General features: G+C 45.2%; 10 protein-coding genes across 15 annotated transcripts; 8 read left to right on the top strand and 2 right to left on the bottom strand.

The window, feature by feature from the left end:
- The first annotated feature begins 255 nt into the window (after positions 1-255).
- On the top strand, positions 256-5,433 carry ip6k2b (inositol hexakisphosphate kinase 2b). The gene is made up of 5 exons (XM_029151162.3): positions 256-855; positions 2,887-3,118; positions 3,213-3,379; positions 3,487-3,662; positions 3,752-5,433. The coding sequence occupies exons 1-5, from the start codon at positions 642-644 to the stop codon at positions 4,352-4,354; spliced, it is 1,392 nt and encodes a 463-aa protein (XP_029006995.1). The 5' UTR covers positions 256-641; the 3' UTR covers positions 4,355-5,433.
- Positions 5,434-11,223: 5,790 nt separating this feature from the next.
- sec61a1 (SEC61 translocon subunit alpha 1) lies at positions 11,224-16,177 on the top strand. The gene is made up of 12 exons (XM_029151934.3): positions 11,224-11,369; positions 11,964-12,031; positions 12,134-12,199; positions 12,780-12,858; positions 12,947-13,078; positions 13,153-13,262; positions 13,643-13,796; positions 13,939-14,099; positions 14,223-14,420; positions 14,526-14,717; positions 14,807-14,883; positions 15,097-16,177. Exons 1-12 carry the CDS (start codon positions 11,363-11,365, stop codon positions 15,281-15,283), a joined length of 1,431 nt encoding a protein of 476 aa, XP_029007767.1. The 5' UTR covers positions 11,224-11,362; the 3' UTR covers positions 15,284-16,177.
- Positions 16,178-16,430: 253 nt separating this feature from the next.
- On the top strand, positions 16,431-18,114 carry chchd4b (coiled-coil-helix-coiled-coil-helix domain containing 4b). The gene is made up of 3 exons (XM_029150124.2): positions 16,431-16,609; positions 17,061-17,159; positions 17,249-18,114. The coding sequence occupies exons 1-3, from the start codon at positions 16,588-16,590 to the stop codon at positions 17,602-17,604; spliced, it is 477 nt and encodes a 158-aa protein (XP_029005957.1). The 5' UTR covers positions 16,431-16,587; the 3' UTR covers positions 17,605-18,114.
- Positions 18,115-18,551: 437 nt separating this feature from the next.
- Positions 18,552-22,347, top strand: uroc1 (urocanate hydratase 1). The gene is made up of 18 exons (XM_029150115.3): positions 18,552-18,768; positions 19,051-19,181; positions 19,260-19,353; positions 19,434-19,493; positions 19,586-19,714; positions 19,794-19,922; positions 20,001-20,144; positions 20,213-20,301; positions 20,438-20,500; positions 20,567-20,746; positions 20,824-20,921; positions 20,998-21,070; positions 21,162-21,351; positions 21,425-21,523; positions 21,617-21,716; positions 21,804-21,885; positions 21,951-22,050; positions 22,133-22,347. Exons 1-18 carry the CDS (start codon positions 18,643-18,645, stop codon positions 22,271-22,273), a joined length of 2,028 nt encoding a protein of 675 aa, XP_029005948.1. The 5' UTR covers positions 18,552-18,642; the 3' UTR covers positions 22,274-22,347.
- Positions 22,348-22,482: 135 nt separating this feature from the next.
- On the top strand, positions 22,483-26,746 carry LOC114855186 (MAP kinase-activated protein kinase 2-like). Its single transcript, XM_029150121.3, has 10 exons — positions 22,483-23,038; positions 23,860-23,999; positions 24,609-24,673; positions 24,750-24,829; positions 24,912-25,038; positions 25,176-25,251; positions 25,344-25,468; positions 25,780-25,865; positions 25,944-26,024; positions 26,130-26,746. The coding sequence occupies exons 1-10, from the start codon at positions 22,811-22,813 to the stop codon at positions 26,352-26,354; spliced, it is 1,233 nt and encodes a 410-aa protein (XP_029005954.1). The 5' UTR covers positions 22,483-22,810; the 3' UTR covers positions 26,355-26,746.
- Positions 26,747-27,064: 318 nt separating this feature from the next.
- On the top strand, positions 27,065-28,704 carry si:dkey-197j19.6 (actin nucleation-promoting factor WAS). Its single transcript, XM_055509345.1, has 4 exons — positions 27,065-27,239; positions 27,526-27,672; positions 27,915-28,186; positions 28,656-28,704. The coding sequence occupies exons 1-3, from the start codon at positions 27,141-27,143 to the stop codon at positions 28,053-28,055; spliced, it is 387 nt and encodes a 128-aa protein (XP_055365320.1). The 5' UTR covers positions 27,065-27,140; the 3' UTR covers positions 28,056-28,186; positions 28,656-28,704.
- A 1,120-nt stretch (positions 28,705-29,824) lies between these two features.
- Positions 29,825-38,975, top strand: pfkfb4b (6-phosphofructo-2-kinase/fructose-2,6-biphosphatase 4b). 5 transcript variants are annotated; one of them, XM_029150116.3, is made up of 16 exons: positions 29,849-29,983; positions 31,580-31,692; positions 31,809-34,502; positions 35,123-35,239; positions 35,340-35,436; positions 36,001-36,067; positions 36,171-36,245; positions 36,329-36,385; positions 36,534-36,655; positions 36,733-36,940; positions 37,042-37,188; positions 37,283-37,387; positions 37,471-37,600; positions 37,686-37,748; positions 37,839-37,903; positions 38,182-38,975. In XM_029150116.3, the coding sequence occupies exons 3-16, from the start codon at positions 34,289-34,291 to the stop codon at positions 38,239-38,241; spliced, it is 1,527 nt and encodes a 508-aa protein (XP_029005949.1). In that variant the 5' UTR covers positions 29,849-29,983; positions 31,580-31,692; positions 31,809-34,288; the 3' UTR covers positions 38,242-38,975. The 5 variants fall into 5 exon arrangements, with proteins under 5 accessions (XP_029005951.1, XP_029005949.1, XP_029005952.1 ...); XM_029150119.3 differs by lacking the exon at positions 31,809-34,502; XM_029150118.3 differs by lacking the exons at positions 31,580-31,692; positions 31,809-34,502 and having other exon boundaries at positions 29,825-29,983.
- A 46-nt stretch (positions 38,976-39,021) lies between these two features.
- Positions 39,022-41,582, bottom strand: arpc4 (actin related protein 2/3 complex, subunit 4). Its single transcript, XM_029150123.3, has 6 exons — positions 41,447-41,582; positions 40,558-40,676; positions 40,363-40,474; positions 40,180-40,275; positions 39,666-39,836; positions 39,022-39,527 (listed from the first exon to the last, which is right to left on the bottom strand). The coding sequence occupies exons 1-6, from the start codon at positions 41,447-41,449 to the stop codon at positions 39,522-39,524; spliced, it is 507 nt and encodes a 168-aa protein (XP_029005956.1). The 5' UTR covers positions 41,450-41,582; the 3' UTR covers positions 39,022-39,521.
- Positions 41,583-41,932: 350 nt separating this feature from the next.
- LOC114855901 (ras-related protein rab7-like) lies at positions 41,933-47,945 on the bottom strand. 2 transcript variants are annotated; one of them, XM_055509139.1, is made up of 7 exons: positions 47,590-47,945; positions 47,408-47,481; positions 44,690-44,750; positions 44,014-44,140; positions 43,642-43,860; positions 43,353-43,481; positions 41,933-43,243 (listed from the first exon to the last, which is right to left on the bottom strand). In XM_055509139.1, the coding sequence occupies exons 3-7, from the start codon at positions 44,740-44,742 to the stop codon at positions 43,148-43,150; spliced, it is 624 nt and encodes a 207-aa protein (XP_055365114.1). In that variant the 5' UTR covers positions 44,743-44,750; positions 47,408-47,481; positions 47,590-47,945; the 3' UTR covers positions 41,933-43,147. The 2 variants fall into 2 exon arrangements, with proteins under 2 accessions (XP_055365114.1, XP_029007261.1); XM_029151428.3 differs by lacking the exon at positions 47,408-47,481 and having other exon boundaries at positions 47,590-47,944.
- Positions 47,946-48,937: 992 nt separating this feature from the next.
- si:ch211-157b11.8 (fibroleukin) lies at positions 48,938-52,019 on the top strand. Its single transcript, XM_029151427.3, has 6 exons — positions 48,938-49,590; positions 50,036-50,222; positions 50,560-50,631; positions 50,710-50,822; positions 50,948-51,210; positions 51,292-52,019. Exons 1-6 carry the CDS (start codon positions 49,339-49,341, stop codon positions 51,632-51,634), a joined length of 1,230 nt encoding a protein of 409 aa, XP_029007260.1. The 5' UTR covers positions 48,938-49,338; the 3' UTR covers positions 51,635-52,019.
- Positions 52,020-60,948: the final 8,929 nt, after the last annotated feature.

The following is a 60,948-nucleotide window of genomic DNA, read 5'->3' as shown; positions in this document are numbered from 1 at the left end:
TGTGTACAAGAGCAAACCGGAAGCTGCAAACTGAGAATAATGAAGCTTGCAAGTACATAAAAAAGCCCTCAGTCTTGTGTTTTTGTGTCTAGTATTTTTCCTGTTATCCCCTCCCCCCTAATTTCTCTCCTTCCTCTTTGTTTGCTTGATCCTCTCCTAGGTGCCTTGTCTCCTCCCAGCGACAGCCGCGGCCCTGTGATTGGCTGCTCGTCTGGAGGGGGAGGGGCCTAGGCTGCTTTTCTGCTCTGGGGCTCAGTTCAGTTGTCACTTTCGCAAACAGCCCCACAACGGAGGGCTACGGACCCGCACGGCCCTTTAAAAAGGCTAAAGCTAGCCTCTAAACCCGTCGAAGTAGCCTTTTTCCCACACGTCCAAACACGGCGGTAGCTCGTCCCACTGGAATAGATTCATAATTTGTCCTCCGGCGAGGGATAGCGAGAGAACAGGGCATTTTGACTGTGTCCTTCCTGTTCGGCTCAGCTCTTTGTTTTTCAGCGCTTCGCTCGAGCAGGCGACCAGTAGCGCCCCCGCGCGAGCCAACCGGAAAGAGCCCAAGGATAGGGAGCCCGGCGAGCGGCCGAGCCTCTTGCCTCCCGTGCGACGTGGGTCCGACTTGCTCAGCAGTCCGATGCGGAGTGAGGATGAGCCCCGCTCTGGAAGCCCTCATGCAGGCGGACGGGACTCCTTTTCCCGGGAAAGGGGTGATGCTTGAGCCCTTCGTGCACCAGGTGGGGGGCCACTCCTGCGTGCTGCGGTTCGGGGAGCAAACTATCTGTAAGCCCCTCATCCCGCGGGAGCACCAGTTCTACAAGAACCTGCCCCCGGACATGAGGAAGTTCACCCCTCAGTATAAAGGTAAGGATCCACCAAAGGCCTGCAGGAAGAGTCGATCGTGAGTCATGTTTATGCAACTGTCCTTAAACTCAGCATCTGCTAACAGCTAACGGGTCATCTTCGGTGCATTTCACGATACAAAGGGCAGCGATCTGTTTATTCAGAACAGAGTCCAGCGGCTGGAAATAGCTGCAAAGGGAAGCTACAATAGCCGCATATTACGACTGGTGTCATCCGGGGTTGGAGCAGTTGGCAGGATGGACAGCGTTCTGAATCCCAGCCTAGTTCCACGGATGGGTTTCAGGTAGCATCCCAGTTAATGGCCTGCTGCTGCCAGGATGATGAGTAGCCAGTCTTCTAGGTGCCGAGCTGGGCTTTAAAGATGGCTATGGTTTCAGAATGAGAGGGGATCAAAAATAAATGAGGCAGATCACCGGGGGCGTAATTCACTAGCTGGTTAGCGATAGTTCCAGCTCAGGTTCCAGGTTGTTAAAGAAACACGGACACATACACATTTTCACACACGCATGGTCTTAAATGGGATATTGTGTTTCCTTAATGCGTCCAGGCCTTCAGTTTCACGCACAGACAATTGCATGCAGTACATTCTGATACATATGTCTTAATGTGGCCTTGTGACGAAAATAAGGCACATGCCTGGTACCTGACTCCTCAGCAATGCAGCATGGGACTATAAAAAGACCTGGGATGGAGAGCAGTCAATGTAAGAGCGCTGATAGTGGACAGATTCAGTGCAAGTCATCAGGCAGAAACGTCCGACTGATGTATGAGACACTAGTGACAGGAAGTTTGTTAAACATTTTGATAAAGCATAATTGTCACATTTTTATTTCTGCTTTGAGTCAGATAATTTCTACAATAATAATAATAATAATTTGTTTCTCTTATTAAAAGATAGTACACGTAAAAAAATCCAAGGAACCCTAAAGGTTCGTGAGTGGACTACTAAGCTTTTAGCATATTCTAAGTCGATTTGTGCCATGAGCCTCCACTCATTACTATAGAATCGCGTCAGAGTGACTCACAAGTCCCGAGGCTGTGGTGGTAGTGACGGCGCAGCGTGGACAGCGCAGCCAGTCGGGCCCGGGTCTCGGGGCGTGGCTTACTGCAAGGCGGTGACGTCAGCGCAGGCTGCAGTAGAAACACGGAAGCGGCGTTTGCAGAACAGATTTTTAACACGGGCCCCGCAGGGTTGTGGTTTTCATTTAACACCACTTTCGTCGACAGGGCGTGTCTGTTTCGATGTGGCTGCTCTGTAATACGAATGCTACTATGTATCACGTGATGTGTCCGGGTACGTGCTACCGTCTGTCTTGATCTGTTTCGAACACTTTCCGCCTTCCTGTCTATGGTTTATCTGTATCAGATGCTGCCGCTGTGGTGTTTATTCTCAGTCCAACAGCTCCCCCACCCTGAAATACACAGGCCCTTGTAGGGACTTTTACTATGGGCTGGGGGGGTGTGGGGGTGGCTGTTTGTGGATCATGTCATAAATTAGCATTGGCGTTAAGGTACAGTATGTTACCTTAACCATTAAGATGATTCCAGAAACATCTGTTAGACTCATCTACCCTTGTTTGAGTAAATAAATGTGTTTATGCCGTGTGTATCCTGTTGATTATCTCTGCTCATGCTCTGTAAAATGAATGAATACGTTTGATGTAAATTGTTGCTGTTGTTGTGCATGTGTGGAAACGGAACTGGACATTATTCTACCGTCTTGGCTGACAGATCGAAAGTTTGTATGATGAGTTATTGTGTGGTTTATGAGGATGCTTTGACCTGGTTAATAAATGTCCTGCTGAAGTCGACTCTTTTCAGTCTTGTGTGGTTTTTCTTTGTCTTCCTTACTGACTGATATCATCACTTTGTTTCTTTGATATGAGTTGTTAATCTCAAATACTGAAATTTCTCGCTTTCTTCTCCCCTCTCTGTCGTTTTGTATGTTCTGTGAGTGTGTTTTTGTCTATGTCATTGTTTGAAATTTAGCAAGAAAAGTAGTAAAGATCACCTTCTTCTCACCCTTTTTAGGTGTGGTGTCGGTCAGTTTCGAGGAGGATGAAGAAGGGAACCTGTGCCTCATTGCCTACCCCCTCCACAGCGAATCTGGAGACCTAGAAAACAAGGATCCCTCAATAGACTGCGAGCCCAAGAGCAAGATGCTGAAGTGGAGCAAGAAGAAGCAGCCTGCGCTGCTTCTGGAGAACGACAACTACAGCAAAGAACGAGCCCGACACAGTCGCAAAGAAGACAAGATCATGAGGTGAGGACACAGCTGAACGCTCCAGCAGAGTACGTGTGTTGTCATGAGCGCCTTCTGTAGCGCTGCTGACATTCTGTCAACTTTTTTTTTGCAGTTACAACCGCGACGAGGTGCAACAGCAGCCGCAGGCGGAGGTTTTGTACTTCAGCCTGGAGAAAGGCAACGTGGTTCCTCAGATCAAACACAACCCCTGGAGTCTTAAATGTCACCAGCAGCAATTACAAAGGATGAAGGAGAACGCAAAGCACCGTAACCAATATAGTATCCTTCACTGTGGTTAAATGAAGTGGGCTTAGTTATTAATAAAAACACAAGAGTCTTGCATTTGTTCTTTTTGTTATTGTACAATCCTTAATGATCTTTCACAGAATTTATCCTCTTGGAGAACCTGACATGGCGCTATGCAGTACCATGTGTCTTAGACTTGAAGATGGGAACTCGCCAACACGGGGACGATGCAACAGAGGAGAAAAAAGCCAATCAAATCCGCAAATGTCAACAGAGCACATCTGCTTCCATTGGAGTGCGACTGTGTGGCATGCAGGTAGAAAAGCAGCTCAGCCGCTCTGCCCTGAAGTTTGTTTCGTATAATAAGCAGCATCGCGAGTTCTCATGTTTCCGTGTCCTCTGCAGGTTTACCAGTCCGACTCAGGCCAGCTGATGTTCATGAATAAGTACCACGGGCGTAAGCTGACCCTCGCGGGCTTTAAGGAGGCGCTCTACCAGTTCTTCCACAATGGCCGTCGCCTGCGTCGGGAGCTGCTCTCCCCCGTCCTCCGCAGGCTGCGGGAGATGCAAGCTGCTCTGGAGGCTTGCGAGTCCTACCGCTTCTACTCCAGCTCCCTCCTGATTATCTATGACGGAGACCCTCCCAGGGCTCCCACTAGACCCAGACACCGGGGTGGAGAGGAGGGTGACGAGGATGAGCCCTCAGATGAAGAGGAGGACGATGACGAAGCGGGAGGAGCCTTCAGTTTCCCTCGTTCCTCCTCTGGCGGCGGCGGTGCAGGCGTGGCCGGAGGGAGCAGCAACAGTGGCGGCGGGCGCTCGTCCCACAGCGCAGGAGACATCAGCAGCCCCATGGTGGACGTGCGCATGATCGACTTTGCCCACACCACCTGTCGGCACTATGGGGAAGACAGCGTGGTGCACGAAGGCCAGGACAGCGGTTTCATCTTTGGCCTCCAGAATCTCATCACGATAATCTCCCAGCTCGAGGATCACAGCACTGACTGAAGCTGCACAGGAGCCAAGATGGTCTGAATTTCAAAGCTGGCAAGGGCTCGCTGAGCTGGAAGCCTGCCAGCCCACGGTGCAAAGTCCTTACGCCAACACGCAGGTCTGAGCCTCCTCTGCTTGGATGGATCCTCAGACCCCGCAGCGTCAGGGGGGAGTCAGAGTGGGCGTCGTGCTCGCTCCCTTCTTGCTAGAGGACAGGGCCGCCTGTGCCCTTACTTGCACTTTTCTCCCTCTGAGACTGCTTCGGTTCTTGTCGTACATGGTAGAAAAATGGTTGCATGAGACGGAGGTCTGTCAGCGCAGGGACTCCTGTAGCATCGCAGCACGCACACCCTCCGCTCCTCTTCTGGTACCGCGAGACTCTTCATTAAGTTCTCTCCGAGAGAGAAAGATAAACGCAGAAGTAATTGAAGTGTAGTGGTAGGAGCCTGACATGGTGCTTTACCTGTGATAGTTTGTTTTTTTGTGGATGGAGTTGAGCTGCCCCAACAGAACAGCACATTATTAGTAGACTGTACATGCTGACCATGGCTGGCTAGGTCAGCTGCCTTGTAGAAATCCACACCTTACGCTTCTGATAAGGAAACTGTGTTTATTTGTATCTTTTAAGGCGCTTGGAACAGTGTTTGTGTCCGCTGGGCACTCGGATTTACACTTATAGGTGGAAGAACAAATTTCTTTAGGTCTAGAAGAAGGGACAGTTGTTCTCCCCTGTGCTTTTTTTCCTATAAACAAAATATTTTCTTGACAAGGGGATTGCAAAGGGGATAAGGTCCTTGTTTTGTCACTGTCTTTGTTCTTGTTGTTTTTATTTCTCCTTTTCATTCCTGAAGCTATGACTAAACAAAGAATATATTGATTTAAAACACTAGCTAAAAAGACTATATAGAAACTATTTATTTGAAAATATTGTTTAAAGGTTTTTATAATGGAAACTAGTACATTCCATATTGCCACTCTAAATGTTCTAATATCGACTTTGATTTGTTTTGTTACTACAAGAGTCAGTACTGCTCTTGTATACCTGTGTGTTAAGTGTCTTGGGAAATAAATGCATTCATTTGTGTTAAAAACTATTTTCTATATTGTGTCTGTTTACTGTGTGAAACCCTAAGAGTTCTGGTGAGGGTCAGACCGTGTGACTCAGAGTTCTTAGTTACTGTTACATTTGGCCTAATCAGAATGTGTTAACCAAGATAGACAATGTGTGTGTGTGTGGTGAACTTTTGGCATTTACTGGAAAAGGACTACAGACATGAGGAAAGGGAAACGTGAGCCGTGTCCTGCCACCAGATTTGCCAACAGGTGTCGGAAGAATGACGCAGCTTGGTTCCTTTTCTTTATATTTACTCTGCGTTTCTACTGCTGGGGAAAATGTCGACATGAGTTAAATTTTTTCATAGAAGTAAATGTGTGCTAGCTCTTATGTAATAACCAGAGGGTGTGACATTGTTTATGAGTAATCAGGAGGAAAATGTGGATGAGGTTGATTTTGGCTTGGTCCTGACACCATTGAAGGGTTCAAAGAGGTTCATTTGTTGCATCAGCCTTTAACAGTTTTCCCAAGGAGTTTAAGTGTAGTGAAGCCTAATTTTAATGGCAGAGACCCAGTGCTGTTAACTTCTGTGAATTTCCATAACTCAAACAAGAGAACAAGCTTTAGGCTTTTTTTTCTATTGTTTTTCCCAAATTTGCTCAAGACTGTAAATACTAAAACCACAAACCTCACCATCGCAGTTGCGCAGCTCGTCATTAAGCTGTTTAGTTGAGGGGTTTGGCTCTGTGTCCATCCGGTGGCGACACCAGCGGCGATGTGTGCTGGGCTCAGATTATACACTTCAAACATTACAAACCTCCATTAGAGCGCTTAGACTAAGCAGGAAGCATTAGCAGGTGTTAGCTGCCAGCTACAGGCACCAACAGCTCCACATCAGCAGCCTCACTATGAAACCTGGGAACCTAAAAGCGAAACCAGCAGCTTTGTATCCACGTAATCAGATGGAGGAAACTATGACTAGAATGTAGCATCACACACCTGTTTCAGATGCAGGTTGAGCTGCCTGAAAGCTACATGATAGCAGACACATGTACTGAAGTGGGTAAATAAACCCACGGGTTGAATTGGTGTTTGTTTATATGTGAAATTTAAAAAAAACGTTCTTGGAGCGACGACTGCGCGAGGCACGAGATGAGAGAGATTATCTTTTTCTCTTTTCAGATCTAAAAATATCTGAACATTCTCTCCTCATCTGCTGCTGAAATCTGCAAAACAGATTTAGCTCAATATGCTTTGCTCCATCGTGGCATTAGCTCAGATGTCCCCTTGGTTTTTATGATGAAGCTTAAAAACATATTTAATTTCAGAACAATATTAATAATCAGTCCCAGAAATTGGATATTTTTCCTTTTTTCTGATGTGCGTGACCGCCATCGGATGATTTGATGATTAGGCTTGTTTTTCTGTGTTGTGTCTGTGTTGTGGGAGTGCTGGTTTGGGACGTTGACGGGTGCCTTTGTCCATGGAGTGATTCATAACTAAGACAAGAGGAGCAGTATGTCCGAATGCTCTCACCAGAGTCAGTGTTAATAACCAGAATGAATGACACCTGTTCCACAGCTAAATTAAAGTTAATTTAATATAATTATTATTAAATGTTAATTGGATTCTTATTTTAAATGTTTCTGGATCGAAGCCGAGTTTTTGTAATGTCCTAAGGGATCAAATGCAACCTAGTTGACCTCATTAGCACAGGGAGCATGATCTGTGATGTAAGAGATAGATCTATTTTTTTCACATACAGTGAAGTAAACTTTCAGGAGTTTGTGTGAATTTGCAAACACTATTTGCTCCATTTGTAATAGCTCCTTCAATTTTTTATGTGATTATGTGATTGTACGTCAGCCTCTCTGTCTGATGGCTTTAATTAAAAGACTTTCTTACACGGACTTTGTGTCGTGCTGCAAAACCTGAAGAGCCTGGATGTGAAAAACACATATTTCACTCTGCATTTAGAGCTGAAACACAAAAGCAGTGTGCGATGACCAGAAGGCACCGAAAACATTAGAATAATCAAAAAAGCACACGGCTTTGTGGTTTGTGTTAATCCGCTTTACGGAGCCAAGGGGAGTCCACGGAAAGACTGGCTGTGTGGAAACTATGCCTGGAATACTACGTCACTATTGAGCAATCTGGCACACCTGTCTGCGGGGGAGGGAGGGGAGGGAGGGGGAGGCAGCGCCGGAGCTCTGCTTTCAGTGCTTAGGTACTTCACAAAGGGTTAAACGTGCAGGTGGGTGGATAAACATTTAGAACGGCCTGATGAGGAGGAAGCGGTGCTTGATGAATGCTCACACCCACTCTCCTTGCAGAAACAACAGTCTATAGGCTTAAAATAACTCCCAGGAAAAGTGGGGGAGGCCATGTTTGAAATACAGCGACACCTCAAATCTCACTTAATGCTGCCTAATGAGGATCGTTGAACTCTGCCCGACAGGTTGAGCACAAACCGAACCCGCGCATACGCAGCTGCCAACAATAAGAATGAATGGCATCGAACAGAGAATTTCTGATTCATGTCTTTACAGCTTGTCCTTTTTTATCTTTGCTGTCGTAATATTCAAACGTGTGACTATCAGCTGTCTACACAGGCCGACGCCACGCTCTCCGGTGATGGGTTCGGCGGTCGTGGGATTTATTAGTACACGGATCCGCTCTAGGTCAGAACAACACAATGTGATGTTTCACTCATTTTTTATTACACCTCACACAGAGATTAGAGAGATGTTGAGGCTGCATGAACAGGATGCACACGGGCACGGGGCAGAGGACGCGCTGATGCCTTCGCACAGGACCTGAAGAAGACCAGGATTATATAACTCCAGTGGCGTGGCGGGGCCTTTAGGTTATTTCCTGCACCAGCTGCTATCAGTTTATTTTGATCGTCAGATTTGCAAGGGTCCCCGGTCTGCTGAGCGTCACACGGACTGTTCACATGTTTGAACAGCTGGGGAGATTAATCCTAGAAAAATAAACGTGAAGCCCTTTGATACGCGGTCAGCACGCACGCAGCAAGGCTCCACAAAAACACGTTACGTACTGGAAATGGTCTCATTTCGCTGGTGAAGAAAAGAAACTAAACATGCAGATTTTCTTTCGTCTGTTTAATTTTATTATGTCTAATCAGAAATGTTTCATCATAGGATAAAGGTGATAGTGAACGTTTCACACTGATTGCTGAAACTAATAACTAATTATATTATATTAATTATATTATATAGCTTCATCTATGAAATGATCTGCGTGGGTTATTTTTCTGTTTGCTAAATGAATGAGCTTCTGAAGAAAGGGAAGGGCACTGTGTGCAGTGTCCACAGCTCAGATGTAATTCGAGGGCAGATGTCCAGTGCAGGATATTTCCAGGGACTTTCTGTGGGAGCAGCCGTGGACCGGTCTCTGCGTTGCAGCAGAGGCACACTGGTTCCCCCCACAGCGGCCGGAGTGAAGCGTATGATCGTGTGTGCTCAATATAGCTCAGACAGGACGGGACCGGTCCAGACAGCTATGACTTTACAGGTCTTAGTCTGGAATAATCCGAATTAAACCTCATGACTGCGGTCCCGGTGGGTATGATTAACTCCTGGAGGGTTGTTATGTGATTTGTCAGTCGCACCACATTATCCTCCCACTGGGATTGTTTTGGTTCTCTACTAGTTAGAACCTGACTGCGCGCGTCTCCCATGAATTCATTTTCCATTTGATATCAGACTTCCTGGAACTAATTGCAGTGCCCATAGATGGTTTACACTGAGTGAGCGTGTGTGGGTGGAAGGTGATAAAGGTACGATGGCTCAATGATGACGTTCATGCTGTCAGTCATTTACACCACAATGGCGTCTGACGGAACCTTTAAATGAGGGTAATGAGGATCATAGGAGGAAAGTCTCAGTAGATGTGCTGTTCTATAGGGCCGGTTCTTTAAGCTGGAGGGTTGGGCTGTTCATTAACCGTCTAATGCTGCGTGAGAAAATGCCTGCACGGAGGGGCTGGGGGTCTGTGAGCTGTAGACGTTTATGTAACCTGGGGTTAAGAGCATAATGTTCATCTGTCTGATGGGGATGATTATATCGACCGGCTAAAACCCTCCAACTTTGACCCCTGACCTCTAGTAGACACAAACACTATATGACTGTATTTCCTCATCGTATCCCAGTTTTGTCCAGCCGCCTTTAGCAATCACAGCTAAAGGTGGTGGAACGCGTCAGAGAACACATCGTGCTGTAAACACGGGGCGTTTACAAAGCCCCCGACATCTGCTCAAAGCATCCTACCGCAGGTTCCTCCTCGGTGCCAGCTGGTACTGATAATCTGGCAGACACACACACACACACACACACACACACACACACACACACACACACACACAGGGTTAAGGTTATTTTGATAGATGTAAATAGCGAGATGTTAAAATGCTGCTCAGTTGCTTCAGCGGATGGTGAAACTAAATGAGAAATGTGAGAAATTGCATTAAAACACAGGGAGAACTGCACAGATGTTTGTTGGATTTTCCATGCTGTTGTCCTAAACCTTAGTTCTTAACGTGCCTTAAAATGAATGTTTTCCCACGTGACATGCAATCTCCAAAACGCATGTGGCATCAAAATAATACATTCACCTTAAGGCTTATTTTTGTTTACTTCACTCTCTTTACTCTACTATCGTCTTCAGACTGAAGGCTTTCAGTGATGGCCAGAGACTCCTGCATGGCTGCTTATTTACAGGCCGCGTAGCCCTGCAGCTGTTGAGCTTTAAAGTGCTGCATGTGCTTTCAGAGTTGATGTCTTTAAAATAGGAAGAAGTGGCTTCAGGGCAGGAGGCATCAGAGAGGAAGCAGAGACTTGTACGCTGTATTTACCACACACGTGTTCAGCTATGAACCACGCAGAGGAAGGATCTCCCTGACAGACAGGGGCACAGATAAGGCTGTATTCTGTTGAAGCAGCTCTTTTATCTTCCCTTTGTGATTCACAGGCATCATGTTATCAAGGAGTGCTTTCAAAGACCAGGCCCTTTCTCTTTCTATGCTCCCACATGGGCTCTCCTGCAGTCGGCCGTGACATTTGAAACACTGACATTTGTGGCAGAATGTCATCAGCCGTTTACAATGATCAGCTTTTCTTAGAGCTTAATCAAACACCATCATTTCTTGTGCAGTCAGTAGAGAAGTTCTGTTAACACACAAGAGAAGAAGAGTTGATATTGTTAAGAGTTGAAAGACAGAAGTTTTTTAATGTATGTGTTAATGGGTGAGTGTGTGCTTATATGACTTTGATAATTTACACAGAACTATGATTGAATTATTATTTATAATGAAACGAATTAGATTCTGTCTATCAAAACAAATGTGGGCTTCAGTGGATCTAGCCTTTTTCTAATGCCCTTGATGTGTGTGGTTCTGCCTCTGTTTACAGTCACACCACATGAGGATCAGCTCTGTTTCTAATCTGGCTTTCTCTTCCTGAACCAGATGTTTTTCAGGCCACTGCTGCTCTCTGGTGGAGACGTACGGTCGTCCTGAACTGTACAGCAAGACCGGAGTTGAGGACGATATTAGATACTTGACTTGTAGTATTTCTATCTTTTCTAATAAGGATTGCATGTTTTCTATGCATTCACCTACACCGTCAGTGCTGTGTTTGTTCTAAAGCAATTGCAATATTATTCTTTATTAACTAATAAATTACTACTATTTAATAATGTCTCTTCTTACTATTTAATAATGTAATGCCCTTAAATTTGTGTTAGTTAAAACATAACAAGGCCCGAAAAGTTTCCACAGAAGCTGTAGCAGCGGGGTTTCCGCTCTACGTGTGTCTGACGTGTGTGTCTCTTTAAATCCCTGACGTGACGTGTCTCTAAGTTGTGAGTCTGCTGCCTGTGGCTCAGTAGTGACACTGGGTCTGCTCCGCGTTACCGTAGAGGAGTGACTAACTGGACCGCTGGACATCATGGGCAGTGAGTATCACTTCACACTTATCGTATGTTACACTGTCCTTTGGATGAACTGTATTTGGGGCCAATCTGCTGTTTAGAACAGTCTGAATGAACTTCGTTGCCTAACGCTGAACTCTGGCAGGCGGCTAGCTTGCCTTGCTAGCTAGGCTAAGTAGCCGGTTGGCAGTGTTTTTATGTGTTGCCGCGAGACTTTCCTGGACTTTCTGTGGACCCAGTGAATTATTTGGCGATTTATTTCAGCAATTATTTCCGTCTAATTTTAGATCTTGTCAGTACCACACTGTTTTTCATTGGTTGGAAATAGTAAGCTAACCTGTTAGCCACTCATTCAAAGACACTTCCGTTCTAGTGATGACGACGCATAACTCAACCGGTGCTGTCCTGGACCTGTAGGTCGTAAAACGTGTATGAAGCGAGGGAGAAATGTGTATTATTGATATTTGAACGGTACAGACAGAACAGCTGGAAACGCCGTCTTACGAAGGCGTTATTTGAATGTGTTGTTTGGTTTTAGTCAGCCCTTCCACTGCCACGTCCCACTGATGAGCCGCTGGCAGTTTTCACTACTTAACATTCGTGTCTGCTTGTTTCCAGTCAAGTTCTTGGAGGTGATAAAGCCATTCTGTGCAGTGCTGCCAGAGATCCAGAAACCTGAAAGAAAGGTGTGTATTTTTGATTTTATTCTCATATTTGAAGGAAGGGCTCAGTGTTGTCTTCGCTTTAGCTACTAGGTAGTAAATATACCTGATCTGCTTGACCAACAGATCCAGTTCAGGGAAAAAGTGCTGTGGACGGCCATCACGCTCTTCATCTTTCTGGTTTGTTGCCAGGTAAGTGTCTCGAGTAATTGTGTCCGTATTTTATTCCAGTCTTTTTCTCCAGTCAGCCTATACGTCGAATAGTTTTGTGTGTATGTGTATAATGGGTTAATTTAATCAACCACTCTAATGATCTAACTACTTTGAATAAAATAAAAATTTTGTTTAAAATGGAAGGTAAAGTGTTTCACATGGCAAAAATAAATGTGTTATCAAGGAATATCGCTAGTGTTATTATTTGGCTATAGTTATATGAATTATTGCTGGCAGCCACTACAGAATTATCGCTGCCTTTGCCCTGATTAAATCAATCGGAGTATTTGATTCTCGGCTGATCTATTGTTTAATCAAATAAAGCACCACTAGTGAAATCAGCATTTTACACATTGAGAAGCCATATGAGAGTCAGTGCATTTGTCAAACTATGTAATCAAAATACTTTGTTTAAAGTCTTGCTGTTAAAAGTTGTTTGTATTGTTTAGGAAGTTTTGTGAATAAAAGACTTGCAGTTCCCTTGAAGCATTTTTTTATACTCGTCTTTTCAAAGAAGCCAACCTATTAATAACTTTAAAAAAAATTGTCTAATTTTCAGATCCCCCTCTTTGGCATCATGTCTTCCGACTCAGCAGATCCATTTTACTGGATGAGAGTAATTATGGCTTCAAACAGAGGTTTTTATCTAGCTAATATTAATATTTGAACAAAACATCAAACACGTGTCTCCTTCACTACTTTGTTAACATGGATATCTTTTTCCAGGTACACTGATGGAGCTGGGTATCTCGCCTATTATCACCTCAGGCCTGATAATGCAGCTGCTGGCTGGAGCTAAGATCATCGAAGTTGGCGACACACCAAAGGACAGAGCCCTCTTTAATGGAGCTCAGAAATGTTAGTAAACTCTTATTAGCAGGTATATACACCGATGTCCTTTGCTTCTCTAATACTGTTTATGGTTTTTCCAGTGTTTGGAATGATCATCACCATTGGTCAGGCCATCGTATATGTGATGACTGGCATGTATGGGGATCCGTCAGAGATGGGTGCTGGAATCTGTCTGCTCATCATCATTCAGGTTTGTGAAGACATCATCACCAAAAAATGTAATCTCTTAAGTAATTACAGGAGGACTATTATGATGTAAACTGCATTATACTTAAAAACAAACTGACTCTGACTCACTAAATCATCATCAGGATTATGTAACCAACAGGTTTGTGTAGATTACCTGACTTCACTCCTTCAATGACAGTGGAGGTGCTGTCTGTTAACAAGTGTAAACATTTAGTATTAGATCGTGCTATAAGAATGAGTTGAATCAACAGCTAAAACTGCCGCTCATGTGGCAGCTAACTGTTCTCCCAAGGGGGGTGGGTCAAAATGCAGAGAATAAATTTCCCCACTGAGGGACTAATAAGGGACTTTTCTTTCCTTATTTAATTTGTTTGTCCACAGCTCTTTGTGGCTGGGCTAATTGTGTTGCTGTTGGACGAGTTGCTGCAGAAGGGCTATGGTCTCGGTTCAGGGATTTCGCTTTTTATTGCTACCAACATCTGTGAGACGATCGTCTGGAAAGCCTTTAGCCCCACAACTGTGAACACCGGAAGAGGTACAAAAACACTGATCAGACCTGAAATGTGTTGTTTTAACACGCTCATTTTCTTTCTAATTAGTAGTTTTAATCATATGGTTTTAAAAACTTTGCTTTGCTACACTTTGTTGAAATGTATTTATGATTTTGTTTTTTTCAGGCACAGAGTTTGAGGGAGCAATCATTGCTCTTTTTCACCTGTTGGCCACACGCACAGACAAAATCCGTGCTCTGAGAGAAGCCTTCTACAGGCAGAACCTACCCAACCTCATGAATCTCATTGCCACAGTATTCGTCTTTGCTGTAGTGATATACTTTCAGGTCAGTTGTTGTCACTTCCTTTGCGTGGTTTCTTTCTGTACTGTGTAATGTGTAACAGGCAGGTTGGTCAATTAAATCCAAGCATTTCTTACAGTTGTCTTATCCATTCACTTCTCCTCACAGGGGTTCAGAGTGGATCTGCCCATCAAGTCAGCTCGTTATCGGGGCCAGTACAACACCTACCCAATAAAGCTGTTCTACACCTCTAACATTCCCATCATCCTTCAGTCTGCGTTGGTCTCCAACTTGTATGTTATCTCCCAGATGCTTTCTACACGCTTCAGTGGCAATTTCCTCGTTAATCTGCTTGGAACTTGGTCTGTAAGTAGACATTTAAATATGGTTTGCCGATACTGTCACAACTTTTAGGAAATTGAATGCGTCCCCATAAATGCTTAATAATGCAAATGCTTAATTTTTTCATAGGACACATCATCTGGCGGTCCAGCCCGTGCCTACCCAGTCGGTGGACTCTGTTACTACTTCTCCCCACCAGAGTCATTTGGTTCCATTCTAGATGACCCAGTCCACGCAGTCATCTACATCATCTTCATGCTTGGATCATGTGCCTTTTTCTCTAAAACCTGGATCGAAGTCTCCGGCTCCTCTGCTAAAGATGTAAGTTGTAGCAGCTTTCAAGCAGATAGTGTGTTCAGTTTATTTCAAACAGACTGTGTTTTAGAATTCTGGTCTTTACAATCATCCAGGTGGCGAAACAGCTGAAAGAGCAGCAGATGGTAATGAGGGGACACAGAGAAACCTCAATGGTCCATGAGCTGAACAGGTAAAATCAAAAACCTTTGTGTACATTTTATTTTTTACCTTTTTTACATTTTGAAAGGTTTAAAGCTGTCATGTGTGGCTACATATTGCTACATATTACATATTTTTGCTCTGCAGAAACCAGGATGTAACATTTGAACAAATGGTGCAATCCATCTCCTGTTTCTGCCTACTTTGCTGTATGACTCATGGTTCCTCCCAATCTGTTTTCTAGGTACATCCCTACAGCTGCTGCCTTTGGTGGACTCTGTATCGGTGGTTTGTCAGTAATGGCTGACTTCCTTGGAGCAATCGGCTCTGGCACTGGTATCTTGCTCGCCGTCACTATCATCTATCAGTACTTTGAGATATTTGTGAAGGAACAGAGCGAAGTAGGCAGCATGGGAGCCCTCCTCTTTTAGAGACATCAGTGTTTCCCACCTACAAGATTTTATTAGGACCACCAATGTCTTGTGTATTTTACATTCAAGTGAAGCCATGGCATCATCACCTCTGCAGATCCAGAATGTTTGAGGAATCTTCTCAAGACTCAAATGGGACATTGGAAGATTTGTGGAGGGAGCAACAAGCTGTGTAGCCCTGCCACCTCACAAAAAAACACAGTCAGACATTTCAGTTGTTTTTTCTTACTGGACCCAAGATCAGATCAAAGAATCCTTTAAACGCCTCATTTTTGTAGTGAATGAAATCACGCAGGAACTTTGTCGTTTTTTACAAACTGAAGAGATCGCCTCAGTGCGCACGCATACTCCACTTGGAAATGATGGTCTGCTGCCTCTTATGTGTAAACAAGCACTCGATTGTCTGCTTGGTGTTATTTAGTTTATAATCTTGCTTTAACTTTATTTTTCTGTCAGTCTGCCTATCAGGAGAAGCTGTGGACCACAAAATGAATGCTCAGACTCTGAGTCAAGTACTGTATATTGTTTTTCCTTTTTTGACCCTGAGTTCTAGCGTTTTTATTAACAGGGTTTTGTAAGAAGAGGATGTGGAGCTCACATTGGGTTCTGCCTGTCAAGCTACAGTCACCTGATGTCTGCTTCAAAAATGGGTCTCACTGTTTTAATGTATGGCATCCCAGGAAGCTGCAGTATTACTTGTGTGTCGCATTCATTTTTGTTACCCACTTGCTACGTTTTATTTTAAGTGTCTACTCTAAATGCCTTCAGACTCTTCATATTGTTTTCTGTACATAGACTACAAATGAAATATCCGTGTAACATAAAATATTTTGAATTTGTAAAAATAAATACATTTCATATCAAGCTTATTAAAAAAACACATTTTCAATCAAATGTTTATGGAGAAATGTCTAAACCATTGTACTTAAGTACAATCATCTACTAATTTACCAACCAGTATCAATAAGAGGTATCTACTACAACATTTTTGTAATAATTAAATATCATGCATTGCCTTGTGCATGTGTGAATTTCAACGAATACAGATGGCTAAAAACTAAACCGTAAACACCATTTCATTGCGTGACCGACTGTAAACTGTAGGGGGCAGCAAATCCCGTCGGAGTGTCTGCGCTACCGGAAGGAGATTTGATGAATAAAGGAAGAGTCCACGCTTTTTGCACCGGGTAGTCATGAAAGAAGCTCTCTGATGTGAACGGCGGTCACAAAAGCACGTGTCGGCTTTTGTGTTGGTCATAACCGTGCGCATCAAAGAGCAGTCAGATCGTTTCCAGCGTGAAGAAATGAGCTCTGTCAGAGAAGAAGGTAATGTTATGTTGCTAATTTATCAGGAAAGCTAAAGCTGAAGTTTGGCTAAGAAGTGGGAAACTGTCGTTACAGTTGCTGTAATGCCTCTCGGTTAGTGTTGGCTCGCCTTTAGTGCTGAGTGATCGGGTCTTTTACATATAGTAACCACCCCAGTGTTTAACCTTGACCAACAAGCTACAGTGACGTCACCGCATGATGCGTTGTCATTCATTTAAACCATGCTGGATTTTAGTGAACTCGTCCACTTCCGGATGGTAACTACATCCTCCACTATATGTGAATACTCATCGTTACTTCGCATCATTGTTTTGTGGTTGTTCCGAAACTACAGGGTCCCTGCTCTACTTAGTGGTTGAACATTAGACGTAGCACACAAAAATATGTAAACGCAAAGGAACTGTTAAATTATAAGTAAAGCTTCCCTGTATGTTTGTGTTGTTTACACCAGGTAAAGACCGAATCATCTTTGTCACCAAAGAGGATCATGCAGCACCCAGTAGTGCTGAGTTTGTAGAGGAAGATCCTGATGATCCATATGAGGAGCGAGGTGATGAACTATAAAACTCCTTCTGGCTAAATTGTATTTGGGGAGTATTTTTTCCTTAACCTCGTGTAAATGTTCTGCTTTCATCATAGGTTTGATTCTTCCTAATGGAGACATCAACTGGAACTGCCCCTGCCTGGGCGGAATGGCCAGTGGTCCCTGTGGGACGGGCTTCAAAGACGCCTTCTCCTGTTTCCACTATAGCAAAGAGGACGTGAAGGGCTCTGACTGCCTTGAACAATTCCGGGCCATGCAGGAGTGTATGCAGCGTTACCCAGAGCTCTACCCACAAGAAGACGACAACGTGCCTCAGGAGCAATACAAAGAAATAGAACAAGCCTCAGAAGACGCTGCATCTGCAGAAACATCAGTTGCAAACTCCACGTTTACCAGTGAGCAAGACTCTAATACCAAACAGTCCAACACAGAGAACTCTGAAGCAAGTTAATAAGTGATCGTGGTCCATTTTTATATTTAACAAGATCTTCAACTGCTTTTTTTGTAAAGAAAGGTACTGATATTTTTGTTAGTAAAAGAATGTTGTCTCATTGAAAGTCCTTCTAGTTTTTCCTCTTATTGGGGTTATTTGACAGTAGTGAGCTCCACAGAGCTATTTATTAAAACCATCATTGCATCTACAAATACAAGCTGTCTGCTTGTTCAGGAAGTTCAGTTTAAGTTAGATTTAAAATGCCAAATTTATGATTATGACAGGTTTATACTTTTTAAACTAATATATTATGATCAGTGAAAATGAAAAACACAAAAGAACCTTTGTACCAAGGATCAGTACAATTTCATTGTGCGTAACAGGTCCAACACTGTAATATGTAATAATATGTAAGTTTGTTGTTTTTTTTATATGTTTGCTGTATTTAAGTATGTAACACACGACTGATTAAAATAACTTGAAGGGAACATTTTTGAAGGCTATTGATAATAAAATAATAATAAAACACCTCTTTGGTTCCTGCAAGGTCATTTTTGTTGAAAGCCCAAAGCCACAAACAAGTTACATAAATATAGGTAAATATAATCACTGTCTTTATTTGATCTCAGTTCATTCAAACACAATGTGTAAAATACATTACCAGTAAATGAACAGAGGTAAATGTGTGAAACCTATTAGCACTAGTGCTTGGGTTTCACACGTGCTTCTGCGAACGCCAGTGAAACGGTTTGAAAAACAGTTTCTGCCTAATTGTTAAGGGGAGATTCTGGCCTCCAAATTTAAACTGAGTTACATATGTAAGCACCAAGGGTCAGAGGTTTGTGGCAGTGTTTGCCCACTGAATCAGGTGCTCTTAGAGTCTCATCAATAATTACCAAACAACCCTTTCTGTGCTTTCTATTGGTGGATTGCAAAGGGCAAAGGCATCTAAAAAAACACAAAGGGACAGTCAGACAAGTGTGACCTTCCAGTCTCACAAAAACCTCCTCTCTGTCCACAGATTGAGAGTTAGAGCTGCCTCCAATCTCCAGCTTGATGTCTAGTTTAAAGGAAATATGCAGCGGTTTACCCCTGAATCCTTTACCGCCCAACCGAGGGCGAGATCCCAGTGTGCCGCATGCACCTATTCGAACTCCCAACCTCACAGCAGAGGAGGAGCGGGTGAGTAGATTCAGCATTTACTCCATAATAATGTGTACATCAGTGATGTAGGGACATTTAAGATGAATCTGTTATTGTTACTGTGTGGAAAGTCCTGTACAGTGCACAGAACCGATTCGTCTGCCACTGAACCTATTGCCCAAATTCAAAGCAAGGGCTCAAGTCAATGATTAAGAGACACACAGCCTCTACCTGTTACTGGGTTACGTGTCTGTCTGGCTTCACTCAAACCCTGATTTAAAATGTGCTCTCTCCCTCGCTGTACATGCCCTTTTCCTTCAGCTGGCCCTGAGAAACGCCCTGCGTTACTTCCCCGCCTCCCATCACGCGACTCTCGCCCCCGAGTTCGCCCAGGAGCTGCGGCAGCACGGCCACATCTACATGTACCGCTTCTGCCCCGCGCTGCGCATGAGGTGAGCAAACCGCACACTCTGCTGTTGTCTACGTCTTTTGAATTTCCGCACAGTACGGAGGGTGGGTTCTTTCCCCAGGGCGTACCCCATAGACCAGTACCCGTGCCGCACACGACAAGCAGCGTCTCTGATGCTGATGATCATGAACAACTTGGACCCAGCTGTGGCTCAGGTGACTTTCTTCACCTAATATAGAAAAGCTGTGTTTTTGTTCCATTGTGTTTGTTCTCTCTTAAAATTTTCATTCTGCAGTTCCCCCAGGAGCTTGTGACCTACGGGGGGAACGGACAGGTGTTCAGTAACTGGGCCCAGGTAAACCTGAGTCAACATCAACAATCCAGTTTGATGCCTGCACGCGGGGCGTCTGAATGGACGGCTGCTTTGTGTGTTCTGTGTGAGTCCAGTTCCACCTGGTGATGCATTATCTGAGTCAGATGACAGACGAGCAGACGCTGGTGATGTACAGCGGCCATCCCATGGGCCTGTTCCCCAGCCTGCCGTCCTCCCCGCGGGCCATCATCACCAACGGCATGGTAACGGCACAAAGCAAGAGATGCGTCACTGCCCAGGCGCAAGTCACTGACGCACTGCGTACGTCTCTGCACCGCTCAGGTTGTCCCGAATTATTCCTCCAGAGAGCAGTATGAAAAGATGTTTGCTCTGGGCGTTTCACTGTACGGCCAGATGACAGCAGGCAGCTACTGCTACATTGGACCTCAAGGGATCGTCCATGGCACCATGGTCGGTGAAAGATCAAACACAGCGTCCAGTTTTTCCAAAGAGTTATATTTTCAACTTCTCTCTTGTCTTTTCCTGTAGCTGACTGTGCTGAATGCAGGTCGGAGGTACCTGGGATCTGGTGACCTGAGGGGGCGTGTCCTAGTGACCTCCGGCCTGGGGGGCATGAGTGGCGCGCAGGCTAAAGCGGCCGTCATCGCCGGCTGTGTCGGCGTCGTGGCAGAGGTGAGAGGTCAAGAGGTCAAGTCAGGAGGAACCGCGTCGGTGTGACTCGGTGTGGGCTCTGCGTGCAGGTGGACGAGGCTCCTCTCAGGAAGAGACACGATCAGGGCTGGCTGATGGAGGTCACCAGCAGCATGGAGCACTGCATTCAGCGCATCAGGTGGGAACGTTTCAGATCATTCAGCCGTAAATAATAATCCCTGCTCTTCATTTGTGTAGTTGGACCTGACGTAGTCGTGTGTATCCCTTGTTTCGATGACTGTGTGCATGTATTTTGGTCATTTTATGTCCCACAGAGAAGCCAAGAGCGCCAAGGCCCCTCTGAGTCTGGGTTACCATGGCAACGTGGTAGACCTCTGGTGAGTGACTCGTGAATTCTGCCCCTGTTGATCCGCAGTCCTGAGAGCCTGGCTCCGTCTCCCCAGGGAGAGGCTGGCGTTGGAGCATGAGCGCACGGGGGAGCTCCTGGTGGACCTGGGCTCGGACCAGACGTCCCTCCACAACCCCTACAACGGAGGCTACTACCCGGTCCAGATCAGCTTCCGCCAGGCCAACCAGCTCATGTCCACCGACCCCAGCCGCTTCCGCGACATGGTCCACGAAAGGTTCAGTAAACGGGCTCCTCTGTCGCACATTGGGCTGAAACGAGCAGGCGGCGAGCTGACGGTTTCACGTCTCACAGCCTCCGGAGACACGTGAGGGCCATCAACAAGCTGGCTGACGCGGGGATGTTCTTCTGGGACTACGGCAACGCTTTTCTCCTGGAAGCCAAGAGAGCTGGTGAGTGATGTAACACAGAGGGTGGGCTCCTTAAACCCATTTCGGGACAATAATCGGGTCTGTGTCTGCGTTATAGGAGCAGACGTAGCGAAGGCTGGTGGAGCAGCTACAGAATTTCGCTATCCATCTTATGTCCAGCACATTATGGGGTGAGACGTGTCCTTATTATTCTAATAGACTGTTATTACACGTCCTCCTTTTTCTTCTGGGAGTGACTGAATGACGCCGTCTGTCCCACAGGGACATTTTCTCTTTGGGCTTCGGCCCGTTTCGCTGGGTGTGCACGTCTGGCGACGCCCGGGACCTCGCCGTGACGGACGAGCTCGCCGCCGCCGTCCTGGAGGCGGCCGGCGCCAGCGTGTCTGACCGCATCAGACAGCAGTACAGCGACAACATCCGCTGGATCAGAGAGGCCGGGAAGCACAAAATGGTCCGAAACGTTCCGCGCGACACAAGTGGAACCCGCTGCAAAGATGGCGGCAGTGACTTTCTCCCATGTGCAGGTCGTGGGATCCCAGGCCCGAATCCTCTACTCTGACCAACGAGGAAGAGTCAGCATTGCTTTGGCAATAAACCAGGCTGTAGCTGAGGGGAGAGTTTCAGTAAGATGGGACGCGGTCACACTTTTACCCCTGAGTGCACGGTGACAAGTTGTCAACGGCTAATCGACGGTGTCTTGTGTCTCTGCGGCTCAGGCTCCTGTGGTCATTAGCAGAGACCATCATGATGTCAGCGGCACAGACAGCCCCTTCAGGGAGACGTCTAACGTCTATGACGGCTCTGCCTTCTGTGCAGGTGAGTTCACGTCATCACAGCTAAGAGCAGATAGGAGTCTGTGCTAGTCCACCGCGCAGGTGCAACTCCAGCGTCTTCCTCCTGCAGACATGGCGGTCCAGAACTTTGTCGGCGATGCGTTCAGGGGCGCCACGTGGGTGGCGCTGCACAACGGCGGCGGAGTCGGCTGGTAAGACTGTTAATGTAGACTGTGTATGGCGAGTGAGTGGTAACGCCGTCATCTGTGGCCCCCAGGGGGGAAGTGATCAACGGGGGGTTCGGCTTGCTCCTGGACGGGTCCGAGGAGGCAGCGAAGCGCGCCCGACTGATGCTCAACTGGGACGTCTCCAACGGGGTGGGAGAGCAGCTCATCATCATCATCCTCATTCATCGTGCTCCTCCTCATCCTCATCCTCATCGTGTCTGTGTTGCCGCAGGTGGCCCGTCGCTGCTGGTCCGGGAACCTCCACGCCTATGAGACCATCCAGCGCGCCATGGAGGAGCACGGCCAGCTGCGCGTCACGCTGCCCGTGCCCGTCCAGGACGAGCAGCTGCTGGACCGGGCCCTGCAGGGCTAGCCGGCACCGGGCAGCGCTGGAAGCTCCAGTCGTAATCACCTCACCTCAGTTGAATTAAAGCTGCTTCGACTCTGTCCTCAGGCGCATTCATTCCCACCGGTGTTCTTTCGCGCTCCTCGCCGCAACCCGTGCGTGTTTGCGCGCGATTGTTCCTTTAAGAAAAGTATGAATGGTGAATGAATTTGAGACGCTCCGCGCTGACGTAGGGGACTTGGGGAGGTTGCGTAGCCTGCAGGAAGAGGATGGTCGCCGTGATGGGGACCGGCCGCAAATGCCAGGTCTGGTAGCGGTCCTCTAATTGCACCGTATTGTCTGAGTTTGAACGAATTTTTCTCAGCACGTGTGGCGATTTCACACCTCCGCCCTTTTTTTATAACGCTTGGAAGCTTTTATACATCGCGAACCCACGTCTTCCCGTTCACAAGTGCTCCGTCGGGAAGTGCGAAATCCCCGTGGACGTAAGCGGATGGACTCGGACGACCGCGGCTGCTTGTCCGTAGCACACGCCGGTGGCAGTCGCTCCGCTGTCAACGCAAAATGCACCAGAACCCGGAGGAGCAGCCGGGAAACCCGATGAGTGCGCAGCACGGTGACTCCCACCGCCCGGGGAGAAGCTCCGGCGGCCTCGCCGACCCCAAAGCGGAGTTCAGGAGGAACGCGGTGACGGACGACTACAAGATCACAGCCCAAGTTCTGGGCCTGGGGATCAATGGCAAAGTGCTGGAATGCTACTGCAAGAAGACAGGGGAGAAATGTGCCCTCAAGGTGTGTACGTGTTAAAAGCAGCTCAACGAAAGCTGCTGTAGATGATGTTTCATTAGAACAAACGAGCCCCTCCGTTTAATCGCGCCTCACACTGTGCAGACATTTCTGTTTCCCTTCCTGCGGGATTTTCACTTCCCCATTCAGTGTCCAGCAGTTTGTGTAATTGATTACATAATAGTCAGCCATGGATGGATGGAGCCGGACTGAAAGCCAGTTTAGTTACTGAGCATAACAGGATGTGTCTGATGGAGCGCGATGTGCTGTCTGCGCCGCTTTCACACACTTTCCACGCTTCGTCCTGCAGACAAAGGTCTGCCCTGTTATTAGTTTACGCCAGCATCTGTGCTTCCGACACCCACCAAGTACAAATCTGTGTTTTTACTAGCGGCTAAGTATTTGCTTATTGCATATTTATTGTAGCCGTTGTGAAAGACAGCTTGGAAAATATGTGTTGACACTTGGAGCTGGTAAGTCAACAAACAGCTGACTGCAGGGCTGCAGCAAAGCCTTATGATAATACAAACAGCAAAACCTCCCCGAGAGCTGCCCCACACGTTATGAAATATGACCAGCCACAATCAAATCTGTCATGCATGAGTGTTTGAATTATTAGTGCATGTAGAGGCTTTGGAGGAAAGCCCCGATAAACGTTCGTATCCCAGCCTCCCTCGTCCTCCGGGGATCAGCATGCATTTTAAAGTCAGCAGGGATTCTGACCGGAGTCTGCATGTCTAGGAAAGAAAATGTCTTCCCCAGATGTGGGTCTGTGAGGATACGGGATGTAAAGCAGTGGCGTTGTGACTGTGCCGTGTGTTGAGCAGATCCTCTACGACACTCCCAAAGCCAGACGGGAGGTCGAGCTGCACTGGAGGGTGTCCGGCGGTCCCCACATCGTCCGGATCCTCAGCCTGTATGAGAACATGCACCAGGGCAAGAAGTGCCTGCTCGTCATAATGGAGTGGTGAGAACCCCCCATTAAGTGTCTGTTACATGTGATGCTGCAAATAGGGGACTTATTTAACAGACTAAAAGGTCATCTCGTTTATGAACCAGCTGAGATTCATGAAAATGCCAGAAAGAAACATTAGAAACGGAGCTGGTGATGATCACAGAGGTCAGAGTTTAGGATTGTGCCCGTATTTGATTTTGGACTGGAAAAAACGAGAAAAAAACAAAATGGCTTCTATTTTCAGACTTGGATTTTCATTCCTCTATTATGATCATAATCAAAATGAGCCACTTTCTTTGACCTCAGTTTTTATTTCTCACATAATCAGATGCTTATTGTTTATTGCTATTACTTTAATTGAATGAAGCTGAAAGACAAAGACGATGAACCAACCAAGGACCAGTTTGGTAAAAACAGCATCAAGCTGTGCTGATCTATAACAACACATTTAGATGTGAGAGACAAAACAGACCTTAAGTGACGCTTACAACTTCATAAACAACAATGTCTGTGTCTGAAGTCCTCGTAGTGGATTTTTCCCATCTTCTTCTGACTGTCGTGACACAATGACTTGCTCTGTTATGAAATGCTGCTCCCGCGTCTTTGTTGCTCTGGTCTCAGCATGGAGGGAGGGGAGCTGTTCAGCCGCATTCAGGCCAGAGGGGACCAGGCCTTCACGGAGAGAGGTGAGCTGCAGCGGGTGGGCCTTTGGGCGGGCCGCGTGCTAACGATGACGGCTCTGTCGCCTGTTCTCGCCTCCAGAGGCGTCGGAGATCATGCGGGACATCGGCTCGGCCATCGAGTACCTGCACCTCATGGACATCGCTCACCGAGACGTGAAGGTAGCGCCGCCGCCGCCGCCGCCGCCGCCGCTGCAGGTCGCGACCTCGCGTCTGACGTGTGCTCCTCTTCTCCGCCCTCCAGCCCGAGAACCTGCTCTACACCACCAGGGAGAGCAACGCCGCGCTCAAGCTGACGGACTTCGGCTTCGCCAAGGAGACGACGCTGCTCAACTCGCTGCAGACGCCCTGCTACACGCCGTACTATGTGGGTGAGTGTGCAGTCTTTGAACGTGCGCCGTTTCCTCACACTGTCTGTGTGCGTGTTCGCATATTGATCTTTTGTGAGTGTGTCTGTGTTTTTTGTTTTTTTTTTTGTTTCTTTTCCTGTATCTGTTCGTCCGTTCAGCACCAGAAGTGCTCGGGCCGGAGAAGTACGACCGGTCGTGTGACATGTGGTCTCTGGGCGTGATCATGTACATCCTGTGAGTATCGTGTGTGTGTCGGTGTTGGAGGCTGCTCTGGATGCCACGCGTCGACTAAGAGGATGCCGACCCGCGTTCTCTGCGCTTTGCAGCCTCTGCGGGTTCCCCCCGTTCTACTCCAACACAGGCCAGGCCATCTCTCCTGGGATGAAGCAGCGGATTCGGCTGGGCCAGTACGAGTTCCCCAACCCGGAGTGGGCTGACGTGTCAGAGGAAGGTCAGATCAGTTATATTTTATCTGTGGGATTAAAGTGAACTTCTGGACCCATCACTTCTTAATAATATTCATTCTCATATAATGTATTGTTACGGGATTCAGCGGTTTGGAAAATGGATGGATGGATGGATGGATGGATGGATGGATGGATGGATGGATGGATGGATGGATGGATGGATGGATGGAACGATGGATGGAACGATGGATGGATGGATGGATTATGTATTGTTCCCTCACCAAAATAATCTAGAAGAGCAGTTTTTGTATTAGATGCCCATGATACTGAAGTCATATTGTCCTAAATACTGCAGCCAAGCAGCTCATCATTCAGTTACTGAAGACAGACCCCAGTGAGAGGATGACCATCGGGCAGTTTATCAACCACCCCTGGATTAGTGTAAGTGTTAATGCTGCCGTGTGGAGGCCGTCGTTGTTCGTGTGTGTGTCCCTGAACGTCCCTTCCTCCACCCTGCAGCAGTCGATGGCGGTCCCACCCACGCCCCTCCACACGTCCCGCGTGCTGACAGAGGACAAGGAGCTGTGGGACGACGTGAAGGTCCGAGTCGTTTCACCTGAATCGTTTTTTTTATTTACATGATGTGACCACGAGGTGGCAGCAAAACACCAGCCTCACTTCATTCACGTCTGTGACTTCCAACAGGAGGAGATGACGAGCGCGCTGGCCACCATGCGCGTGGACTACGACCAGGTGAAGATCAAGGACCTGGACACGTCCAACAACCCGCTGCTCAACAAGAGACGCAAGCGGCCGATGCCCGTGGCCGCTGACAGCAAAGACGAAGCTGATGGAGTTGAGTGCGACGCGTGTGACAATGAGGTTGCGTTTGCTGACGATCGTGGCAAAATGATCATCAGACAAAAGTAGTAAAGTCACAGTGAGCAACATTTTAGCATCGTCCGCTGTAGTTTAGTGTTTGGTCTTTTTTTATATGTTAATGCACTTAATATGAAAAAGTCATTTACTTTGACTCTTAGCAATCTAATACTATAAAAGCATTCCTTTGTTTAGCTGATTTTTCACTTTTGTACATAAAAATATTTTTATCATGTTTGTCCAAGTTTACCTGGTGTCTTAATATTGTGAATATTGAGTCATAGTCAGAAAACTGTGAGAAACAGATTGCAGTAATGAAATAATATGTATGGCGTCAGAATGTATGTGGGAGATGTTTATTAGTCAGTTGTACTAACAGGTCATGTAGGTTATTGTATATTGTAACAAGGACAATCAAAGGACATTAAAGGCTTCGCACCCAGGCGCTTGCATTCCACGGTGTGATTTATCATCCCTGCAACGTATTTCTGCTCGTTGACCTTTTGACTGCGTGATGAATGGTGAAACCTGTATGATAAACATTAAATAGAGTCACTGTCAGTGAAATGTGGCAAAGAGGCTTCATGAAACTCCACCAGCTAACTGGTTTACGCTACAAATACTACAGCAGGATGAGATACGAGCTGTGATGTGTGTTTTCCGCATTCACTGTTCACTACACGCTAGGTTTCCTGTGCTGACCGACGGCCACACCGCACACACCGGGCGGAATTATTTAAATACATTTGCATCCGTACCTGCCGCATTTGGGAATAACGCTGTTCACACCAGTTACAGTTGGGGCCAGGTTCTTTGGGAGCGTTGAATTAGGGCGCGATGGCGTTCGCTCTGCTTCACGGAGCGCAAGTGATAAGTGACCTCCTGACCATCCGTGAGAAGCTGGTTCTCACTAATCTGCTCCAACCTCACTGTAAGGTCAGTCTGACTGTTTTATTGTTTTTATACATACAGTTTTATTCAAATTTTAAATATATTGAGCCAAACCATAACTGAATGATCAAAACTCCATCTTGCTTTGAGTGGTTTGGATGAGTCTAATGTATTTGAGGTGAGTAAAACTAGTGAAGAGAAGGCCTCAACCAGCCCGAACACTAACCTACTTCTCCAATGATGTAATGAAAAGGGGTGGAGCACCATCAGCCACTATAAAGAGGTCTCACTGAAGAGCAAATGCATTGTTCTGCCGTATTATATGTTTCAGCTGATCAAAAGTACAGTGGCTCAGGTATTGGAGGCCAGAAGCACCGAGGGCGCGAGTCCTGGCTGGACGTGTCTGGGCTGCGGCGTGGTGTGTCTCATCCAGGATGAGTCCATTCACTCCCACTTCCTACGCCTCTACTGTGTCAAGGTAAGGGGAAGCAGGCCTGGCCGCACAGGCTCCGCCCACTCCCATCAGCACAGGCCCGAAACGCCGCCACCACTTCCTCTTCTGCAGCGACACATCGCCTCTTTCAGTTTGTGCGTATGAGCTCAGCCGCACGTACAGCGCGCGGCGCGGCTTCCTTCTGTGACAATGGAGCATTTTAATCTTTGTGTCAGTTGCTGATCACATCTTCCCTTTGCTCGCCCTGCGTCCACCCTTGAATGCAGACGGCCAAGTTGCTGTGGGAGCAGGAGCTCTACGTCCCGTTCCAGTACACTGCACCCTGTGCGTTCTTCCACACGTTCCCTGCGGATGTGAGTCACCTCCAGGGCGTCAGTGAAGCATCAGTGAAGCATCAGAGTGTGTAACGGCTTTGTTAGCGTGTTTTCAGGTGATTTCACTGTCCCTGCGCAGGGATACCAAATAGGTCTGAACTTCGCAAATGAGATAGAAGCGGAGGAATTTCATCTGGAAGTACAAGCAGTCCAAATAAAGCAGGGTTAGTATGACAGGAGCAGATCTAAGTGGTGATCTATGGGTCTATGGATCTATGGGTCTATGGATCTATAGGTCTATGGGTCTATGGATCTATTGATCTATGGGTCTATGGATCTATGGATCTATGGGTCTACACTGTATGGGTCTATGGGTCTATGGATGTGTGGGTCTTTGGGTCTTTGGGTCTATGGGTTTATGGGTCTATGCATCTATAGATCTATAGGTTTATGGGTTTATGGGTCTATGGGTCTATGCATCTATGAATCTATGGGTCTATGGATCTATGGATCTATGGGTCTATGGATCTATGGATCTATGGATCTATGGGTCTATGGATCTATGGATCTATGGGTCTATGGATCTATGGATCTATGGGTCTATGGATCTATGGATCTATGGGTTTATGGGTCTATGGATCTATGGGTCTATGAGTCGCTGCTGCTGTTTTCATTCACGCCTTCCATGTACAGAAAAGGCGGCTGAGACGGTGGAACGTTCACGTGATCAGCAGGATGCAGGGTAACAACCTTACTACCTATTCAAGCAAAAGCAAAATTGTTTAAATGTCATTAAAAATCATGTGCGGTCTCCGAAGAATCGACTCACTGGAGCAACATCGACCTACGGACGCACCGTCCCCCACAGTTTCACCAACCAGCAGCTCAGTGAGTTGAGCCACGCACATGACGCGTGCACAGACCCCTCAAACAGCTGATTTCAGCGTGTCACTCTTCCAGTTTGAGGACCTGGACCCGGTCATGAGGGGGCTCCTGATGCAGGCCAGGCTCACCGAGGACGACCTGAAGGACAAGGACATTGCGGAAGCTGTCGACTGCATCATCAACAGCTTCGGAGGCCTGCAGGCTGTGCAGAGGGAGCTGAGGAGGAGAGGTGCTTTGATGCCCGAGTTGAATTTGTAGGGAATACTGGGAATTTAACAGCGGTCTGGCATTTTCCACAGACTCCGAGAGCGCAGCGGGGGCGTCCGTCGGTCCTGCTCCGCCGAAAGGGCCCCAGGTTCCCATCAAGAGCAGCACGGCCCAGCAGACACTGGACCCAGGGCCGCCGGCGCTGGGTCCTCCCACTGCAGCTCCACCTCCAGCCGTGGTAGAGAGGAGCCGGGAGGCTGCAGGCGCCAAGCACGTAGGAGAACCGGCCCGCTTTCATTTCTGTAGACCTGGATTTGCAGCACGCGTGGACTGAACGGTCTTAATGTTTCCGTGCGACGCCAGGTGGACCCGTCAGAACACGCAGAGAGACACAACCTCATCCTCAGCGCGCTGAAGGACGTGTTCAGACAGAAGCAGCTGCAGCAGGACGAGGGTCGGATGGAGCCGGAGCAGTGACCCGACCCGCAGTGACCCGACCCGCTTCACCTGCTGGCGTGCTTGTGCTTTTTTCCTCTCACACACACCCAGTTGACGCCTACCCTGTCTCTGCTGTGTTGACTTTCCCCACGGGGATTAATAAAATGTAAATGTTTACAACAGTCTAATTAGCATTATATAAAAAACACTGGGCGAATAAACAACCGGCCCAACACCTTCCAACCTGGGGATCTTGGATGTGTGGCACCTGGCTGACGTGCACGGCGAAAGCGAGGAGCTGCGCGCGTGCCCGTGCGCGCGCGAGGCGGCGGCTGCGAGAGCGAGAGCGCCGCCTCTCCACCCCCCTTCATTCATCGCTGGCCGCGGCGCTGTCGAGGCTCGCTCGTCTCCACGCTGGGAACGCGGCGCTTCGAGGAGAGCGGGGACCATGAGGGGCTCCCGTCCCCCGAGGAGCACGCGCGGAAGGGCAGGTAGTGTAGCGGGGCTGCGGTGGCTGTGTGACTGTGTGTGTGTTCCCTCGGTCGCTCTGTACAGTAGGTCGGCGGGCTGTGCGGAGGGGAAGCGGGCGGCGGAGGTAAACAAGGCTGGGTCACGTACGCACGCACGCCTCGGAGCTCGTCTCGTCACCGGAGCAGAGCGTGCTGTTTGAGGTGAACACTGGCGGACGAAGCGCGGGAGTAGTTTGAGAAACCTCGCACGCGCACGTTATATACATTGAGTCGCTCCGCCGCGTTAGCTAGCCGCTAAGCTAACTCCGAGTTATGACTGGAAGTCAGAGGATGGAAGTCGTTACATTGACGTGCTGGGGGCGTTCAGAGATCACGTCGGACTAAAATGAGACCGAAGAACGTTCTGGGGGCGAGATCTAAACTTAACCACATGCTTGTGACCTCCTAGCCCATTTTAGCTCTGTCTCACATCCCGCTTGCACCCCTCTACAGCCTGTCTTCCTCATACATCATGACCGTGTGTTTGTAAAAGTCTAATAACAAGCGTGGATGTGTGCAGACGTGTGGCGAATGTCCTAATCTGGATCCAAAATCCTGGTTGAACAGGTGCTGCCTGAATGTGATTAGTGCCTGAACGTGTGTGTGTGTGTGTGTGTGTGTGTGTGTGTGTGTGTGTGTGTGTGTGTGTGTGTGTGTTTACCTTCGCATGTAAGCGCTGACATCTAAGCAGTTGTTTAGGCTGCTAATGAATAATAGATCACGTGGTCCAGTGACTGGGTTATTATAAGGACAGCCTGTTATGTAAGTACTGTATTAGTCATGGAGCCTGGGGTGGGGGTCTGTGCTGTCATGTTGATGAACGCAGCGGCCCGCGCGAAGAATACGCCGCTGTTCCCGCGTGCCAATATGGTGACAGTGGTTTAAATGTCTGCAGCAACGTGCTGCCGTAGCAGCTGTAAGACGGATAAACAGAGCTCAGGCTTTGTTGGCGAGCAGGAGATGTGCTGCTGGCCGTGCGTCTGCCTACAGAGAGGTGGGGCCCAGCAGATAAACAGGAAAAACATGCTGGAAAGCGGCATACTTCTCGTACGTGGTGTATTTTTATGTCCTGCTTTGTTATGGGCACAGCTGTGGGTGCACGCACTCGGTTGAGCCCGGCTTGATGGGATGAAACGTGAGACTGAAGTTGGCTGCGATGCGTCTGGGCTGCTCAAACAGCCACATGTGTTTAAAGGGCAAACAGAGGAACATGCCTCGGTGGGTGCAGCAGGCACAGCGGTGATGTTATGCCGACGTTCACTCCCCAAGATTTCCTGCAACGGCAAATCTCTCGTCTCCGGACCGCTTCCTCTTATTTCTCTATAGTACTAAATTATCTTTCTTTTTCCTTTTCATCTCTATCAAATCCCTCGGCAGAATATTCGCAAAAAATCCGTCCTTCCTCTTCTTCGCCAACTCGCTCTCCCTCGCTGTCTGTGTGTGTGTGTGTGTGTGTGTGTGTGTGTGTCTCTCTCTCTCTCTCTCTCTCTCTCTCTGCGCCTCCCTCCCTCCCTCCCTCCCCGTGTTTGCTCTCTATCTAGGGGAAAGTTCACCCGCTCACTCTGAATCTCATTACAGGCTTCAGGCCGAGCTGTAGCCTACATGTGTACTGGTGTAATGCGCCTCTGCAGTAAGTGAATGCCTGCGCCCAGACTCTCTGTGGTTTGGATCCAGGACACGGATGTTATTTGGTATGTTTATAGCTGCATTTTTGCACAATGCAGACGTTTGACTTGCTTGTTCATGCTCCGATGAAAACACCTCTGCTTTCTTCCTTTGTTGCATGTGACACAATGGAAACCATCAGACTGATTCTGGACGACACTGAAACCCCTATAATTCTAAGAGATTAGTCTACTAATCACTGATGATTATTAATTTTATTCCCAATGTTGCCACATTTTTTTTTAATCCTTGAAACCAGTAGGGATGTGGCAGGGGTTTGACAGATGCTTAATACAGACACACTGTTACATAAGTTGACATGTGTATTGTTTAAAGTGACCTCTAGCCCACATTACATGAGCCTTTACCAGATGAAAGATGGCTGAAACTGTCTTATGTGTTGGTCAAGGTCTTGGATTAAAAAGAGGATGGCAGTGAAAAAGAATTGTACTACACAAAAATTGACTAATGTTGTTAAAAATAGACAATCACAACATGTTGAGTTTGGAGGCCTATTAATGGTACTGTATGTTTTCTATTTGTTCTACATTTGTAACTATGTACTTGTTATGACCTCCACAAACTTATGAGTGAACCTTATTTAACGCAAAGGCTCAGACTCAGCCTGTAGGTAGAGCTCTGTATCTTTCTGACCTTTCGTGTTTTTTCTAAATCATTCCACTAACGCGTCATCAGATTGAGATTTGGGGAATTTGGAGGCCATGGCAACGCCAGCGCCTAAACTCATCATGACCTGCAGAGCCCTATATGTCCCAGACGCAGCGCTCTTATATGCATGGTGTGCTCTGACACGTCGATCATGCAGCAGGAGATCTTCCGTGGAATAAGGTCAATGTGATATCCTGGTGATCACGTATCCCTGCGGCTGATTTGCTACTTGCCCTTCCTCATCACTTTTTCTTGGTATCAATGATTGTGGAATGGGAACACTTACGATACCTGCTGTGAAGGAGATGCTCAGACCTGTTGATGTCTTAACTGCATTATATTTCAGTCAAGTCCAAACTTGTAGCCTTTTAATTGCGAGCACACAGCGCCACCTGGTGTTGGAACGTTATCACTGCCTAAAATCCAAGCAAAGCAGAAAGAGTCCAGTCAGAATGTTTCATAAAATATTTAATCTGCCCTTAAAAGTAAAACATGATAATTGAACTTGATTGATAGGTCATATTCCACCTTTGCACTCTCTGATTCAGATTAGTTCCACATTTTCATTATTGTTGTGTGAAATATTTGAAATATTTCCGCAACAGAATGAATCATTCCATTTGAGGAACCAATTTATCTTTCCCTTCTTGATGGGTGATACTGCTCAGAGATGCTCTGATAACTTTCACAGCTCATCATCTTTAGCTCCCTTCTGTTGAAATACAGAATTATGTATATTTACATATATTCAGATTTATCCGTTAGTTATGGTTACAGAGTTTGAACCATCTTCTTCTTTTCATTACCATATTATGAGCTGATTAAAATCCTTGGTGGACAAACAATATATTATGCATATTGTGCCAGGCTGGTTGACCTTTGTGTGTACATGTACAGTTCATGTGATCGTGAACTTGTTGATTTGCTGTTTCTCTAGAAGGATGTGTGACTTTTACTCTGGAGGGGCCCGTGACTGGGTCGTGTCCAACTTGAGGCTGCAGTAGTTTCTGATGATGTTTATCGTTGGTCCCAGCCGTCAGCACTCTCTCTGTTCCGCCTCTCCCATTGGCTGCCGTGCCTCTGAACTCTCCTCTGATTGGTTCGCCTCTCAGCTGCATTCACTGCCCATGTGTGTTGCATGTGAACAGCTCAGCACTTGTTTTTTTTCCCGCATCTGATTTCCTCGTTCACCTGCCCACGTTTCCTCGTTATTACGGTAACGTTCTCCTAGACGTGTTGTCTTTGTGGCGAGGGTTTGAACAGCTGCTCATACCCGGTAAATGTTTATGAAATGGATTCGTGGAAGTTTGTTTGCCCCAGGCTGAACACAGGACGTGCAATAAAATTTAATGCCTACTGCGATTTCATAAAACTCCAAATACAACCAGAAAGATTCTAAATGTATAGGTGTAAACAAAAAAATCGTAGACTTATGTTTATTTGAATTTAGGAGATTTCACGTTTTCACCATTTATCAAATTACTGTTACACTGTTATTGTGGAAAACATTACCTTGAGACATGATTATTTAGTAGATTCACTTTTGTTTCTAACTGAATGGTGTCATAGTTTAACTACTAGTTGGTTCAGTTGCAGTCTAAAATAGGAAATGTCAATGCATTTCACACGTGAGAACAATAACGTGATCAGGAAGAGAAAAAATAACAGTAAGAGTTTTAAAATGCTGTCAAATTAGTGTTTCCTCCTAGAAGATTTATTTTACTTATTACCGCTATTATTTTTATTCTTAGACTGTTACTGGTATCTGCGTGTATTTGCACTGTGAAGTAAGGCGATGAAATACTAACAACTTTAAATAAGCCCCTGGTGTCGTAGGCTTTAACTGTAAGGTACAGTTAAAGTACAGGACATCGTGTACGCCGCTTTGTTGTTGCCCCCCTAGATTCGCATTGCGCTTAGTCCCCTCCCGTTACGGTAGCTGCCGCTCAGCTCATGTGTGACGTGTGCAGCCTGCTGAATAACACTGTCGGGACTGGAGCTCTCAAACCTCAGTTTGTTGCCGGAGAGGAGACACTAGCGAACCCAGCATCCAGGATGTTGGACAACGACGACTTTAGGATGGACACTTGCCCGCGGGAGCTCACCCAGAACCCGCTGAGGAAGATCTGGCTTCCGTACAGAAACGGCCACATAGCTCAGAGACGGGGTAAGATGCAGGTGGTCGCGGGGATGTGACGGAGGTGATGAGGGGCGTCTGCGTCCAGTGCGTTCCTTCTCCGTCCCCATCATACTAGTGTGTTCACTGCTCTTGACCCGCGTCTCCATTTTAATGCCTCCACGTTGATACAGCGCTGCTTATTGTTGCTTTTTGTGTTTGGCTGTTTGTGTGTTGCGTCATGCTCCGCTTGTCCGGTTAATCTTAATGTAACGCGCATGGAGGTTAATTTACGGTGCAGCAGCACCGAGTTGAACCAAGTAAGCCACCACTTAACAAGCAGCTACTAACGGCCTGCTTCGCTTGTTCTGCAGAGTCAAGCTCTGCCTGATCAAAATGGGCTTTCTGTCCAACCTTCTGGTGTCTGCAATTAAGAACTAATGTTCTATTAACGTTTCGGTGCTCTGGCTGCAACAGTGTCTTCTGTGACATAAAGGAGTAATGTATAACTGGATGGAGCAGAAATGCTCCAGAATCAAATTGTGAGATGCTGCGTAAAGGAAATAAACCTTAAGAAGTGCTTATATTTTCCTAAGTAACTGCGGTCAGATTTTGGGGGCTATGTCAAAGTTAACACACAATAAAAACTTGCTCTGTTGCTTTTCTTTCAGTTTGTATGACTAACTGCCCGACCCTGATTGTGACCGTGGGCCTTCCAGCGCGAGGGAAGACCTACATTTCAAAGAAGCTCACCCGCTACCTAAACTGGATAGGCGTGCCCACCAAAGGTACCCGCAGACACGTCCTCCAACTGGAATACATGATGTGGTCTCACTGGAAACCACCCAGGCTTCATTCACACTCTCACCATATTCCTGTCTGCAACAGAGTTCAACGTTGGCCAGTACCGGAGGGAGTGTCTGAAGATCTACAAGTCTTTTGAGTTTTTCCGTCCAGACAATGAAGAAGGCTTAAAAATCAGACGGTGAGCGACACCTCGCATCCGTCGCTTTGACTACTGCTGTGAAGGGAGGACAGACCAAAGCAGTTTAGCCAGTCAACAGTCTGACATCCAGCCAAAGGCTTACCTGAGGCGATGTTTAAAGCTCGGCCTAAAGCCCCAGGCTCGTAGTACTGTGTATTAACTGTACATGATGAGGCGCATGCAGACACCTCACATCATGTACAGTGAATACACAGTACTATAATATCATGAGCAAATATAAGTGAATATGTGTTTAAATGAAATGTGTACTATTGACTACAATACTTTTGATTCCAGTAGAATGTATGGGTTTCTGAGTGACCAGAGTTCAATTCATGTTTAACGATTAACCACTTTAATTAAACTGTGACTTGTAACTAGGTTTTCTGAATGTGGAACACGCGGAAATTTTTTTTTTTTTTTTACTTCGAAGCTCAATGGGTCTCAGGAGTGGTTACCATTATGTAATGGTTCATGTCGTGTCCGACACATTATTTTAATATGTTGAGAGGCTTTGCTTTGTCTGCCGTGTTGCTGACTGTTCCCTCGACTTTCTTTATACAGTCAGTGTGCGACCGCTGCGCTCAATGATGTCCGGCAGTACCTGAGTGTTGAAGGGGGACAGGTGGCGGTGAGTCGTCGATTCTGTCTTGGAAGTCTGTGCAACATGTCATCATATATTAAATGAGAACGTGTCAGAGCTTCTTTTTTTTTTTTCTTTTTACGGCGTCCAGGTTTTTGATGCTACAAATACAACAAGAGAAAGACGAGGGCTCATTCTTAAATTTGCTGAGCAGAATGGATTTAAGGTACATTCACACACAGGTCTATATCATTCAACCACACCCTTTGACTTGAGGTTTGCAACTTCATTGTTGTTTGTCTTGTGTAGGTATTTTTTGTGGAGTCAGTGTGTGAGGATGCAGATGTCATTGCACAAAATATAGTGGTAAGCTTTGTCTTTTTTACATGTCTCCTAAAATACACCTGACAAATTCACTGCAGCGACATATTCATCGCTAACGCAGCATCAGGCAGCTCCTTGTAAGTTCCTCTTTCTTCCGCTCACATCCTCCCTCTGTTTTCTTTTTGTGTAGCACGTGAAGTTGGGAAACCCAGACTACATTCACTGCAACACAGAGGAGGCCGTTGAAGACTTCATGAAGAGAATCAAGTGCTACGAGTCCTCCTACCAGTCTCTGGATGAGGTTCTGGACAGGTGAGCACCCACATAAGTCACAGCAGACTAAATCAATGCCTCACGCTGCAGATTGCTAAAGTACCCTTGTCCTCCAGGGATCTGTCTTACATAAAGATCATGGATGTGGGCCGGCGTTACTTGGTGAACCGTGTTCTCGATCACATCCAGAGCCGAATCGTCTACTACCTGATGAATATTCATATCACTCCGCGCTCCATCTACTTGTGTCGCCACGGTGAGAGTGACCTCAACATAAAAGGACGTATCGGAGGAGATTCTGGCTTATCTGCCAGAGGAAAAGAGGTGTGTGCTTACATCAAGATAGAGAGTAGAAACGTGTGTGTTGACATGATCCTCAGACCATTTATTCTTTGGATTTGAATTGAGATGTTTTTCCCTTTCAGTTTGCTAAAAGCCTGAGGAAATTCATCCAGGAGCAGAACATCAAAGACCTAAAGGTGTGGACGAGCCAGATGAAGAGAACGATCCAGACAGCCGAGTGCCTTGGGGTACCGTACGAGCAGTGGAAGTCCCTCAATGAAATAGATGCTGTATGTTGGTGTATTCTTGTCAGATGCAATCAGTCAACACTTTTTAAGCACATTCACATTCCGATGAACACATTCTCCTCCTGTCTTTAAAAAGGGCGTGTGTGAGGAAATGATGTATGAGGAGATCCAGGAGCATTACCCTCTAGAGTTTGCACTAAGAGATCAGGACAAGTATCGTTACCGCTACCCTAAAGGAGAGGTAGGAGTGTTATTCTGTCACGTGATATTTTTTTCCTTCCATTTTGTTTCTGTCATTAAAACGGTTTGATGATTGTCTCTCAGTCATATGAGGACCTGGTGCAGCGGCTGGAGCCTGTGATCATGGAGCTGGAGAGACAGGAGAACGTCCTGGTCATTTGTCACCAGGCTGTCATGCGCTGTCTTCTTGCTTATTTCCTAGATAAGCCTGCAGGTGACCAGAAGAATCACTGATCTGAACAAAAATGTGTTTTACAATCTGACCATGAAACTGAATCATTCTCTATGTCTTACCACAGAGGAGTTGCCTTATCTTAATTGCTCTTTGCACACTGTGTTGAAGTTGACCCCCATCGCTTATGGTGAATTACGTCACACATTTTCACATAATACAATGTCAGATATTCTGACCACAGGAAACAACTGATGATCCGTGTCTTGTTTGCTCTCAGGATGTAAAGTGGAGTCTGTCTTCTTGGGCGTGGACGCTGTGAACACACACAGAGATAAACCAGAGGTAGGTGTCTAACTGAAGGGCACACAGCCTCCTTTGAGACGGGACAACTCAAACTTCAATTCATGTCTGTAGAAAATTTAAAGAAGATATATTATAATTTCTGGTGAATAAACGAGTAGCTAGTTGTTTAAACATTCAGTGAAGGGAATCGGATGAAAGCACTGCAATGTTATTTGAAGATGTAAATCTTTAAGGATTCTCACTAAAGCTGATGGTTAAAATGACAGCAGGGAGTCAGGACATAACACTTTCCTTCTGTGCTCTTGTCACCATTACAGAATGTGAATGTGCAGCGCAGCACAGAAGACGCTCTGCAGACAGTCCCAGCTCATTTCTGAACCTTCTTCACTTCCTGTTCTATTGGGACCCTGGAACAGTATTATGGGAACTGTGCTGTTCAACTACTCACCATGGCAACTTCTGCAGCAACACTGAGAAGTTGCTTCTTTCTCCAAGTGTAAGCCACCTTCTGTAAATGTTTTATTTTTATACATCACTCCAGTTTTGTGTACCATTAGTGTGCATTAGCTCCCACTGAAGAAAACAATGATGTGTCACCTGTACTGTTTGAGTGTGTACTGGGTACATTTCCACATGCTTCCAGCATTTCTGAAGAAGTTTTGTTAAATTAGGCAACAACTTCAGTTAAAGGATTCTGATCAAAGAACTTAACTGCTTATTGTTGAAAAAACAATTATTAGACTGACTTTTTTTAAGCTGGGTAGTTATTCTATTTAGCATTACTCTGAGCAAGCTAATGTTCAGTTTGGGGAATGTCTTGCAGTAAAATACTGTAAGAAATGTTCAGCTTTAAGTGTGATACACAAGGCACGATGTGTGGCCGCATTCAAGAACCGTTTTTTATTTGGGAGTAAAAAAAGCTCTGAGCAAAATGAGCAAAGTCTACACGTTTGTTTGATGCACTGTGTAAATCAACATGTAATATATTGTGTATTTTTGAGCGCTGTACAATTGTGTAATATATTTGATTTTATATAAGTGTGTTGAATATAATTCAAAATGCCTTGTCTGTCAGTCTTAATAAATCTTGGGTGTCTGGAGGAAAGATGGACACTTGTGCTTTATAAATTCATAAAAATACATTTGAACAACATTGGTATTATACAAAGAATAATGTTTATTTTATCTCAATTTCCAGCAAGTGTATTTCTTTTGATATCCATCTATAATAAGGTCTACTCTGCATACTAAAACAAATGTGCACAAATTGATTGCCCTCGTAGTTTCAGGTTATAACAAAACATAGCAAAATGAAATTCATGTGCATATATATTAATAGAAACATTTAAATTATGTGGAAAAATACCTGCACTACCCTGTGCTCACGGATATTGGTTACAAATTCTGCCATGACCTCATGTTCCAAGGGAAGAAAATGATCAGATATGAATATTCATTATGTACAAACAATGTTAGAGCACAAGGGTATTTTAAGATGAAAGGGGCGAAACCTCGCTGCCAGAACATCTTTACCGTACGTCTTATGTTTGACAGCTTCTCCTGGCTGATGTGAGTTTGTCTTGTTTCCACCCCATGATGTGAATGATCCACAGTGACGGCCAGGATTGTTACAAGGAATGTGTTCTGGGGTTTTGACCTAGAACTGAAAGATTAATATTAAAAAGTAAACGTAAAGCACATAAAATCAAAAACAATAACATAACGTATTAAAGTAAAACAAACTTAAAACGCTACAGTAATAGAAAGGTCATGCAAAAAAACAACAAACAACCAAACTCACATTTTTGAGGAACTCTTCAGCAACAATACGAGCTCTGGCGTTGACGGACAGTTTCATTTCACTGATCTCCTTGTCGATTTCTTCCATGAAATGAATGACAAAGTCCACTAATTTGTGTTTGTACATCTGCTCTGTGTGGAAGTTAGTGATGAGAAAACTGATGTCATAGCCCTACAAAAAAAAAAGGTGCAGGACAAGAAGAGTGAGCCGAAGGCGCAACCAACTACAGTCAACTGTTAAGCCATACTGTTAACCATAAGCAAATATAAAGCTGTTGTTGTATTTATTATTTTGACCTGAATGTTTTCTTCAATGCTTTAATAATAACTATTAGTGACAAAATATTTCTATTGATCACAACATTTATGGATTAAAAATTAAACCTCACTGCAAGAATCATACATCGTCAAAGCAATTAAAGTTTTCATTTTTGCATGTGACCTTTGAAAGGACAACTTAATTAGGACATAATGATCCACCTATATGCATCAAGCCCAATGTCATTACCACTCACCTCCACCGGTTTCCTCCTCAGAATGAAGAAGTTCTCTGCTCTCATCATCATAAAACGCATAAATTTATGGCACAGGATCTTCTCAATCTCATCTGCCTGAAGCAGAGAATAAAGCACATTTTTGTGTCTTTTGTATCTCATTAATAGATGCTTATTGTGGTTCCTTATGTTTAACAGTCTGACCTGCTTGACAGCGATGCTAACTCTGACAGAGTTGATGGAGCCCTCAATCAGAACTTTTTCCTTTTCATTACGGCTGATGACCACGGGCTGGAGAAGCAGCTCTTTACTACTTCTGGAAATGGGCATAAACACACGACTAACGGTCATTTTTCGCTCGAGTTTAATCCCACCGACATGTGGCCCCATCAGACTCACCGTACTTCCACCTCTGGCTTGTTGTGTCTCTCCACCACCTGAGAGGAGAAGTTCTCCAGGCAGAGGGCGGCCTGCAGGGTGGCGCGGACTGCGTTGAGATAGGGACGCAACGTTGCCGTCTGAGGAAAGAAAGACAAACATGACAATCATTCCTGGAGAAGAAGAAGTCAGTCAACAACAGTGTTTCTGCAAAGTCTCAGCTCAGGTCCTCACAAAGCTTGCTGAATGATGGCACATATGTTGTATGTAAATCGTACATGCCCACAATGAAGTAAGTGCAATCTTGATATCTTTGTGAAAATATAATCTTTACATGTTTTACCAAAGGTTACACTGCACACGGAAAGGGGCGGAGGCAGATGATTTGTTCTTTTCAAGTGAACATAACCTCAACTTTGAATATTTTAACAAGCTATCACATCAAAAAGGAAAACAACACAGAGTGATGCCCACCTAATGGCTCCTGCACTACACAATAAATCTGCCAAAACTGGTAAAGCTGTACGTTACGATCTGCAACACAACGTTACTGGCTTGATCAGCACCATTTTTGCAGCATTCGTTTTTTAGCTAGAATTAGCAGCTAAGCACTACTACTGCTGCTTTCATGTCACAACTGAACCGATCTGTCTTGGATTCGAACGTCTACGACGACTATAGAGTGCAGTTGAGCCTGTTAGTGCACATCTGTCCTCTTTTGGTGACCACTTAGCATTAGCCTGTTAGCTCAACACCCTGTAGCTAGAGCCAATAAAAGCAAAGGAAACCCGCGCCTTTACGAACGCAATGTCAATCCAGAAACACTAACAACCTAATGTTGGCTATTTCCGATGTTCTGTAATTATTAAATTCATTCAGGTTATCAAAACATACGTTTATACACTCTTACCATTTTTATATGTCAGGAAACGCTGCTGAAGGCGGAAGTAGCCGGACCCGTCAAAGCTTTTCCGCGAACATACCGGAAGTCAACTCACCGCCAGCTGCTTCTGGCGCCGCATCTGTCACACTTATCGCTGTTAATTATTATATAAATATTTTTAGAATATTATTTAACAATATATAATGTATATATTATATATACAATAAAATGTCAACATGGAATTATAAACGTGGACACAGGACGTAAACTGTTAAATCTAACATGTCCATTTTCTCTCTTCTGACTTTGATGAGGCCACAAACACGTGAGGTGTCAATCAAGCCTCATCGGTAAATCCACATACAGTAGCTGTATGTGAATATGCTTTTCATACGCTGCACCTCACAAAAGCTCCATCTCAGTAATAATGCCTTACTTTTCAGACGAGGCCTTCTGTAAGTAGATATTAGGAAAAACGCCAACATATTGAGACACATGAATCTAGAACATGAATATATTCAAGAGTTTTATTTGACGCCCCAATTTTCTTCGATAACATCATTGGTATCGTGGTAATAGTTTTTTATAAGGAGAAGGAGTAATACCAGGGCAAAAGTTGGATCTTTTTTCAAATGGAAAGCACATCCATTTCTGTTCATCAGCCTTTCACCTTTACCATCTATACACCATAATACACAATCTGTTAAAAATATTAAGTACTGAACCAACCTGAGCTACAAGCAGATGGGGAGAAGAGCAATAACAAAGACATGATAGAAGACAGGTTGTGCTGTGGTGGTGGGTAATTCCATAGTGCTGAAACATGTTTGATGACGTACATAACACACACAGCAGTAATAGTACACATAATGTAATGTTACATAAAAGGCAAATATTAATGCATGTCTTACAAATGATTGCGTTATCAGTTTTTAATTGTCTAGTTATGAACATTTCTTCTGCAGTGCGAGGTATTGACGCACAACTTCGAAGGGAAAAGGCAAGACAATCACTAAAGTGTTGAACTAATTCTCAGGCGATATTTAATAGGGAAATCGTGAGTACATATACTTTCAAGATTACCAGAAGGCATGTGGTAGCAGGCGTTGCCCAAAATCAGTCATCCCACATTTCATGGCAAAAAAAAAGTGCAAAAGAAGTGTTTCAGAATGCCTTGAGAGCATAGCACAAGCCAATTAAAATATATTTATATTATATATATATTTCTATATAGTTTAACTTGATTACTTCATGACAGACAGGCAACAAAAAGCAAGTGAAACAGAAAGAGTACAAGATACTTGGGATGCTGACATTAGCCAACAGTGTCTCATGTTACAGAACATCAGCCAGTCCATCAAGAGCTCCCTCCTCTGAACATGGCTCCATCTTGCCCCCTTGGTGCCACAGTCAGACTAACAGGCAGGCAGGACAAATCATCATTCACTAGCCGCACTATCATGTCAGAGACTGTAAGGTCACAGAAGGGGTGTCATTCTTCTCTTATGTGATCTTTGGGCACTGCATTGCTCAGCTTATTTTACAAGAGTACACTAGTATATTAATATGTGTACTAGTAAACGGGGGTGTGGGGGGCACACACATCCATGTGCAGCGAACTGTGAGGGGCTGTGTCGATGAAATGAAAAATGATGTGAAGGAGGAAGACCAGCAGGGAAGCAATTTCCCTGGGATTAAGCCAAGAGAAGATGGTCCACAAGTTGTCCTTCAGCAGCTGCAGCTTTCAGCTGAAGCTTTAGCTCTGTCGTTCCTATCCAGTTTAATGGGCTCTGGGAATTCGTTGTACAGCTCTACCTCTGTTTCCTTTAACGCAGCCAGAGACAGATAATAATTAGTGCATTATTTTCGCATTGAGACAATGGTAATTGCAAAGCTGTCCATTTGCTTTTCATTTTAGGCTTATGAGGCTCACCTGTTTGAGGGCGTTTCGTGCAATTGTCTGGAATGCCTGCTCTACATTAATGGCTTCTTTTGCACTGGTCTCAAAGTAGGGGATGTTGTTCTTACTCTGACACCATGCCTGCGCCCTTTTGGTGGTTACCTGAAGGTGGGAAGAGGAAGAAGACATTCATAAATATGGCAAGTTTACATTTCAAATTTCTAAAGTAACCTTAATTTTTTGAGGACAAACATTTAACACTGCAGTGGAAGACAGAAAAACTCATAGAATGAATGTGAAACAACAACCCACTCATACCAACCTGTCTATTCTCTAAGTCAATCTTGTTGCCTAGAACCACAAAGGGGAAGTTTTCAGGATCTCGGGGGCTCGCCTGGATCAGAAACTCATCCCTCCAGCTGTCAAGTGTCTTGAAGGTATTGGGGGCAGTCACATCAAACACTAGTACACAGCAGTCTGCTCCACGGTAAAATGCAACACCCAATGACTGAAACCTCTCTTGGCCAGCTGTGTCCCATATCTGCAAAAAAAAAGACAAGGAAAAACGTTCAGCAAAGCAAATAATGCTAAATATTAGTGGCATGGAAAGGATCCAATATAGAAAAGCTCTAACGTTGTGCTCTATATACTTTTTACATAACGAGCCACCCTTTCTGTTGTAATTGTGCCACACCTGCATTGTAACAAGCCGGTCATCCACCATCACCTCCTTGGTCAAGAAGTCCGCTCCTATTGTAGCTTTGTACTGGTTACTAAACTTCTTGTTCACATACTGGTTCATTAGAGAGGTTTTCCCAACACTGAGGAGGAAGAGACAGAGCAAAATTTACCGTAAAGCTTGATGGACCACAAAATATGGCGTGATTAACATACCTACATTCCTATAGGGTAGGGTGATGTACGAGAATGTAGTGAGACAAAAAAAGCAATCTGAGTCTGAATGTAAATGATCAGTGCTATTCAAAATAATACAAAAGGCATAATACAAAAGCCTAATTAAAACCACTCTTAAAATAAGACATTTGAAAATTACTGACTTTTACAGAGCACACATTTTTGCAACAAACGCGTGGAAAAATTTTTCTGATGACTTGCTTCAACTGTTTAAATCTGCCACATAAAATCTTTTTTTTTTTAAAGAACAAAATATGTAAAAATAATCTAGAAAACCAGAAAGCCTCTGTATGGAGGAGGTCTTACTCTGCCTAGAAACAACTTATGGAAGTCATTTCCCCTGCCCACTAGGAAGTAACACACTCAAAATCCCATGAAACCATTTAAAACAGAAGTGACAAATAATTTGTTACCGTGTGTTGCGTTGTTTGACATGAATAAATGTGGTGACTCACCCAGAATCTCCCAAGATGATGACTTTCAACAGCACTTTCTTCCTGGAAGTCATGTCTTCAGCTGGAGAGAGACACAGCAACAGCTTTAGACGGATCAGCACACACAGGCAACAACTATCTCATTGTTAAGCCACTACCTAATCACCAGGCTTCTATTTGTCAGGCACAATTAAACAAACACAAAATAAACCTATTTCTATGAAGACTAGGCAACTGGAAAACATAACTCTACACACATATGTAGAGTTTTATGTAGCGTGCCCCTACACCAATCAGATCAACCCAACATTCATTCCAGTCATGTGCCTAATAAGCCGTAGGGCAAATCACGAGAAACATATCATGCCTTCTCTCTTACACACCACAGGAAGTTACCTCAGGAAGGACTGACTCTGCCTCCTTACTACAGACACTGAGCAGGCATCTTTCTACAGCCTCTCTAGGCTGTAGAGAGATGGTTTATCACAAGTGTGTGATGGAAAAGCATTCCAACAGGTGACAAAATGTAGGAAACTGACAACATAATTTTGCAATAATTCAAAATGAATTCACAAGATAGCATGTTGTTCAATGATGTAACAAGACACTTTGATTCAACTGATTTCTATAGATATTTTTTCTGCCTAGCTGAGATTTCAAAATGAAAGAAGCATATGAAAAGTTAGAGAACAAAATACACAGGAATGCTCAGGTTGCCATCTTACAGGGCTATAGCCAACCGTATCGATGTACAAATAAGCCAAGCATGCTAAAATAAACGCTGATTTCTAAAGTGCCTGCTTTATCTTTTTACACACATTTATCTTGACTAAACACCTGAGCTTTTGACAGGAACCAAAATTTTTCCTTACAAATGGCTCAAACTGACATTCAGCTGTAGCAGCTAAACTTACAGTAGTAGTAGCAGCAGCTACTGATTTTGGTCAAGTGACTTACTGATAACTGGAGTAACTGCTGTAGCTCTAGTAAAATTTTATGCATTTGAATGTTACACTGTGTAAACAAACATAATTGTAAACACGTTGGATAAGTAGGTGATTGCTTTGCAGTTTTACATTTTCTATTTATAGCAGAGATGCTTAAAAACCTGTTCGACAAGAGGTTTATGCTGAAACGGAACTACTTCCCAGACGCTTATCACCTAATGCACGAAGCACCAAACATTTCAGACATGCCAGTAAACAGCACTAAATAGGTTTTGGATGCAGCCCAATTACGTAACTTAATTAACATTAACATAACCATACTATTCTTTTATTATTATAAAACTTTGTTAATTATTTTAAAATCACATTTCCTCACAATAATTGTTAATTCTAAAGCAAAACTTATGAAACACAAATACCTCAGAGACCATCGAGAGCTGGAAAGCACAGTGGAATGAGCACTACACTCCAGTGTCTACCACACCATGAAGCAAAGATTAGCTGACAAACACGAGCAACAGCACATCACTGGTGTCCAGGTGTGTTCAAACCAGTCACATGATTACAAACGACAACTCATATCTTTGACTTGGACAAACAGCAGCACATCAGACATTGAGCTTTAAATACAAATGATGGAATCTGTGATATATGGTTATATATGGTTGATACTACCTGGCAAATTTCAGTGATACTGTTATCAACACAGACAAACTCTTTATTGTTTTACATCCATCAATAAATCTGCCACCTATCTATGCATACAAACTAAAGAATGATTAGGTAGGATTAACAAATCAACAGAAGAAATCATGTTACTATTTCCTACAGAGGTAACTGGTCACCACTGAATTTGCCAAGACCATAATTTAACTGCTCATTGTTGAGAAATGTGACACAACAGTTTTCACCCAGTGTCTGTAAATCACTGACAAAAGCTGTTGGGGTTCTCAGTTCACTCAATGTGGACGAACACGTAGACAAACAAAACTAAATATAGATTTAAAGGGTCGGTTCAGAGCTTTCTCAATGTTCTCAAAGTTTCCTGATGAAGTGGTTCTCATGTGATAAACAGATGCTCTGGTGGCCTAAGGGCACGTGAAACAATTAAAAATGTCAGGAGTAAATTTAAAAAGAACAAATTTAAGTATCAAAATATTTTAAACAAAAACACTGTTAGAATCCTTACTTCTCTGGGACCTACATTCAGTATTACCTTATTCATATTGCTTCTCATAATTCGTATTATATTTAAAGCAGTGATTTCCACTTGGTCTCACAATAAACCTGCCACAAACAAACTGACAGGTACACTCTGTAACGTACCAACATGTTTCAGGCACGTTACTAAGTATAGTTTACGATTAAATATAACTATATACTATATTATCTGCCTCACATGTAATGCGTGTGATTTCACAAACATGTCAGGTTACAACATCAAGACACGTATGATCAAACAAACAAACTCAACGACGTGTAACTGCGTGACCTGTGAGTCACAACCGAAAGAAAAACCGTTCACGGAGCAAAAAAAGGCGACTGTCTGCCTGGTAACAGAGACAACAACCAACATCCGTACCCGGCCTGTTGACAGAGGAGGGTGCAGAAGTTACCGTTTGTCAGTTTTGAGACACGCTACAAAACCATGGTGGGATCTGACTGATCATCCACAAAGGAACGTGCTGCTCGGCATGAAAGCCGAATAAAAACAGCACGGAACAGATCCGTTCCCCAACAGTTTCACAGGGACAGTTATTTTTCGACGACGACTTCGTTCGACCGACCTCACCTCCCCGGCTTCCCTTCCTCTTGGAGACGACCCAGAGGAGCCACAGTCCGGGCCTTGTTTTTGCCAACCGGGCTCTCGAAAAACATTGCACCACCATTAACATTAGCGGCAGCGTTAGCGGCTGAAGTCACGAGCCTCATAAGCGAGTAACTGAACATTTAGAGACTGTGTTGTATACTTACTTTAAACTCGTAACACAGCGGAGACCTCTTGCCGCGTCAGACCTGTCTGCGAGCTAACCAGCTGTTATTGTTCAGGATAACTAGCGTTAGTGGCTAGCTAGGCGTTGTGTTAGCTAGCTAGCTAGCTGGCACGAAACTCGGTAGCAAGCGTTAATTTAGCACTGCGCCGTTTCAGTTTGTTACCTAAACCCGGTGCCCTTAATGTAGATATTAACAAAAACCTGCTTAACGTGGCGAGGCAGCAACGGGAACAGCTGGATAAATTTGGCACGTTAATTGAGCGGCTGCCTGACAGCGAGCTAGCTACCTTCTCCCTGCTATCCTCAGCGTCTCTGTTCCCCTTTCACTTCCTCTCCCAAGACAACGGCTGCGCGCTACGTCAGACGCAGCGCAACCGTAGCCCCGCCCACAAATGACGAAATATCTGTTGGTCAATGCCGAGATCTCAGACCGACTGTCATTCACAGAATCAGCTCTGCACACATGAACCCTGTTTGAACACAAGAACAGCTGGATGATTTGACTACGGATGAGTGACATCAGCAAAATTAGTCCAGATGATGTCAAATAACTTTTACAAAACACAGACTCAGATGGAGCATCGCTCATATTTAGGTGTAGTGATGATCCACCACTAGAGGACAGTGTCAGCTTATTTTAAATGAATAAGACAAGTGGTTCTTATATTTCAGTCCTTTTATTTACTGGTGAAGGCCTATCATGTTGTGTATCATATTATTGTGTACATTTATTGTGTTGTATATATAGATTTTTTGAGATAAGGACTTTATGAGAAAGGTGGTGTGCAAAACTTGAGTTTTAATGTAGCAACTTGTTTTGTATGGCCTGTTTGTTTTGACTGAGCCCCACAGAGATCTGGGCTTGATTTATTTCTGCTCAGTCTTTATGTGTAAGAGTGTTTATGTGTGTTTGTTCTCCTCGTTACTGGGAGTGTGTTTCTGCAGAAACGTGATGACTGGGACCATTCTGGTGTTTACAGTGGAATTCCTGTCTTCTTGCACCTATTGAATGTGGGGTCTTTATGGCTTCTTTGGAACTCAGTTTGTAAACAAACACTTCAGCGCAAAAGGATATGAGTGAGAAAAAGGCGCACAGAAGGCACGCAGCTACATACATGCATTTATATACTCACACACAGGGATTTGGAGGAGAGATAAAACAATAAACACAATGAAACACACCCCAGATAAATCCTTCACAGCAGTCAAAATGTGCGCTAATCTGTACACACGACACAGTGGAATTTCCATTCATGTGTCTGTGTGTGTGGCTGTGTGGGAGTTTAAGAGAGGGTATGAGATGAGTTAAGGAGATGGACAGATTGTGTGTGTGTGTGTGTGTGTGTGTGTGTGTGTGTGTGTGTGTGTGTGTGTGTGTGTGTGTGTGTGTGTGTGTCTGTGTCTGTGTGTGTGTGTGTGTGTTCAGGGGGTGGGTGCATTAGTCTGTGTGAGAGCAGCCTCACTTACAGAGCAGGAGCTGGAGAAAGAGGAGGACGTGGAATGAGGTCAAGTGAAAAAAGGACAAGTAGAGGATGAAACAATCAATGATCTGAAGAGACAGCGCAGGAAAAAAACACTTCCTAACCGCAAAGGCGTTTTCAGACATTTATGGATGGACGAGTGAAAGTTAGCAGAGAATAGTCACCTGCAAAAGGACACACAACCCCAGGGAGAGGAAGGAGTCTGGACCACGGCTCAAGACCTGCTGAAGACAAGCCTGCATTTTCCCATGATTCCTTTTGGTTACCTCAGTATGATCCCTCTGCTTTCCCTGTATCTGGGGGGGCTCATGTCTTCAGATGCATCCCTGGCCTGCACTCACCCTCCCTGCAGGGAAACTCTGGTGGCTGCACCGGTCCCGCCTGGGTCCGGCAGTGGAGTGGGTTCTGGGGCGTGTGAGGGTCAAACAGCCTGCAGAATCGGGTTTTCACTTCCCGCCAACGCCAATGCTCCTCGGAAGGTGGAACAGAGGCACGATAAGGTAGGCCGCATGTAATAACTAGGATGCGATTATGAAGTAGCTTAAAACAGAGTGACACCTTGGAGCAGAGCTGAGCCTCTGTCTGTTCATTCACGTGCATCAGCTTAACTGTACAGGCCGTCGGTCCCGCCTCATGGGACTGCTGTCACACTAAACCACGGCCGCAGTAGTGACAGTCAGCAATCAAAGAGGTAAAATTAGATCTGCTTCAAAATGTCCTCATCAAATGGTTGTTATGGGTGAGCTCATACAGCAACAGGTGTGTGACTACAATGACTACAATGGCTGATGTAAGTGTGAAAGACAGCCTGGCAGCTACACAAAACACGCACTGTGCTGCAATTTTGCAGCAAACAGTTTTTGATTTTTTTTTTGTTTACCTCGTACTTTGCGTTACGCGCCACAATGTCTTGTCCAATGATACCTGTGGGAATTGTCTTTGCAGAGTGGAGGTGTTAAAGAGCACCTGGCTCAGCTGCAGCACTGCATGCGCTCTTTCCAGGAAACAGGGAGTCACGGGGGCCAGGAAAGCAACTCTCTCGGGGCCATCCTGGCACTAATGGCAGCTGTGCTGACAGAGTGTGACCTCCACTGTCACAACCAGGCGCTCGGAGCGATGGCCAAACGACTGGGTGAGTAGCAGACGAGCCGTGCACGTACGCACAAATGCCAGTGGGGCCACTCCCCCACATAGTAGACAGAGTCCCAGCGGGGCCTGCTAAGTGTCGGTCATAGGTGAGTGCAAAGGAATTTAAGTGCACAGACAAAGGACGGGAAGACACGCACACACACACACACACACACACACACACACACACACACACACACACACACACACACACACACACACACACACACACACACACTTTTTTAGCTCATGATATAAAGTGGCTTCAAACAAATGCAGACCGACCAAGCGTCTATTCTCAGACCGTGACGACAGCGTGATAACTTCTAATAATGTTGCAGAGAGTGCAGCCGTAGGAAGGGAAGGAGACCTGCTGCTGTTCCTGAAGAGCATCACACATCACCCGCCCACAGGTGAGCGGCCTGGGCGCGATCCCAACACACAGGTGCCGATTAGAGCGGTGGAGACAAACGCGCTGTGCTGTTTTTCAGTCGCTCCTTTGGACCGGTTACATCCGCAGGACTGTGCAGAGATTTACCGGCTCGGGATCAAAGAGAACGGAATCTACACCATCCAGCCTGACCTGCACAGGCCACCGGTGGAGGTATTTTAATGCCGACCACACACATAAACACACAGACCCCCACGTCACTCCTCCTCTGCGAAAGCTGCGCGTGATAAATGTGGCCCTGCAAAACCCGGCTCCGTCTCCTCTTTGTTTTGCTTGAGGCTAAATGCGACATGGAGACGGCAGGTGGTGGCTGGACCCTGATCCAGAATCGACACGACGGCACGGTGGACTTCAACAGGACGTGGCAGGAATACCGGGAAGGCTTTGGCAGTCCCCTGGGAGAGCACTGGCTGGGGAACGCGGCGCTGCACGCCCTCACCTCCGGCGGCCAGCATCAGCTCCGCATCGAGCTGGAGGATTGGTACCAACAGAGGCGCTCCGCCACCTACAACACCTTTAAAGTCGCCTCGGAGGCTCAGAGGTGAACGCGGGCCTCCGGGACGTCTGTGGGTAAAATATGGCGCCCGGGGTGGACACAGCTCTCACCGATGCGTCCTTGCAGATACCGCCTGACAGCGCGGGAGTACTCCGGGGATGCTGGGAACGCGCTGAGCTACAGCAAGCGTTACAACCACGACGGCAGGTTCTTCAGCACGGCCGACCGCGACCACGACCGCTACGTGGCCGGGAGCTGTGGCCAGTACTACGGCACGGGCTGGTGGTTCGACGCCTGCCTGGCGGCCAATCTCAACGGGCGCTACTACCGCGGGCGCTACAGCGGCGTGACCGACGGCATCTACTGGGGGACGTGGTACATCCTGACGGACGCGCGGACCGGAGAGCGCTACTCCTTCAAGCGGGTGGAGATGAAGACAAGGCCCAGGGGCTTTGCTGGGAAGTCTTAGGCCGTGACGGGCGTCCCGATTGGACCGTTTGCTGCACTGCAATTGTAATCGGTCGCCGGGTGCTCGAACTGCACTGACGTCAGATCCTGTCACTCATCGGTTACATGCAGATGGCAGCTGACAGATTGAAAGAGAAATCACAGAATGAAATATGCACAAAAATAACATTTTGAGCTTTGACTAGCAGTCCAAACATGTATAAGATGATGAATAAAGTCACATCATCTATATTATTCATTGAAAATAATGTGGTATTTTTTTATCCATTTGGACAGCATTTCTGCCAGGACACGTGTCCTCAACCAGGACGACACACATGCAAACACAACATGGAGAAACATGATGATTTAACCCAAACTGTTCCTAAACCGGTCCTACACGCATGCATGGATTAACCCCGGGAGATTAACCCTGTGCCTGTACCTGCCTTCAGCACCGTGACCCACTAAAGCCCAAAGTGTCTGCAACAGCTCACGTGTGTTTTAGATCAGGTGATATCGTGAGAGAAAATATCTAACATGCTAAGGTCAAAAGGTCACGGAGGTCATGCACCGCTCCGACCCTCACCACGTCATTCATGCAGCATGGCTGATAGGGGTTTAAAGTCGTCTACCCACAAGCCGCCCTCGTCCCCTCGGTATTAAGACGTCGGCTTGACAGCAAACAGAGAAACACCCCCGTTCTGAAGAAGTCATTTTTCTCACCTTGCACTGATCCTGTTTTCCCAGGAATAAGCCTGACACACTGATGCCGGCCAATCAGAGGTTCACCACAGTCTATAACCACCCTGTGCCCATGAAGTCAAACGCACACACACACACACACACACACACACACACACACACACACACACACACACACACACACACACACACACACACACACACACACACACATGCAGAGCCGCCGTCAGACGGGCGCCTCTCTCTCTCTGGCTACGCTTCACAAAGGCCTTTCTGAGTGTGTGGCGCTGGTGTGTGGGAGCCGAGTTCGGTCGTGCACGATGCTCGATCGCCTGTGGCACGCCGGTGTGTGCGATGGCCATGCAAGAAACATACACGCGCGTTGCATGCACACGTGTAAACGACTGCACCTATTTTAGCAGCATTCACAATGGTCTGTCAGCCTTTCCAACGAGCTGTGAGCGTCTAAAAATTAACCAGCGACGGGGCCGAGGACCCCCGACGCTGAGGACCCACTCAACATATACACCAGCCATGCACACAATGAGATTTACATTACACACACACACACACACACACACACACACACACACACACACACACACACACACACACACACACACACACACACAGCTCAGCGGCTCTTGGCAGATACAGTAGGAAGGTGCATGATGTGCTTGACTTCATTAAAACAAGAGCACAGGAGAAATAGGATGGCGGCGTGCACTGGAGACAGTTTGATCCTGCCGCCTTAATTATCGGTTCTCTACCACACACACACACACACACACACACATACACACACACACACACACACACACAGAACAGTTGGTTGGAAGGTGGCAGGCTCCACGTTCTGCCCCCTGGTGGATCCTGTTCATATTGGAAACACTCAGAAATGTCACGTTTCAGGCTTGTAGGCAGCTGGTAAAATGTGCAGTGATCTACTTTAGACTAGAAAAGCAAATGTGTGTGAAACTAAACAAGTTTTTTACCTGTAGACGATACTTCTCATATGTTTTAAATAAACTCTCAAATGCAGCCAGAAACCTGAATAAGACCCAAGACCACTTACTCCACTGTATCATATATATGATAAAACAAATCAATCCAACTATATGGTGGCTATTTATTGATCCTTTCTGTTCATCGCCATGGTCCTGTTTCACCGTCTTTCATTCTCACTGTAACGTGCAGTAATCATTTTCACACACACTTTGAGTGTCAGTCAGTCGTCGTGTCCTCTTCTTCTTCACTCCTCTCTTCATCCATCAGTCTTGTCTGACAAGGGAGGAACAGAGGCCCAGGGTTGTGTCACCACAGTATCCTGGCACCGTGTCTGGAGTGGGGTGATAGTGACTGTGCTGCAGGGCGCAAAGGGGTAGCGGCAACCTCCGCTGCCCCAGGGCCGGAAGCCCAGCCCGGGCAGCGGTTAGGAGGCGCATCGCTCTGAGAGCCACCGTGCTGCTCTGAGGGAACTTCCCTCGTGAGCTGCGGCGTTTAAACGTGCCACAGTAACATAATCGGGCTGAGAATGTGCCATCAGGCTGGTCTTTATATAACCTGCCGCTGACCACTACCTCTACTGTCTCATCTGGGAGGTTCAGGTAAAAAAGAGCTAGATTTACATGATCACTACTACCTTTCAAGCCACAGAAAATTGGATAAGACGAACAAAAATCTGCTTGTCAAACGGCCACTCACTTTATATTCTGTTCATTTATTTGGCTAAACCATTATTTTTCTCAAATGATATCAGTCTATCAATTTATTCATCTTTAATCATCAGTTCGCTGTTCCTACATTAACCAGTATCACTCAACAATATAATGTAAACTTATTATACCTTGACTAAACATTTTATAATGTATATCCATCATAAATTGCCCTGAGTTTTTTTTTACTCCTGTTTAGATGTGGTTCAAGGTGCATTCATGATAAATAAATGCACAAAAACATGGACTATAATTACACAGGGCCTTCTAAGATGGGGTAAGAGTATTTCCAGTGTGAACACAGCTGCTGCCATTTGAGCATTTACAGCACTAAATGGCGCCATGGACCAGTTTATCTGGTTACCAACAGATGGCAATGTTGCTCAGCAAAGAGGATTTTCTCTGGAGCCGCCTCAGCCTTAAACAAAAGAGGCACAAACACTAGGAATGTCAGAACAATTCATACTGTGCTCCATATAAAAACAAACAGTCAGAGGCAAAAACCGAGTCAAACATGTGAAAACCACCGGAGGAAAGCACAAATAGGTCACATGTGCGTATAGAACTGTATGGTTTAGTAAAATGTGATTTCTTTCAACAGTTAAGATGGTTCAGTTTACTTTCCTACGAGTAACAGCACTGATTTACTACAAATGTGGGGTTTGTGCTGCAAAATGTGCAAACATCAGGCCACAAACCAATAAAGTCAGAGTGTAGTGTGTGGTTCTCAACACTAGGGACATCCACATTGAGGGCAGAGGTCAAAGGACAACATGCGTACAGTGTGATCAGTCTGACAGGTTACCTGTAAAAATGACAACACACTTCATTGTAGGACATTGAGAAAATCCGCTTTGAATGCAACATCAGTGGTTCAGCAGTAGAAACAAAAGGGATGGTTTGATGATGTGATAACGTCGAAGAGGCCGAAGGAGGTAAAGAGGACGGCGGCTTGCGCCAGAAAGAAAGTCTGCATTTTTAGCACCTCAGGGTGACGAGGACGTGAACGGAGGATGTCAAGGGTGATGTCAAGGGAGGAAGCAGGAGTGGGTGAGGTCTGAAAGGTGTGTAGAGCGCAACAGGCCGTTAGAGACTCCCCCTCCCTGACCACAGGGCCACTGAGACACATGCGCCTGCATTTAACACGGGTCCTGCAGAAAACCAGAGAAAGGCAGCGTTCCGTTTGAAACCGGAATTCACCAGAACAAGTGTATCCTGATGTGGTGAGGAGCTTGGGGTGAGGAGGGGAGAGGAGGGAGGGGAGGGAGGACACAGAAGGCACGGTGCACGCAGCAGGCCTCGCTCCATCTTTTGTCACTGCTAAATCTGCACGAGAAAGTTGAGGTGGGACGGTTTCAGAGGGAGGGGGAGGAAGCTCCGCAAGCTGCTGTTCTTTGTGCCATTTTGAAACACAGAAGATGTGAAGGAAAACTAAGACCGAGCGTTTGCAGTATCATTTATGTTCCCCTTTTGGATTATTATTTAGAGTAAATAAAATCTATGTGGCATCACACAAACTCACCATTTCCTGATCTCATCCATGCATGAATGCACTGATTTATGGATGAGATTTCACTCAGTTACTGTCAGTAGCCAGGTTATGGTGGTGGATTATGTGGCCACAGTCAGGTGACAGCAAACCGAATGCTAGGTCTGCACTACGACCTGATCAGCCCTGATCCGCAACCCTTCCACTACACATCAAAGCAGTCAAGGCTAAACTCACTGTATGCTGCTAAGACGTCAAGCAAGTGGCCCAAAGCATTCTGGGATACGTGTCACTAGAATCTGCAGTATCCTCAGTCTCCACAGGGCTTAAGAGTTTCAACCTCATCTCTCAGCTCATGGCTTCAAGGCCTGATTTCAATCCAAGCAGGCAGCTATTTCCAATTAAACAGGCTGAAAACACAACAGCTTTTGCCAAAGAATAAAGGAGATCAAAACAGAGCTAAAAGGAAAAGGGGAAGTGAGTTTTAAAGGTAGTTCTGTGTTTCTGACGCCCCCAACGTGACCCGTGCTTTATAGTGAACAGAAAGCAGCTCGAGGCCAGACCTCATTACTTCATACTGTATACACAGCGTATTCATAGACAGATTGTTAGACAATCCGGCTCTGCACATCAAGCCTGATCTGTTACCAGCTATTAATTGGTAACAGATGAGGGATTTGTGACTCCCAGAGTCGCGACTGCCAGAATGAAGGAGAGAAAATCAAGTCATAATGTTGTGGCTGTTTCATTAGTGGACGATTATGTTTCATTGTGGTCATTTTTTTTGGTAGGTTTTGTCACAAATATATCTGTTTATGTAAAGACGTGTTGAGCCTTCATGGCTCTGGTGACGCTGCTTCCCTTCAGGTTCCCTTCATAATAACCGTGTTTGGAATCTCTGGTGCTGTTCTGCTATAATCCACTTTACTGTCACTCTGAGCGAGGGAATAGAGGCCAGGCGATGAGATGGAGGATGCTGATCAGGCAAAATCTATTTCTTAAATCAAGGGATTATCCAATCTGATAATACCCACTGACACAAACACACATGAAAGGAAACCACCGGCAGGTCAGAAGCAGCTCATCCTAATCCACACGAAATACCTGGGAAACGTCTGACAATTAATTAACACAGCAACATACAGACAGCGCGCGCGCGTGTGTGTGTGTGTGTGTGTGTGTGTGTGTGTGTGTGTGTGTGTGTGTGTGTGTGTGTGTGTGTGTGTGTGTGTGCACTGAGGAAGGACTGAGGATGCAGTATGAAGGATGTGGTAAAGCAGCCTAATGGTCAGCTGTGTTTCTCTTCTTTCTTTTCTCTGCTTTGCACCTGCATATACACACACACACACACACACACACACACACACACACACACACACACACACACACACACACACACACACACACACACACACACACACACACACACACACTCGCAGGACAGGTTCGCTCTGTGGATCAGCTTAGCAGCACATATTTCTTTGCAGGAACAGGAGCAAAGTCAGGGGATTTATCCGCTGACAATCACTGAGGATCAGACGGCGAATGGGAAGAAAGATGCACAAAGACATGAAACAAAGCAGGTCAGTGCTTCTGGGGCGTGAGCACAGGATCATACAGTAAACATATATTCATATGCTCAAATTTTCCCTACGTAGATTAAAAAACATTGTTGTAACTCAAGGGGGTGTGAAATGTTCCTGATTTGTCCAGAGTGAATCATCAGTATTCATGTATAAGATAAACACTGAGCTTAGTCATTGGGGAATTTAATATTGTAATATTATTTTGCCATTAGAACTAGGAGCCCTAGAATTTGACCTTAACTCTGTCAGTGCGCATTTGAAAATGTCTAAACTCTAATTCATCTGAATATTCTCTGGTTTGTAAATGGAGTCGCAGTCTTTAATAAACACACATCTGAACACAAACACGCTCACTCCCACATGAAGCCAAGACACACAGACACAGACAAAATATCTAAAACTGACTCACTCACATGTTGCATGTTTTGAATTCTGTAACTCCCTGGACAACGCCAGTGAAACGGGCTTTGATTGACGGCTTAGGTGTTGTAAACTTTCACTTCCTGCTGCTCTCAGGCAGGAAGTGAAGCAGTGAGCCTCTGACCTCTAATGACTCAGTAGTGATCCTCTGGGTGTAGTAGTGACATATATGATCAAAAAGTGAGTTTCAGTAAGATCACTGAATGAAAGATGGAAACAGAGCTTTGGACTTACACCACTGGCAGCAGATAGAAGAACTGGACCATGAAGAATTTTGCTGCATCATAATTCTAACAAAAATTGAAAAAAAAATGGAATTTCCAAAAAAAAAGTAAAAAGTTCATTTTTAAAATTCTATTGGTTTGTGTTTACCCTTTGATGTGTTACACAGAGCCAGCGGGTGGAAGAATTGACTGACAGGTGTTTCTTGTTAGCCTGTGGTTTATTTATTTTCAAACACTAAATAGTTCTAAGTGACTTCTCTTGGGTGTAGCCTTGGGCTTTAGCAGCGTATTTGTTGTTAAAAAGGATAAATCAGCAGAGACCAGTCTAAAAAAAATTAGTGAAAGACATGGCACAAATATTGAGCGCAGCCATTATGGTCATTTTTGTTTTCCTTAGCCCTTCATCAGACCATTTAGTGATCTGCATGCCAACATCTGGATGGAAACATCTGTATTACATTATTCTCTCATTTTTCTGACTTCTCTGAAACACAAAATGATGCACATGTTTTTTTAGAACCAAACCAGACTATTCTCAATTTTACACACCACTACCAAAAAGTGATATAAAGCTGCAGAAGGAAACGACGGTCGTTTAATGTTACATCCGTGCAGCACATCGTCACTTTACATGAGGGGGCGGGAGCAGCTGCTCTCCGCTAGGTGTCGCTGTCTGCTCGATTATTCCATCAGGCGTGAGCACGGACACTGTCACGTCATGAGAGTCCTCCACAAGCCTCGGATCCTCGGTCATTATGTCATTATGTGAGAGCACTAGGGTGAACTGTGACCCTGCTGCGTCAATGAATGTAATTAAATTACATCAGAATGATTTGTCAAATAATACATGTCACGTTACCAGTCAACACAAAAATTGAACATCATAAGGTGAAGTAAGAATACGAATAATGTGTTAAATTATTATAATATATAAAATAAATTTAATATTTGAATGTAATTAAAGTGTGAAATTTAAAATGAATTTGAACGTGAACATTCTTTCCTTCTAATATCTAGTGTGTTGCTTTTTTGCTGACACAATCACCTGCAGCATCAGAGCAGGTCTCGCTCATGGAACAGCAAAATGAAGCCTGTCACATCTTATCTTGTGGCCAAGCCAGAAATGATAAAACCTTAAATACACCCCGACTAAACGATCAAACATTGTATTGAAGACATTAAACACACTAATCTCTATTTTCATCGTTAAGGAGCTATTTGGGTAACACTGAGTAAAAAAAGGAACTGTAATTTCAAATACATAAGGTATCACAGAAGCAAATACAGTTCTATACAGCCTTAACTTACAGGACATCAAACCAAAGAAAGGGTTTGTTGCCTTGTCTGAGATGTGTGTATGTATCAAAGCATGTCAGCAAAGATAATCACATTGGTTTAACTAGATAAAATAAAAAAAAAAGAGAAATGTTCTGTCAGAGAAGGAGAAAGGAGGAGCACTCCTGGCTGGCTTGACTTTATGTTTGACCTTTTCGGGAAGGAGAACTAATCCTTGAATATAATAGACTGTAAGATATGGAAAATGACTGCACTGCTATCTCTGTTGCCCTGGAGACCATCAGCAGCAGCCAGAGCTGCTGCAGCTGCCAAGTTATTAAGCATCCAGTTTGTATATATTGGAAAATACCTTTTCTTCTTCAACTGGTCAGTCCCCATCCACAGTTCTTCAACACCACAGATTATAAAAACATCTTTATTCCTCACGTTACAGGACTAACTTCATTATATCTTATTTTATGCTTTATGTGGAATAGGTTAAGAGTTTTCATTATCTGTTTATTTCTTTGTGTTTGATCTCAAGCCAAAAATGAAACTATAATATTTTATTTTACATTTTACTTACTAAAGTAAGTTTATCTACAGAAGATTGTGAAATTTTGTTAAGCTGGTGTAAAAATAGCATCATATTAACATTTAAATCAATTTCCCATTACTTAAAATCTGCAACCCAAACAAAATTTAAACTCCTGTAGAATTTATGCCAAAGATATAAAGCAGAATAAATAGAAGAATTCATAAAACTAAATTGTTTCAAGTATCAGAAAAACCTGTCTTTTACTGCTGCATATTATACTGACATGTGGTATTTGCAATATGCACAACACATGAAAAAATATTCAGGTATAAATTTATGTCTGGTTCGAGGCGGCTACGTCTGTTTAACTCTTATCCGCTGAAATCCAACATAAAAGAAATAAGACACCACAACAAAGAACCGGAACCTCAGATGGTCCACGCAGATAAGTTAAAAATAATAAAACCCCAGCTGTATTTATGTTGTTTAAATACACCGAATAAAGACTTCGCACATGCGAGAACATTAAACTTGTAAATAATACCCCCCCCCCCCCCCTCCCCAATACAGCCCCCCCATCAGTCTATCTATCTACATATCTATCAGTCATTCACAGAGATCTGCTCCGGTAAATGATGCATTCCCTTCATTAGATGTATTTGTTGTGCGAGTCTGAAAAGGCAGCGATAATCTGGGAGAGAGAGATAAGAAATGCCATTTATTCCGCGGCACTTGGAGCCTATTTCCCGGGCCGATCAGCCCCATTCTCCCCGACACCTCCAGCAGCTCGCTGATAACGATTAGGCTATTTATTATCTTCACAAAGAACAAAGATTAGCCAGCACCGATGAAAAATTACCCCGGGATGGGTTATAATCAGTGAGACCCCAGGATCCCACCAAGCTCCCCAACGCGCACGTCCGTGATCTTAGTGCAGAGGAGACTTTTTCTCTGATTTAACAGGAGTATTTAAAAACCACAGCAAATGCAACTACAGCTACAAAATCATAAAATTGGTCTTTTAATTAGATGAGATTATGGTTAGGATTAAATTATTTTAAAAAGAAGTTTCTTGTAGTCATTGTTACATTTTATGTACGTTATAGCTTCTATAACATAACATTTTATTTATCTTTATTACTGGGTAATAATGCCACTTCCTTTTCCAATGACAGTCCTATAATGAGATCCTCGGTATTGAATCGGGCTGCGACCTCCCTCTTTCTCCGGGGATCGTGTTGGAAAAAAAGAGCAGCTAAAAAAGAGCGGATTGAATTAATGTCAAATCCTAAAATGGAACTGGATGTTCGTCGCCGATAAGGTTTTATCGCCACGCCAGATCAAAAGGGCTCACACTCAAAGCATGTGTATTTCCAACACGTCC

The sequence above is a fragment of the Betta splendens genome, chromosome 5, assembly GCF_900634795.4.
Source record: "Betta splendens chromosome 5, fBetSpl5.4, whole genome shotgun sequence".
In the NCBI taxonomy this organism is placed as follows: Eukaryota; Metazoa; Chordata; class Actinopteri; order Anabantiformes; family Osphronemidae; genus Betta; species Betta splendens.
Note: the sequence above shows the minus strand (reverse complement) of the source record. Positions and strands in the feature narration are given on the sequence as shown.

What these genes read in the sequence shown, in the direction of transcription:
- ip6k2b (XM_029151162.3), top strand. Translation starts at nt 642, where the DNA reads ATGAGCCCCGCTCTGGAAGCCCTCATGCAGGCGGACGGGACTCCTTTT. An exon ending in AAAGAAGACAAGATCATGAG is followed by an intron (nt 3,119 to 3,212) that starts GTGAGGACACAG and finishes TTTTTTTTGCAG; the next exon opens with TTACAACCGCGACGAGGTGC. An exon ending in AAAGCACCGTAACCAATATA is followed by an intron (nt 3,380 to 3,486) that starts GTATCCTTCACT and finishes GATCTTTCACAG; the next exon opens with AATTTATCCTCTTGGAGAAC.
- sec61a1 (XM_029151934.3), top strand. An exon ending in TCTTTCTGGTTTGTTGCCAG is followed by an intron (nt 12,200 to 12,779) that starts GTAAGTGTCTCG and finishes TCTAATTTTCAG; the next exon opens with ATCCCCCTCTTTGGCATCAT. An exon ending in ATGGTCCATGAGCTGAACAG is followed by an intron (nt 14,884 to 15,096) that starts GTAAAATCAAAA and finishes TCTGTTTTCTAG; the next exon opens with GTACATCCCTACAGCTGCTG.
- chchd4b (XM_029150124.2), top strand. Translation starts at nt 16,588, where the DNA reads ATGAGCTCTGTCAGAGAAGAAG. An exon ending in GAGCTCTGTCAGAGAAGAAG is followed by an intron (nt 16,610 to 17,060) that starts GTAATGTTATGT and finishes TGTTTACACCAG; the next exon opens with GTAAAGACCGAATCATCTTT. An exon ending in TGATCCATATGAGGAGCGAG is followed by an intron (nt 17,160 to 17,248) that starts GTGATGAACTAT and finishes CTTTCATCATAG; the next exon opens with GTTTGATTCTTCCTAATGGA.
- uroc1 (XM_029150115.3), top strand. Translation starts at nt 18,643, where the DNA reads ATGTCTAGTTTAAAGGAAATATGCAGCGGTTTACCCCTGAATCCTTTA. An exon ending in CCTGGAAGCCAAGAGAGCTG is followed by an intron (nt 20,922 to 20,997) that starts GTGAGTGATGTA and finishes TCTGCGTTATAG; the next exon opens with GAGCAGACGTAGCGAAGGCT. An exon ending in CGGCTCTGCCTTCTGTGCAG is followed by an intron (nt 21,717 to 21,803) that starts GTGAGTTCACGT and finishes TTCCTCCTGCAG; the next exon opens with ACATGGCGGTCCAGAACTTT.
- LOC114855186 (XM_029150121.3), top strand. Translation starts at nt 22,811, where the DNA reads ATGCACCAGAACCCGGAGGAGCAGCCGGGAAACCCGATGAGTGCGCAG. An exon ending in CTACACGCCGTACTATGTGG is followed by an intron (nt 25,039 to 25,175) that starts GTGAGTGTGCAG and finishes TCGTCCGTTCAG; the next exon opens with CACCAGAAGTGCTCGGGCCG. An exon ending in AGCTGTGGGACGACGTGAAG is followed by an intron (nt 26,025 to 26,129) that starts GTCCGAGTCGTT and finishes GACTTCCAACAG; the next exon opens with GAGGAGATGACGAGCGCGCT.
- si:dkey-197j19.6 (XM_055509345.1), top strand. Translation starts at nt 27,141, where the DNA reads ATGGCGTTCGCTCTGCTTCACGGAGCGCAAGTGATAAGTGACCTCCTG. An exon ending in TGCTCCAACCTCACTGTAAG is followed by an intron (nt 27,240 to 27,525) that starts GTCAGTCTGACT and finishes TATATGTTTCAG; the next exon opens with CTGATCAAAAGTACAGTGGC. An exon ending in TACGCCTCTACTGTGTCAAG is followed by an intron (nt 27,673 to 27,914) that starts GTAAGGGGAAGC and finishes CCTTGAATGCAG; the next exon opens with ACGGCCAAGTTGCTGTGGGA.
- pfkfb4b (XM_029150116.3), top strand. Translation starts at nt 34,289, where the DNA reads ATGTGTGACGTGTGCAGCCTGCTGAATAACACTGTCGGGACTGGAGCT. An exon ending in TTTCCTAGATAAGCCTGCAG is followed by an intron (nt 37,601 to 37,685) that starts GTGACCAGAAGA and finishes GTCTTACCACAG; the next exon opens with AGGAGTTGCCTTATCTTAAT. An exon ending in CACACAGAGATAAACCAGAG is followed by an intron (nt 37,904 to 38,181) that starts GTAGGTGTCTAA and finishes TCACCATTACAG; the next exon opens with AATGTGAATGTGCAGCGCAG.
- arpc4 (XM_029150123.3), bottom strand. An exon ending in AAGCCAGAGGTGGAAGTACG is followed by an intron (nt 40,475 to 40,557) that starts GTGAGTCTGATG and finishes GCCCATTTCCAG; the next exon opens with AAGTAGTAAAGAGCTGCTTC. An exon ending in TTAGCATCGCTGTCAAGCAG is followed by an intron (nt 40,276 to 40,362) that starts GTCAGACTGTTA and finishes TCTCTGCTTCAG; the next exon opens with GCAGATGAGATTGAGAAGAT.
- LOC114855901 (XM_055509139.1), bottom strand. Translation starts at nt 44,742, where the DNA reads ATGACTTCCAGGAAGAAAGTGCTGTTGAAAGTCATCATCTTGGGAGAT. An exon ending in ATCATCTTGGGAGATTCTGG is followed by an intron (nt 44,141 to 44,689) that starts GTGAGTCACCAC and finishes CTTCCTCCTCAG; the next exon opens with TGTTGGGAAAACCTCTCTAA. An exon ending in TTGACTTAGAGAATAGACAG is followed by an intron (nt 43,482 to 43,641) that starts GTTGGTATGAGT and finishes TCCCACCTTCAG; the next exon opens with GTAACCACCAAAAGGGCGCA.
- si:ch211-157b11.8 (XM_029151427.3), top strand. Translation starts at nt 49,339, where the DNA reads ATGATTCCTTTTGGTTACCTCAGTATGATCCCTCTGCTTTCCCTGTAT. An exon ending in AGCGATGGCCAAACGACTGG is followed by an intron (nt 50,223 to 50,559) that starts GTGAGTAGCAGA and finishes ATAATGTTGCAG; the next exon opens with AGAGTGCAGCCGTAGGAAGG. An exon ending in TGCACAGGCCACCGGTGGAG is followed by an intron (nt 50,823 to 50,947) that starts GTATTTTAATGC and finishes GTTTTGCTTGAG; the next exon opens with GCTAAATGCGACATGGAGAC.